Here is a 72,089-nt window from a genome sequence, read left to right on the forward strand (position 1 = left end):
GTTGCATATTCATGATAGTTTAGTTCATATAGTTGCATATTTTTGCCATATAGTTTTTAGTTTTTTTTATAGCTTTATTTATCATGTCATTTAGCTCATACATATATCATGATCCCTTTTGCGTTGCTTTACCGATTGATGCGAGTGTATTGATAGCATTAGAGTGATGTTGAATCTTGTAGGTTGACATGCATGCTAGAAACACTTGTAATTTCACTTAGTCTTAGAGTATGCTTAAGGACTAGATTGTTGTCATGGTTTGATGGTTTTTGAGTGTTAGGTCTCAATATGTTTGTAGAAGGGGGGTTGAATACAAACTATACCGTTTAATCGAATAAAATGCGGAATAAAAAAGTGAAATAAAATTCAAGTTAAATAAAACTATTATTAAACTTGAAAGGTGTTACAACAACGGTATCGTTTACAAGTGATTAATCTCAAATAAATTATTCTAAATCTAGAATAAATTTGACATGAACTTTTTCTATTTTTGAAATAAAAAAAGATCAAATGCTAAAAGCAATTTGAGATTATTTTGATCCGCTTGATAGTTACACAAGAACAAGAAAAGGATTTCTAGTGGTTTAGATTTAACAATAAATACTAGAAATTGATGTCCTGAGAATTTGCAATAATTTCTCTGCTATTCTGTGTTCTTCAGTTTCTTTTGATATTCAATGTTGTGTCTTCTGTTGAAAATCAGCTTCAGTTCTTTTATATTAAATCAATCCTTGATTTAACTGGCAAGACAATCCTTTTAGCTTAGCAAGACAATCCTTTTAACTGGTAGAACTTTCGGTAGGACAATCTAAATGAACTGGCATGACTTTCGGCAAGACAATCTAAATGAACTGGCATAACTTTCGGTATGACTATTGATTGTCATACTGATACAAAAGATTTACTTGCTAAATTAATATTAAATTTAAATTCAAAATCAATTCTGAAAAACCATAATATTAATTCAGAATTAATTAATCAATTAATCCAATTAATCAATAAATTAATCTTTGCAGATATAATTTATTTTCTTAATTAAATTATACGACTTAATTAATAAATAGAGAATTAATACTATTCTTGAACAGCAACCATTCTTCTGACAATCTTCTGAAAATCATGAATCCATTTCACCACTTCAATGTTGACACTCGATGTACTGTCTGGTTCATGAATGACTAACTTTTGTGATGTTTCTTCATGTCTTGATTTTCTTCAGATTAAATCCCTGTAATTAATTGATACCCTGACGAGATCTCTGTCACTTGATTTATATCACTGAGGCTTGATCAATTTCTTGAGCTTCTTCCAGTGAATTAAGTCCTCAAGTCTGTAGATGAACAATGTTACTTAATCCTTTGACATATGTTACTTTGAGAGATCTCTCTGACGATAGAACCACTATTTACTTGTTACATCCTTATTTGAGTTGAGTTAAATCCTCGAATAAACAAATAGGCTATGACATATGCCTTTCAATCTCCCCCTATTTGTTTGTTAGACAATAACAACAAATACCTAGAGGATAACTCAACTAACAAATAAGAAAAAGATATAAACAATAATGCAAAGTAAATAGCATAAAAGTTCTGGATTATATTTAACATTTTCCAGATTTCAAAAGAAATTTACAAGTGAATACAAGATAGATGTTCCTCTAGACTGAACATATAACTACATTAGTCTATCTTGATTCATAAAGCTCTAATCATATTACATTAAGTTTTGAGCTAATTGAATTCAGTTGTCTTCCCTTCCGACTTCACCTTCTTCCAAATCTTGAAGCAGCTCCTTGTCAAAGACACGATCCTTTTTCTGAAGTGAAGCTGGTTGGCCTAACTGGTTGAACTCCAACTGACTTCAGCTTAGTCTTAAACTGATTATACCTTTTAATGTTCTTTTCACAATAAGCTTGAATCAGATCAGCTGCTTGAGTTTTCAACATGGATGAATATCCGGCAGTTCTTAAGTGATGTTTCATCCAGACAAGATGCTTAGCAGAGTAGTCTTTAAGAGATTGTGAATCGAGCTGGCAGATTTGAAGACAGTCAGACTTAAAGAATCTTACCTGATGAGGATTGTTGACCACTTATGGACTAGCCCTGCTGGCAAACTCTTTGAGCCTTTCTCAAAGAACTTCATTCAATTATGAGCTTCTTTTGACTTTGTTGAGAAGAACCCAAATCTCTGATAAAGAACGATTCTCAAACAGATGAATAGATACCTTGAAAGATCCTTCGCTCTGACAATATACAAATATGCTCATTTCATTTAGAGATCTGTCAAAGGCAGCTGTGATCCTTGAAACTTCAGTCTTGATAGCATTCATGTACACATCATAGTTTGGTTTAGAGATCTCCAGCTTGTCAAGAAGATGTAGAAACTGCCTATCATTGTTTGTGCTCAGCTGAGGCATATCAAGTACTCTCCTAGCTTCATCCTTTTTTCACCAATCTTCAGTTTGACATCTGTTCTCCTTTCTTTAGCTTTAATGTCATGAAGACGTTGCTTTTCAAGAATTTCTGTTCGTTCAATGTTTTTCCTCATGTCAATGATCTGGGATACCTTTTTTAGTTCAGCTTCTTTTCTTTTCAACTCTAACTGCTGTTGCTGAAACTCTTTCTCAAAAACAGGATCCACTTGAGCTTCCTCTTCCCATTCTCCAAAATCACTTTCCTCCTCAGCTTCAAAGAGATCATCTTTATCTTCCAAGACTGGTTCAGTGGGAATGTCAAAAATATCAAAGTCATCCTGTTCTCCACTATAGTAGACATCATCAGCCTTCCCTGTGTCTCCAGCAGAAGAATCTTTTTCTTTTCCCTTTCCACTTCTCCCTTTCTTCTCCCCCTTAGTTGAGGAATCCTCTACATACTTTCCTCTAGACCCTCCATGACCTCCATCACCTCCAGAGCCTGAGCCTCCACCAGAAGGCCCTTCAAAGAAAGTCCTTTGTTCTTCATTAGGGCAGTGAAAATTTTTGATCATGAAATACAAGTGCTTCATCCCTTCATTGAGATGTTCCATGCCCGTCTCTATCTTCAGAAATCTGGAGGAGTCCAGTGAATGATTCATTTCAACCAAGTCTTCAAGAGAAGTCATTCTTGAATGGAGAGAGCAAAAGTTTGAAATGTCTTCAGCTGATAAAGTTGGAGATGCCTGGATTGAGTTAAGCTTTGGTACAACAGAGGTCTTCAAATCTGATATCTCAGTCCTGATGAGAGCCAGCTGATTATTGACAGAGGTGGAAGAAGAAGACCGGTCAACCACTTGTGCTTTGAATGATTGAGCCTCAACCTGACTTTTTGCAAGTTGTTCTTTCAGATCAGCAATTTGAGCTAACAGATTTTCAGCGTTTGTGTTTGTGTGTGCGCTTACCTGAATATCTCTCCTGTTTGGTTCACTCAACTCACGTGCTTGTGTATCTCTCAATATTATTGCTCGTGAGGAGCCTTCCTGTTGCTGATCTTCTGTACCTGCAATTGAAATCACCCTAGCCTCTTCAAGAAAGGTCAGTGGTGGTGCAATGGGAATTCGCGAGTCCCGATCCTCAGTCAAACCTATCTTTTCATGTGAAATAGATGTCTGAATTGCTTCAGGGATAGATTGACCGAGTTGCCCTCCACTTTCTCCAGATAAATCTGCGAGTGGAGAATCCCGTGAGGGAGCCAGAGGTGTTGGATCTGGGAGGGGAGAAAATGACTCTATTAAAGGTGGCTGAGAGTCAGATTTTCCCTCAGAAGCATGTGACTGCTCTTCTATCGTAACTATGGAAGGCACTGTTGAAAGGAATATGTCCTAAGTCCAATCATGTATTAGGATTTAGGAATAACTTTTATGTAATCTGTTTTGATTTCATTGATATTAATAAAAGACTTGTTTTGTTTTTTTATTACGGGCTCTATCTATTTAAGTGTTTAAATAAGATATACCATAGTTTAGAGTAAAGCTTTTTATGGATTATGATGAGATCATAATAGTGAGACCTAAAAATATGATAACTCTAAACTTAAATAGTTCCTGGTCATAGGATTACTAACTGGTAATTAATAATCCGCAAAGATCGGTACATACTATGCTTGCTTCATTATGAAGGATGTCTGTTCTCATAGACATTTGTGTGGTGACACTATAGCTAGTATGTAGGTGCTTATTATAGAATAAGTACACTGAACATGACTCGCACAGCTGAACAACTGATGGAGTTCACTCACGTGTCAGCAGTTGTTCACATAGTGATAGTTGTACAAGTATCCTTAGACTTGAGGTCATCATAGTCATCTTGTGTACACTGAACTATGCTTTGGTTTAGTTCTTAGTCTCCAGGGACAATTATTAGGGCTCTTCTGGGTATAGGAATTTGTACACGAAGATAGTGTATGATCAATAAAGGATCTACCCCTTCCAGTGAAGGAAGCGAATGTTCAAGGCTGATCCACTTATGCTAGTTCAGGAATCTCTGGCCAGAGTGAATGAAATTAGAAAGGAGTTTCTAATTTGCATAGAACTACGCATAGTAAATGGTAAGCAAGTGATTGAATTAGATAGGCTTGACACGAGATCCATGCCTTATATTTAATCGGGACATTGTAGGGTAGAAGGAGTTTATTGTACGGTAACTATTCACTGAATAGGTTCTTGGTATTCTAAGCAGTGAATTCATATTATCCGGATAGTCGCGATATGCTGAGAAGTATCCCTCACGATGTAGAATAAATGTGATTAATTAATTAATCATATTTAATAAAGTAGAGAATTTATATAAATAATGATAAAATAGTTTTATTATTATTTATTTCTACCACCGACTTAATATTGAACCTACATGGTCACACCATAAAAAGAGAATGATTTAATGGTGGAGGAATTAATTAATAATGGCTAATAATTATTTATTTATGAAATAAATAATTAATTGGCAAATTTAATAATTGATTAAATGAGATTTAATTGATTATAAATTAATTAAGAAAAGTTCTTAATATTATTAATTAAAGGATTTAATTTTTGGAAATTAAATCAAGAGAGAGAATTATTTCTAAAGTGTTTAGAAAAAGGATTAATGATTAAAAGGTGTTTTAATTATTAATGAGAATAATAAATGGGATAATAATAATAATATTTATGGGAAAATTTCAGCTGAAAATTTTGCCTATAAATACACTATTATAGACCCTAATTTGATTCCAACCTCGAAACCCGAAAACCCAAAAAGTTTGGAAAACCCAATTCTCTCCACCTCCTTCCTCCTCCTTAACATCTTTTTCTTGGTGGATACCGGTGGAGTGCTTCACACTTGAGGAGCAACTGCTAAGGATCTTTGATCGTTGTCTCCGAATTATTTTAAAAGGTTAGATTTGATCCCTCGAATTTTTATTCACGATTTATATGCTTTTATTTGGATTTTGTATGTGTAAAAGTGTTTTACCAAGACCCCGCTGTGTTAAAAATCCAACAATGGTATCAGAGCATAGGTTGTATGCATATAGATCTGTGGTAAAAATTTCAGAATTTTATATGCTTGTATGAATTAATTATGATTTTTACAAGTTATATTATGGATTAATTTTGTCTGATGAGAAATCGTTTCTCAGAATAATTTTGAATGTTGATCTGGATTCTAAAAGTGTTGTAGATCGTCTGGGTATTTTTTTCATAATTTTATGATGTATAGATTTTTTATTATGAATTTTTGAAGTTCTTGTAATTAAAATTTGTAATTAAATAAGTAAATATATGTATATAAAGTATATATATATATATATATATATTTGTGTTATCTGCTATATATCTGTGTGCTGCTATCTGCAAAGTCTGCTGTACTCTGTCTGTTGGCACGGAAACAAAGCAGGTCTGACATGCACGGCAACCGAGAAGGACTGTCAGGCGGCGGAGAAGAAAAAAAATAATAATAATAAAAGGGGTGTCACGCATTCCGGGAATGCGTTACACCCTTGTGGCGCATTCACGGAATGCGTTACACCTTTTAAATGGCTTAAAAGGCTTGTAACGCATCACCGGAATGCGTTACAGGGCTTGTAACGCGTTCCTGTAATGCGTTACAGCCCGTCTGTTGATTTTAAAATTGATTTTCTGGGAGTTTTGTAACTCCGTTTTAGGCGTGCAATATACCGTTGGATTTGTTTTTCCGAGACGGATCTAATGGAGTGATCAATTTTAGTTTATATAAAAGTTTTGAACTGTTTATATTTCCATGAAGTGTTTTAAAGCTGTTTTTGACTGTTTTTAATTGCTTTTAAATGCTTCATGTGATACATAGAGATGTATAATGCTTAGACTAATGTGTTAGATGATATAACATGCCTACCTTGATGTTTATTCATATTGATATATGTGATATATGCTTAGTTTATCATGCGATGATAGATTTAGGTGAACTTAAATGAACATAAGGCGTTTGTTAGACAACCTAGTATAGTGAAATTATTTCATAACCTTATGAACAATATTATGAATACAATCATGAGATTCTTGTGTTTATGAAACACGTAATTGAATATGAATTTTCGATATGAGAGAAAGGATGATTCTGTCAACAACAAATTTCTATCTGTAAGAAAGGGTTATTAAGTGACGCCTCTTGACAATGCTCCACCCGATCTGGGAATCATCTGATTATTGATTATTGATTTGAAATATTTAATTTAAAAGGAAGAATCTCTTTATAATATGATTATGATTATAACGTAATATAATCCCTCTAAAATTAAATTATATCAAGTAGTAATTGGTCAATGATACAACGGGCTTGTGTCGGTCATAGCCTTCCAACATGATAGAAAAGTAGTTCTTATTTTTGAATCATTGTCGGTTCGTGCTACAACCGAGGGCTTTGATTTCGAAATAAGAAATACTTGTCTATTACATAGAGATGTATACATTGAATAAGAATCTAAAGGCCGGTACGTGCTACAGCCGTGGGCCTTTGGGGACTGATTCAACTGTATGGAATATTGGGTTAGACTTGACTTAGAATATTGAGTTTATCGTGCTACAGCCGAGACTCAATTATTCAAGAGGCTAAAGTTTGATTAGGGAATAACATGAGATGTAATTGACAAGAGTTGTCTGCCTATTGAACATTACATGGCAGTTCGTGCTACAGCCGGGGTCGTGTAATGGAATGTAGGATCCATATTCCCACTAGCATTATGAATGCTTAATTTTTCACGTAGGGGGTTGAATAAATTAGGTAAACTAGTGGGAGCCACTTATGAATAAAGACCCGATTCATATAGTGTTTTGAAATGAAATCGAATATTTGCTAAGTGTTGTTATGTGTTTATCATTTACAGATTTACAATATATATTATGTCTTTTGCACTATCACTCAGGAGCATACTAGATGCTCATAAATTGACTGGTCCTAATTATGCTGACTGGCTTCGAAACTTGAGAATTGTTCTCAGGATTGAGAAGCTGGAATACGTGATTGACTCACCTAAGCCTACTGAACCTGCTAGTGATGCACATAATGATGAACATGTTGTGTATCGTAAGTGGATAGATGATGCAAATATTGCTCAATGCATCATGCTAGCTTCCATGAACATTGAGCTACAGAAGCAACATGAGCATATGGATGCTCACACTATCCTCATACATCTACAAGAGTTGTATGATGTGGCGGGGAGGACAGCTCGATATGAGATATCGAAGGAGTTGTTCGGTTGTAGGATGTCTGAGGGATCATCTGTGAATGACCATGTACTTAAGATGATCAATTTGATTGAACGTCTTGGACAACTTGGTTTTGCCATGGATGGGGAGCTGAGCCAAGACTTGGTCTTGCAATCGCTTCCGAGTTCGTTCTCGCAGTTTGTTGTGAACTTTCACATGAATAAGTTGGATGTCAGCCTGCCTGAACACCACAACATGTTGAAGACCGTGGAATCGAATTTTCCCCCTAAGAAGAGTTCTGTTCTTCTAATTGGTGAAGGTTCCAATCCTAAGAAAAGGAAGAGGAACTCTTCCAAGAAGAAGAAATTAGGTGAGAAAATGCCGGTTCCACCAAAAGTTGAAGACCCCAAGAGCAAAGTTGTTTGCTTTCACTGTAACAAGGTGGGGCACTGGAAGAGGAACTGCAAGGTTTACCTTACAGAATTGAAGAAGAAGAAGGGTAGTGAGACTACCGCTTCTGATTCAGGTATGTTCATTATAGAGGTGAATATGTCATTTCTACTTGGGTATTAGATACCGCCTGTGGTTCTCATATCTGCAATTTGTTGCAGGGACCAAGGAGAAGTAGGACTCTTGAGGAAGAGGAGGTGATTCTACTGATAGAAATAGAGCAAGAGTTGTTGCTGTAGATGTAGAATCATTTCATTTATATAGGCCTACGGGCAAGACTATTGTTTGAAATAATTGTTATTTTGTTCCCTCGATTGTGAGGAATATTATTCCCATGTTAGACTTGGGTGGATTTTTCATTTATTATTGAGAATAATGAATGTTCTATTCTTAGAGATAATATTCTTTATGGACGTGGTACTTTAAATAATGGTCTGTATATATGTGACATAATTTACTTCAGATTGAACAAACTAATAAAAGAAAAGGGATGATGAAAATCTCACTTTATAGTGGCACTGCAGTCTCCATTTAGTGGACATGGAGAGAGGGCTGCAGATTTGCTAGGAATGGTACACATAGTTGTATGTGGACCAATGTCTACGCAAGCCATGGGTGGATTTTCATACTTCATTACGTTCATAGATGATAGATCTGGATTCGGATATATGTTTGATGAAACACAAGTCTGAGGCCTTTGAAAAGTTCAAAGAATATAAGTATGAAGTGGAGAAACAACCAAACATAGTATTATAACTCTTCGATCAGATCGAGGTGGTGAATACTTTAATGGAGTGTTTCTAGATTATCTCAAAGTAAATGGTATAGTCTCCCAGTGGACTCCTCCAGATTAGTATCTGAAAGGAGAAATCGAACTTTGTTAGACATAGTTCGGTCCATGATGAGCTATGCAAATCTTCCAGTATTCCTATGGGGTTATGCATTGGAAACCTCAGCATATTTACTGAATATGGTGCCTTCCAAAATATGTTCCTCAAACTTCGTATGAGATATGGAAAGAAAGGAAACCGAGTCTTAAACATGTTAAGATTTGGGGAAGTCCAGCTTATGTCAAGAAAGTTGACCCAGATAAGCTGGAATATCGATCCGTAAGATGTAGTTTTGTGGGATATCCTAAAGAGACTTTAGGGTATTACTTTTACACCGATCATCGGGTGTTTGTCTCCAGACATGCTACCTTCTTGGAAAAAGAGTTTATCCTTAAAGGAAACAGTGGGAGCAAAATTGAACTTGATGAAGTTCAAGAAGCACAAACTACTACGGATCAAGAGGAAACACCTGTTTTGACTGAGCAACCTTTTATGGAACAGCCCATTCATAGAACAGGGAGAGTGTCTCGCCAACCTGAGAGGTATTATGGCCTTGTCATTGAGAATGACAATGAGTTGTCGATCATTGATGATGACGACCCTATGACCTATAATGAGTATAACACCCTCCAAATCCGGGGTATAGATTTGGGGCATTATTAACAACAATTACCAACTATACCTGCACAAGCGGAATATAAATATAATAATTACCCCGAACTATCACTACTCAGGATCTTTTAAGGTTTGAGTTTGAAAACAAGAATCATGCACTACACTTTATTACAAACCCAACTAAATAAAACCTGTCTCAAGAACTCTCTTTATTACAAAACTTTATTCTATCTACAGTTTCACTACACAATCTTTTATTCAAACTACACAAGACTTTTATTCAACCCAACATTACTACTTATCCTGCTACACCTGATCTGGCACTTCAAAACTCTCTTCGGGAATAGGAAGGAACACTCTTGGTATAAGAGGGTCCCGCTGCTTGACTCGCTTCTTGACTATGCGGGTCCTGATGGGTTTCATTCTCTACCTTAACTGTAAAACAATAGGAGTGACAATAAAAGAAATGAGCCAAAATTGCTCAACAAGCCTGCAACAATATATATATATCTTATAAAGAGAGAGAAATAAATGAACCAATAAACTGCTGGTTTGAACAACCATCTGTATCTGTATATGATAATAATTTGCCAACACTGGCGAGTGCCAAATGAACAAGACTGGAACAAGAACCAACATATGCACTATAACCTGCTGATCAGTCAGAATATAGTGCGGATCTATACCCAACTGTATAGACCCAACCAACATTAGGAGTACTCAGGCAACTATGGCCTATTAAATAATGGTTTGGGTAAAACCCAGTCCGTAAAGTAACCATCCAGTCCAAGGCTTAGCATCCGGAATAATCGGAATGCTATTGATATATCCCAACACCAGGATATACCAGACTATATGTAACAAGGGTAAAGGAATTGAAATATGAACAGGGAATTCAATAAATTGGGTAAATCAAGAATTTAAATAAAATGGAACAAGTGATAATAAATGGGTAACAGTGTATATGAACAATGACTATCAAAGAGAATTGATATGATGGAAAAGAAATATAAATCACTATTCTGAATTTAGAATAGGGGAAAAACTTGCCTTGCGCGTACTTAACCTGGTTTAACTTACTGCCTTCTGACCCTAGCTTGCTCTGCCTTGCTAACACTGAATAAATCATGGAAAGATAGGTGTTTAGATAATTTACTACATACGTGTATCTTGAATTGATATCACGCAACCTTATCAGTCCACCCATGCGTTTCTATCTGACTCGCATATATATATATATACATACATTTATACAGCACATCTATTCACATAATCACATAAAGCACTTAGCACGTAAAGCACATAATTAATTTCTAGATTTATAATTATTTTTAGAATCAATTCTGGGCTTATACCTGCATTACTAGTCATATCTGATTTTATTATAATTTTTTCGGGATTTATTCAACTCAGTTATACCCCTATTAGGGCCTACGAACTATTAATTATCACAAGATCACTCTCTTCCGGGAGAATTTATGACTCACAATTATTTTTATTGGATTCGTCTCATTTTTCTGAGTCTAGGGGTCTTCGTTTTGCTCAAATCAGACTAACGGTTGAATTATTATGAATTAAAAAAGATTTAATTAATTAATAATTAATTATAATTAAATAATCCTTAATTATATTTTTACATAATTAATTAATAATTATTGTATTTTAAAATAATTAATCCCTAATTATTAGAATTAATTACTATTTATTACAATTATTTACAAATTAATAATACTTACTCGATCAAATCGATTATTTATAAATAAAAATCGATACAACTAACTGATACAATACTTATCGAATAAATAAATATTATTCGAATCATAATTCAACGAGCAACTACTCGTATAAATACGAGCTACTCGCGAATTCTCGAATAACTAACGCTCGAATAATAATTCTTATTATCGAATCACTATTCGCAATATTAACTAATTATCGGATCAATAATTGTATTATTTAATCCTTATTTATTAATTAATTACCTAACTATTAATTAATTACCTAATTATTACTTAATTAGATAACTAATAAATAATTAAATAAATAATTAAATAATTAATTAAATAATTAAATTCGAATTTATAAATTAATAAAATAATTCAGAAATTAATACTATTTTTCAGAATTTAGAACTAATTTTTAATTAATTATTAGAATTTTTAAAATCTGATTTTGATTTACTAAAATATAAATAAATAATTAATAAATCAAAAACACAATTCAGGGAATTGGTTTCAGGTTTTGGGGATCAAACCCGGGTCGATTTCCGGGTTGGAACCGGGTCGAACCCGGGTCGACGAAGAACACTCCTGGCTGCCCAGAAACCCGACGCCGGCGGGGATTTTCCGGTGAAAATCCGGCGAACCAAAACAACGTCCAAACACAACGGTTCCAAGCTGGTTTTGCTTCGTTCTTCACCGAAAACACCACAGGGACGTCCTCCTCTTTCCTTCGTCCTTCCTCCCCGTCGAACCAGACCGGCGAACACGAACAGCGGCGGCGTCGCCGCTTCTCCGACAACCAAGAAACGGACACCAACAGGCACGAAACCGGTGCCGTTCGACTCGCAAAACAACGATCTAACTGCTCGTAATCATCAAAACATCCAACAACAACTCAATCACAAAACCCGAATTCAAGAACTAAACCCGAAAATTACGAAATTAAAAACAAGAAATCAAACAACAAAAATGATTACATAATTGAAAACTACGAATCACAGGCTTCAAAACGAGTACTCACACGTTCGATTTGGATGCCGGAATCACGATCAAAATTGACTTTGATTCTCCCGCCCTGTTCTTCACTCAAACCCTAACCCCTTTTCTTTTTATTTTATTATTTTTTTTTCTGATTTTTAATAGTAATTAACTGAATAATTAATTATAAATCTGGTATTTATATTTATGAAAATAATACCCCTAAATAAAATTAAGGGTCTAATTACACTCCTAATAAAAATATTTGGCCCCAATTTTTATAATTTTTGGGTATTAATATTGAATTTTTAAATATCCAATAAATACAAAATAAATGCTAAAAACTCCCAAAAATTATGAATATTACAAAAATGCAAAGAAAAATGATATATGATAATTTCATGATCATATAAAAATAAAAATGTGATTTTTGTGGGGTTTTTGGTACCCGAAGGGGTCCGGAAAAAGTCATTTTTCGCGAAAAAGGTCAATTATTAAACGTCTAGGGGTTCAGAATAGCGATACGGTATAGGGCATTTTTGGCAAAATAGGGCCAATGATTTTGTTTGAAATACGGGCTTTTAGAACATAGTTTTGAGCTGTACAGGTTTTGATATAATATATATAACTGACGATAGAACGCTCAATAAATATCCAAAACACGTTTTGATCAAAACAACCAACACATAACACATAGCAGTTAGGGTTCAACGACTTAACACATTTAATCACATAATAATACACATAATTTATTATTATTATAATATAATACAAGCGTAATTCCTCGGTCGTTACATTCTCCCCCCCTTAACAAGATTCTGTCCTCAGAATCTAATTATGCAAATAACTGAGGATACTTTTCTAGCATTTCACTTTCAAGCTCCCAGGTTGATTCTTCAACCACTGGGTTTCTCCATAAAACTCTCACTAATGACACAGACTTATTTCTTAATACCCTCTCTTGCCTATCTAGAATTCTTATGGGCTGTTCTACATATGACAAATCTGCCTGAAGTTCTACTGGTTCATACTCTATTACATGCCTTGTATCAGGATTATACCTCTTAAGCATAGATACATGAAATACGTTATGAACATGCTGCATATGGGGTGGTAAAGCTAACTCGTATGCCACTTTTCCAACTTTCTTCAGAATTTCAAATGGTCCAACATAGCGAGGTTTCAATTTGCCCTTGTTGCCAAACCTAGTTAGTCCCTTCCATGGTGAGACTTTTAGCAATACATGTTCTCCCTCCTGATAGTCCATATCCTTCCTGGCTTGGTCTGCATATCTGCTTTGTCTGTTTTGTGCTGCCTCAATTCGTTTTCGAATAAGATTAATCTTTTCTTTTGTCTGCTGAATTAATTCTGGACCCAAAATCTTGCGTTCTCCAACTTCATCCCAATGCACGGGTGATCTGCATTTCCTCCCATATAATGCTTCATACGGTGGCATTCCAATACTGGCGTGATAGCTATTATTATAAGAAAATTCCACTAGGGGTAAATGTTCATCCCAACTTCCTTCAAAATCGATCGCGCAAACTCGTAGCATGTCTTCAATCATTTGAATTGTCCTTTCACTTTGGCCGTCAGTTTGCGGATGATAAGCTGTACTCATATTCAACTTCGTTCCTAGACATTCTTGGAATTGTCTCCAAAATCTTGAATTGAAACGAGGATCTCGATCCGATACAATTGATACTGGTACTCCATGACGCATCACAATTTCTTTGAAATACATGTGCACTAATTTGTCGAGCGAAAATCTTTCATTAATTGGTAGAAAATGTGCCGACTTCGTAAGTCTATCAATGATTACCCATATCGCATCATGATTTTCCCTAGTCCTCGGTAGTCCTACCACAAAATCCATCGCTAGATGTTCCCATTTCCATTCTGGAATGTCTAATGGTTGCAATAACCCACTCGGACGTTGGTGTTCTGCTTTAACTCGCTGGCATGTGTAGCATTTACTTACCCATTCGGCTATCTCCTTCTTCATATTCGGCCACCAAAAGTTTTCCTTCAAATCGCGATACATTTTCGTGCTTCCTGGATGTATGGAATACTTCGAATTGTGCGCATCTCGCATAATTTCTTCTTTTAATTCTGCCACGTTAGGGATCCAGATTCTTGACGCAAAACGTAAAATTCCTTCATTATCTTTCTGAGTTGTAATCTCTTCTCCTGTTAAGTTGTCGTCTTGACTCATCACTTCTTCTTGACAACGGCAAATCTTTTCCAGCAATTCTGGTTGGAAAGTCATAGCGTAGATAGTTTCTGCAGATTCATTGGGAATACGAATTTCGATTTCCAATTTGTCGAATTCCTTGGCCAATTCTTCGTATGAAGTTAACCGATTCAATCTTTCTTTTCTGCTTAGCGCATCTGCTACAACATTTGCTTTTCCTGGATGATAACTGATTGTAACATCGTAATCTTTAATCAATTCCAGCCATCGACGTTGTCGCATGTTTAGTTCCTTTTGCGTGAAGATATACTTCAGACTTTTATGATCCGTGTAGATTTCACATTTTTCACCGTACAGATAATGTCTCCAAAGCTTCAATGCAAATACAATTGCTGCCAATTCTAGATCATGCGTAGGATATTTCTGCTCATGAGGTTTAAGTTGTCTCGACGCATATGCAATGACGTTACCATGTTGCATCAACACACATCCTAAACCACGATATGAAGCGTCACTGTAAATAACAAAATTTCCTTGCTCGTCTGGCAGTACTAATACTGGTGCCGTCACCAACTGATTCTTCAACTCTTGAAAACTTTCTTCACACTTACTATTCCATTCGAACTTTTCACTTTGTCGAGTTAACTTGGTCAGCGGTGTTGCTATTTTCGCAAAATCTTTAACAAATCTTCGATAATATCCTGCCAAACCTAAGAAACTTCGAACCTCTGTCGGCGTGTTTGGTCTTTCCCAATTCAACACAGCTTCAATCTTTGTTGGATCAACTTGAATGCCTTCTCTGCTAATGATGTGTCCTAGAAACTGCACTTCTTTCAACCAAAATTCGCATTTGGAAAATTTTGCATAAAGCTGCTCCTTCCGTAATATTTCCAATGTCGTTCTTAAATGTGCTGCATGCTCTTCTTCCGTCTTTGAATAGATCAAGATGTCATCAATAAATATAATGATAAACTTATCCAAATACTTCTTGAATATTCGATTCATCAAATCCATAAACGCTGCAGGTGCATTCGTCAATCCAAAAGCCATCACAAGAAATTCATAGTGTCCGTACCTTGTTCTAAACGCTGTCTTTGGAATATCTTCGGCCTTGACCTTTAACTGATGATAGCCTGATCGTAGGTCGATTTTCGAAAACCATTCTGCTCCTTTTAGTTGATCAAATAAATCATCAATGCGAGGTAAAGGATATTTATTCTTGATAGTTAACTTGTTCAGCTCACGATAATCAATACACAGTCGCATACTACCATCCTTCTTTTTCACGAACAATACTGGCGCACCCCATGGGGATACACTTGGCCTTATAATTCCTTTGTCAAGAAGTTCTTGCAACTGCTTTGCTAATTCCCTCATTTCAACAGGTGCCATTCGATATGGAGTTTTCGAAATTGGTTCAGTCCCTGGCGTCAAGTCAATAGTGAATTCGATTTCTCGATCTGGTGGAAGTCCTGGTAATTCGTCTGGAAAAACATCAAGAAATTCACAAACTACAGGAATATCTTCAATCTTCAAATTTCCCTTTTCAACATCCCGTACATAGGCTAAATAAGCTTGACATCCTTGACGTAGCAATCTTCTCGTCTGCATTATTGATAGGAATTTCTGCTTTTGCTTCTCACCTTTAAATATTACCGTTTCATTTTCTTCAGTTTGCAATTTCACTCTCTTATTCGCACAATCAATTTGAGCATTATTACTAGACAGCCAATCCATTCCTAAAATAATATCAAACTCCCCTAACCTAAAAGGTATCAAATCAACTGAAAAATGACATCTCCCTATCTCAATATCACAGCTCGGACATACTCGATCTACTGCAACCTGATCATTATTCGCTAATTTTATGACTAACACTTCATCCAACCACTGAATCTCACAATCTATCTTAGAGATAAAAGCTTCAGAAATAAAAGATCTAGTAGCTCCTGAATCAATCAATACCAAAGCATTTACGAAATTTACAGGGAGTGTACCTGCAACCACATTTGGACTCTGTACCGCTTCCTTCATTGACATGTTGAAAGTCCTTGCTCTGGGCTGATTTTGCTGTGGTAGTGGAGGTGGAGGTAATGCTAAAATTCTTGGAATACTGGCAGCCATTGCAATTCCTCTGCAGTCTTTGGCGATATGTCCTTTTCTCCCACATTGGAAACAAGTAACTTCTGCCTTTCCCATTGGACATTCTCCAGAATAGTGTCCCCTTTGCTTGCACTTGAAACACGTAACATTTAGCTTGTTGCAAACTCCTGTATGCTTTCTACCACACGTTTTGCAATCTGGTATAAGCGGTCGGATAAGTCTCTGCTGAATTGGGGCTGGAAGTCGATTTCCCATCCTCTGATTGTTCTGCTCTGGCCTTTTGAAATTTACTTTTCCCCGAGCTTGAAATCCCGGCCTTTTGTTGAAATGATTCTGAAAATTTCCTGGTCCTTTCTCTTTCTGAGCTACTTCGCTTTCTCCTTCAATAATCATAGCCTTCTGAACAACAGCCATATAAGTTGTCAATTCAAACACAGCTACCCTGCTACGAATCCATGGTTTCAGTCCTTGCTGAAATCTCTTGGCCCGCTTCTCGTCCGTATCCACCTGCTCTGGAACAAACCTTGCCAATTCAGTAAACTTAGTCTCATAATCCGCAACCGATAAGTTGTCTTGTTTCAGCTCCAGGAACTTGATCTCCATCTGGTTCTTCATAAAACGAGGAAAATATTTCTCCAAGAAAAGATCAGTGAATCTGTTCCAGGTCACCACACCTTCTTCCAAAGCTTTCTTTGATTCCCACCAGTAATTAGCTTCGCCTTTTAGAAAATAGCTAGCGAAATCTGTCTTCTGCTCTTCCTCAACCTTTACCAACGAAAAAGCCTTTTCCATCTCTTTCAGCCAAGCTCTCGCTTTTGTAGGATCTGTGGAACCCATAAATTCCGGTGGCTTCACCGACTGAAATTGCTTGAAAGTAGTCGTAGGTGCTGCTGGTGGTATTTGATGTCCTGGATGAGCGGCTTGTTGTAACATCTGTTGCTGGAACTGCTGTTGCTGCTGCTGCATTTGTTGTTGCATCATCAACATCTGTTGTTGCATGAGATTAAACATCTGATCCATCTGTTTATTATTGTTTTGGCCCTCGGTGTTTCCATTCGATGAGTCGGGCTGCGCTTTTCTCTTAGGTGCCATTTTTCTGGTAAATAAATAATGGATCTTATTTAATAACAGTATATTAAACATATATTAAAACAGTCGATTCGAGAAAATAAAATAACTTATTAAATAACTGAATAGATAAAACAGTATGATATGTTTAAAAATTTTTTTTTTTTTTTTTACAACATGATCGTGAATAAAACTACATTTGTAAATATGCAATGGTACTGAAATAAATGTAAATGCTTAAATGACTGGAAATAAAATAAAGAAAACGTGCAAAAGATTATCTCATATATATATATAAGTAGAACACCAGCTACAGGTGTCAGTGCTTGATACAAAAACCTATGATATAACAGTCGTACTGCTACTACTATCAGTCAGAGTCAGTAGCTACACTCATACAAACTAGTCATACAATACTATGCTGCCTCTATCTACAAAATATACATAATACAACACTCATTGATCTACTGGTCTCAAAATCCTGGTGGTACGTGGCTTAACTCCTCCTGCACTGCCTCTAGCACTGCCTCGATAAGTCCCAATGCTCTGCGATATGCTGTCTCCGCACTAAGATCCTGCTGTCTCAAATCAGTAAGCTGCTGCGAACTAACCCGGTGAATATGATGTAGTCTCTCTCTCAGTATATAATCTGGTCGTAATGCTCTGACAGGACCATCCGTCTGTGTCTCATACAATCCAAGGATCTCTCTACACTGGTTCTGCCATCTAATCCTCTCCTCCCTCTCTGCCTGAAAGCGCTGGTAAGTCACGGTATGATGCTCATGAAGATCAGTGCTAGAACCTCGAGAAGGTAATGGTCCATCCACCACGATCTCATCCATAAACTCTGGCTGAGGAAACTGATAAACTCCCGGAACCGGTGCATAAATAGCTAATGGGGCAGGAAATAAGACAGGCTGCTCCATAGGCGCATACACGGGCGGCTCTGCCTCTGGCTCCATCGGTGGCATCGTTGGAATCTCGACTGGTGGCATATGAATCTGAGGCTCTACATCCTCCCACTGCGGAAGATCAACCATATCAGGAATATCAAACATCGGAAACTCTAATGGTGGAATATCTGGTATTTCTGGCTCAACGTATGGAAAATAATCTGCAAAACCTGGTACCTCCGGGGGAAGTGGTATCTCTGGTGCTGGCTCAGGTGGCAATGGAGGTAAGATCTGCTCTGACATTGGGGCTACTACCGGTGCATCCATTGGATCTGTCTCGGTCCTCTCCGTAGATGATGATAAAGAAGCCATCTAATATACATAAAATAATAACACAAAAACAATCAAATCACAATTCTATAACTCATAACTTCTAATCACATAGACAAACAGTCCTAACACTCTTACTCTCATCCTATCTTATTTTTCCTATCTTATCTTAACCCTAACATTCTTGTTTTCCAAAGGTCAATCCTAAGCTCTGATACCAACTATAACACCCTCCAAATCCGGGGTATAGATTTGGGGCATTATTAACAACAATTACCAACTATACCTGCACAAGCGGAATATAAATATAATAATTACCCCGAACTATCACTACTCAGGATCTTTTAAGGTTTGAGTTTGAAAACAAGAATCATGCACTACACTTTATTACAAACCCAACTAAATAAAACCTGTCTCAAGAACTCTCTTTATTACAAAACTTTATTCTATCTACAGTTTCACTACACAATCTTTTATTCAAACTACACAAGACTTTTATTCAACCCAACATTACTACTTATCCTGCTACACCTGATCTGGCACTTCAAAACTCTCTTCGGGAATAGGAAGGAACACTCTTGGTATAAGAGGGTCCCGCTGCTTGACTCGCTTCTTGACTATGCGGGTCCTGATGGGTTTCATTCTCTACCTTAACTGTAAAACAATAGGAGTGACAATAAAAGAAATGAGCCAAAATTGCTCAACAAGCCTGCAACAATATATATATATCTTATAAAGAGAGAGAAATAAATGAACCAATAAACTGCTGGTTTGAACAACCATCTGTATCTGTATATGATAATAATTTGCCAACACTGGCGAGTGCCAAATGAACAAGACTGGAACAAGAACCAACATATGCACTATAACCTGCTGATCAGTCAGAATATAGTGCGGATCTATACCCAACTGCATAGACCCAACCAACATTAGGAGTACTCAGGCAACTATGGCCTATTAAATAATGGTCTGGGTAAAACCCAGTCCGTAAAGTAACCATCCAGTCCAAGGCTTAGCATCCGGAATAATCGGAATGCTATTGATATATCCCAACACCAGGATATACCAGACTATATGTAACAAGGGTAAAGGAATTGAAATATGAACAGGGAATTCAATAAATTGGGTAAATCAAGAATTTAAATGAAATGGAACAAGTGATAATAAATGGGTAACAGTGTATATGAACAATGACTATCAAAGAGAATTGATATGATGGAAAAGAAATATAAATCACTATTCTGAATTTAGAATAGGGGAAAAACTTGCCTTGCGCGTACTTAACCTGGTTTAACTTACTGCCTTCTGACCCTAGCTTGCTCTGCCTTGCTAACACTGAACAAATCATGGAAAGATAGGTGTTTAGATAATTTACTACATACGTGTATCTTGAATTGATATCACGCAACCTTATCAGTCTACCCATGCGTTTCTATCTGACTCGCATATATATATATATATACATACATTTATACAGCACATCTATTCACATAATCACATAAAGCACGTAGCACGTAAAGCACATAATTAATTTCTAGATTTATAATTATTTTTAGAATCAATTCTGGGCTTATACCTGCATTACTAGTCATATCTGATTTTATTATAATTTTTTCGGGATTTATTCAACTTAGTTATACCCCTATTAGGGCCTACGAACTATTAATTATCACAAGATCACTCTCTTCCGGGAGAATTTATGACTCACAATTATTTTTATTGGATTCGTCTCATTTTTCTGAGTCTAGGGGTCTTCGTTTTGCTCAAATCAGACTAACGGTTGAATTATTATGAATTAAACAAGATTTAATTAATTAATAATTAATTATAATTAAATAATCCTTAATTATATTTTTACATAATTAATTAATAATTATTGTATTTTAAAATAATTAATCCCTAATTATTAGAATTAATTACTATTTATTACAATTATTTACAAATTAATAATACTTACTCGATCAAATCGATTATTTATAAATAAAAATCGATACAACTAACTGATACAATACTTATCGAATAAATAAATATTATTCGAATCATAATTCAACGAGCAACTACTCGTATAAATACGAGCTACTCGCGAATTCTCGAATAACTAACGCTCGAATAATAATTCTTATTATCGAATCACTATTCGCAATATTAACTAATTATCGGATCAATAATTGTATTATTTAATCCTTATTTATTAATTAATTACCTAACTATTAATTAATTACCTAATTATTACTTAATTAGATAACTAATAAATAATTAGATAAATAATTAAATAATTAATTAAATAATTAAATTCGAATTTATAAATTCATAAAATAATTCAGAAATTAATACTATTTTTCAGAATTTAGAACTAATTTTTAATTAATTATTAGAATTTTTAAAATCTGATTTTGATTTACTAAAATATAAATAAATAATTAATAAATCAAAAACACAATTCAGGGAATTGGTTTCAGGTTTTGGGGATCAAACCCGGGTCGATTTCCGGGTTAGAACCGGGTCGAACCCGGGTCGACGAAGAACACTCCTGGCTGCCCAGAAACCCGACGCCGGCGGGGATTTTCCGTTGAAAATCCGGCGAACCAAAACAACGTCCAAACACCACGGTTCCAAGCTGGTTTTGCTTCGTTCTTCACCGAAAACACCACAGGGACGTCCTCCTCTTTCCTTCGTCCTTCCTCCCCGTCGAACCAGACCGGCGAACACGAACAGCGGCGGCGTCGCCGCTTCTCCGACAACCAAGAAACGGACACCAACAGGCACGAAACCGGTGTCGTTCGACTCGCAAAACAACGATCTAACTGCTCGTAATCATCAAAACATCCAACAACAACTCAATCACAAAACCCGAATTCAAGAACTAAACCCGAAAATTACGAAATTAAAAACAAGAAATCAAACAACAAAAATGATTACATAATTGAAAACTACGAATCACAGGCTTCAAAACGAGTACTCACACGTTCGATTTGGATGCCGGAATCACGATCAAAATTGACTTTGATTCTCCTGCCCTGTTCTTCACTCAAACCCTAACCCCTTTTCTTTTTATTTTATTTTTTTTTCTGATTTTTAATAGTAATTAACTGAATAATTAATTATAAATCTGGTATTTATATTTATGAAAATAATACCCCTAAATAAAATTAAGGGTCTAATTACACTCCTAATAAAAATATTTGGCCCCAATTTTTATAATTTTTGGGTATTAATATTGAATTTTTAAATATCCAATAAATACAAAATAAATGCTAAAAACTCCCAAAAATTATGAATATTACAAAAATGCAAAGAAAAATGATATATGATAATTTCATGATCATATAAAAATAAAAATGTGATTTTTGTGGGGGTTTTGGTACCCGAAGGGGTCCGGAAAAAGTCGTTTTTCGCGAAAAAGGTCAATTGGTAAAACGTCTAGGGGTTCAGAATAGCGATACGGTATAGGGCATTTTTGGCAAAATAGGGCCAATGATTTTGTTTGAAATACGGGCTTTTAAAACATAGTTTTGAGCTGTACAGGTTTTGATATAATATATATAACTGACGATAGAACGCTCAATAAATATCCAAAACACGTTTTGATCAAAACAACCAACACATAACACATAGCAGTTAGGGTTCAACGACTTAACACATTTAATCACATAATAATACACATAATTTATTATTATTATAATATAATACAAGCGTAATTCCTCGGTCGTTACAATGAGGCTATGAGTAGTGTTGACTCAGAGAAATGGCATAGTGCCATAAAATCCGGAATGGAATCTATGTATACGGTATACGTAAGAATGATTAGAGCAGATAGCCAGGTGGAGACCTTTAAGGCCAGGCTTTTGGCAAAAGGATTCAAACAAAGGCAATGGATTGACTTTGATGAAAACTTTTACCTGTAGCCCTGTTAAAATCAGTTCAGATTTTGCTTGCGATTGCTGCTTACTACGACTATGAGATCTGGCAATTAGCCAGATGGTTTTCTTTCCAAGAGAAATGAAAACCTAGTGTATAAGCTACTGCGAACCATATGTGGTTTAAAGCAAGCTTCTCGAAAGATGGAACATTCATTTTGATGAAACAATCAAAGAGTTTGATTTTATCAAAAACGCAGATGAACCATGCGTCTACAAAAGGGTTAGTGGGAGTGCGGTAACATTTCTTGTATTGTATTGAATTAGAGTTGACACACATAACAACATAGCAGACCCACTCACAAAGCTACTTTATGAAAGTCACTTTGATCGTCATGAAGACAAGATGGGTATTAGATACCAGAGTGATTGGCTTTAGTACAAGTCGGAGATTGAAAGTAATATGTCCTAAGTCCAATCATGTATTAGGATTTAGGAATAACTTTTATGTAATCTGTTTTGATTTCATTGATATTAATAAAAGACTTGTTTTTTTTATTACGGGCTCTATCTATTTAAGTGTTTAAATAAGATATACCATAGTTTAGAGTAAAGCTTTTTATGGATTATGATGAGATCATAATAGTGAGACCTAAAAAGGTGATAACTCTAAACTTAAATAGTTCCTGGTCATAGGATTACTAACGGATAATTAATAATTCGCAAAGATCGGTACATACTATGTTTGCTTCATTATGAAGGATGTCTGTTCTCATAGACATTTGTGTGGTGACACTATAGCTAGTATGTAGGTGCTTAATATAGAATAAGTTCACTGAACATGACTCGCACGGCTGAACAACTGATGGAGTTCACTCACGTGTTAGCAGTTGTTCACATAGTGATAGTTGTACAAGTATCCTTAGACTTGAGGTCATCATAGTCATCTTGTGTACACTGAACTATGCTTTGGTTTAGTTCTTAGTCTCTAGGGACAATTATTAGGGCTCTTCTGGGTATAGGAATTTGTACACGAAGATAGTGTATGATCAATAAAGGATCTACCCCTTCCAGTGAAGGAAGCGAATATTCAAGGCTGATCCACTTATGCTAGTTCAGGAATCTCTGGCCAGAGTGAATGAAATTAGAAAGGAGTTTCTAATTTGCATAGAACTACGCATAGTAAATGGTAAGCAAGTGATTGAATTAGATAGGCTTGACACGAGATCCATGCCTTGTATTTAATCGGGACATTGTAGGGTAGAAGGAGTTTATTGTATGGTAACTATTCACTGAATAGGTTCTTGGTATTCTAAGCAGTGAATTCATATTATCCGGATAGTCGCGATATGCTGAGAAGTATCCCTCACGATGTAGAATAAATGTGATTAATTAATTAATCATATTTAATAAATTAGAGAATTTATATAAATAATGATAAAATAGTTTTATTATTATTTATTTCTACCACCGGCTTAATATTGAACCTACAGGGTCACACCATAAAAAGAGAATGATTTAATGGTGGAGGAATTAATTAATAATGGCTAATAATTATTTATTTATGAAATAAATAATTAATTGGCAAATTTAATAATTGATTAAATGAGATTTAATTGATTATAAATTAATTAAGAAAAGTTCTTAATATTATTAATTAAAGGATTTAATTTTTGGAAATTAAATCAATAGAGAGAATTATTTCTAAAGTGTTTAGAAAAAGGATTAATGATTAAAAGGTGTTTTAATTATTAATGAGAATAATAAATGGGATAATAATAATAATATTTATGGGAAAATTTCAGCTGAAAATTTTGCCTATAAATACACTATTATAGACCCTAATTTGATTCCAACCTCGAAACCCGAAAACCCAAAAAGTTTGGAAAACCCAATTCTCTCCACCTCCTTCCTCCTCCTTAACATCGTTTTCTTGGTGGATACCGGTGGAGTGTTTCACACTTGAGGAACAACTGCTAAGGATCTCTGATCGTTGTCTCTGAATTATTTTAAAAGGTTAGATTCGATCCCTCAAATTTTTATTCACGATTTATATGCTTTTATTTAGATTTTGTATGTGTAAAAGTGTTTTACCATGACCCCGCTGCGTTAAAAATCCAACAACTGTAACCGACTCAATGTGCACTCCTCGCTCTGTGTCCTGAGTATCATCTATTGGTCTGTATGCTTCCATTGTGAGTAATGGAAGTGTGCTTGACTCAGTACAGGATGTCATGGCCCTATGGCGAATTTCAATAGATTCATCCTGTTGATAGAATGTCTCTAGTAACTGTTCACTGGCCATATCAAAGTCCATGTTCTGTTGGGAGGACAAGGATGGGATTTCAGATGCCTCAGTAAATGTTCTTCTTTTCTTGGGAGGAGGCAGAGCTGAGGGTTCATTCACATCCAACAACATACTACTTCCTACTAACCTTCTAGGTAACATTTTAGACAGTGGGGGAGAGGTTGAGATAGGTTGTGACTCTGTGTTTGGCTCTATGATCTGGGATTGAAGCCGCGGTTCTACAACTTCATGGTCAGCCCTATCAACCACTGAGGGTCTTTCAACAGAAGTAGGAATAGTTTGTGAGTGAGGAATAATTACCTGCAGTGGAAGAGCATCTGATGTTTGAGCCTGGGTGGCTTGAACCACTGGAGGTTGAGCTTGCTGTTCATGACCGGGAAGATTGAAAATTGGTAAAGGAATGTAAGTGACCATGAAAGCAGATACAAGTACTGGAACTTGCATGAATTTGAAGGTTGTGTCTTGGTGTGTGTAAATCTTTTTTCTTACTGGAGGGGGTTCAGTTACTGAAGAGATAGCAAAAAGAGCCTTATGCTCAGGTGTGAGAAGATGTTCTGCTATAAGCATAAGAAAACGAGCGTAGTAGCACGAAACCCTACGATTTGTAGAATGATCACGTAAAGCAGTAGTGAGACGTCTCAGAAGAATGGGTAAAAGTAGTTTTCCAAAATTGATCCTTTGATTGAAAACAACCGCAAGACCAATATACTGTAGAGCGGAAGTGATGTTGTGAAAGTTGGATTTAGTGCAGTTGGCAAACACTTTGGAAAGTGTATCGAAGAAAATATCCCATTCAGAAACCAAATTGGATTTAGACAACTTGGTTAAATTAATCACCCCCTGATAGTGAATAGCATGGAAAAAGTTTGAAATATCATTTTCAGAGGGTAAATTACAGAAATTGTCCAGTGGAAAATTTAACGCTCGATTGACGACTGTTTCATCAACTACATATTGTGTGTTTGCCACGGTGAATGAAAAAGATTTAAAATCATCGGCCACAGTAGAGGTTGTGCAAATGTCTCTGAGCAGATCGACATTTAATAGAATAATTGATTTAATATCAGAGCTAACAATCGAATGGTCATTTAAAAATCTAATCCACGGCTTAAATTTTTCCACATCATACTTTTCTGGATTAAAATAACCAACAAGATTATGTGAGACAATTTGGAAATTGAGAGCCATTAAAAATTATAATAAAACACACACTTTCAGAATTTTAAGAGTAATATTAAGAAAATTCGAATTAAAAAAATTTAATAATTTGAATTAAATCAATTATATCCGAAAAATTTAGAAAGTAATGTATCTCGTTAATGTTCTTAACTCACAATAAAAGATCTAAAAAACGCACAAGACACAAAACAAAATTAACTAAAAATACCCAAAAACAAACAAACACAAACTGATTTTGAAGGGAACAAAAAATGAATTGAAAATAGTTTTAAAAAAAAATCAACAACACTTCCTTACTGTATGTATACACACGAATAAGTATATATATAACAGTAAAGTGTGCTGAGTAAAAACTCGAGCAAGAAGACAACAATGGCGGTTTGTGTTTGATCGAATAGAGAGAGAGAGAGAGAGAAACAAGAGAGAAAACTGTTGGAATTGAAAAACAAATGAACTGATTATAATTACAAAACAAAGAAAGACAATAAGTAGGACAACTGGTATGACAATCGAGGAAAGTCATACCGATTGTCTTTCCGATTGTCATACCAGGCAAATGGAAATAAAAAATAAATACTAAAAATATAACTGGTATGACAATCTGATAGTCATACCGATTGTCATACCAGTATAAAATACATGGATTAAAACAGAATAAACTAGAAAGACAATCGATAGTCATACCGATTGTCATTCTAGTATAAAAAAAATAAAAACAAATAAATCTGATATAAATTTTATTACTGGCAAGACTATTGATAGTCATACCGATTGTCTTGCCAGTATAAAATTAAACTGAAAAATAAAATTAAACACATATATATACTGAAATGACTTTCAGCAAGACAATTACAATTGTCTTGCCGATTGTCATTGCAGTAACAAAAAAATTATAAACAGGATTTGAATATACACAGTTACAGAATTTATATACAAAAAAAAAACAATATTTCAGAAGTAATTATATTTTATTCCAAAAGTAGACATCTGTTGAATTTTAGCAAATAAAATTCATAGATAAATATTTTTAGAGAAAATAAAATATTCTGAGATATTAAAATTAACAAGTAGAATAAATAAATAAGATAAGATAATAAAACTTACATAGAAATAAGCAAGAATTATGAAAAATATGATAAAATAAATTTGCAAATGAATTTTTCATTTATGAAAAATTCATTGGTAAATTCATTCAAGAACATATTTTAGATATTAACAAGTTTAATCACTAAAGCTATTCAACATACCCAATTTACCAACTAATTTGGTAAATGTGGATTCGTCAAGAGGTTTAGTGAAAATATCTGCTATTTGTTCTTCTGTTGGAACAAAAAATAGTTCAACAGTACCATTCATGACGTGCTCTCTAATAAAATGATACCTGATGTCAATGTGCTTGGTCCTTGTATGTTGCACAGGGTTGTTGGTGATGGCTATTGCACTTGTATTGTCACATAGAATAGGTATTTTGTTCAATACAGAGCCATAGTCCCGTAGCTGATTCCTAATCCACAAGATCTGAGCACAGCAGCTGCCAGCAGCAATATATTCAGCCTCGGCCGTTGAATTGGAAACTGTTTGCTGTTTCTTGTTGTACCATGAGACTAGTCTGCTACCTAGGAATTGACAACTCCCTGAGGTGCTTTTCCTATCAACAACACTTCCTGCGTAATCTGAATCTGTATATCCAACAAGGTTAAAACCAGATTCTTTAGGGTACCAAATACCTAGATTTGGTGTTCCCTTAAGATATCTCAAGATTCATTTAACAGCAACGAGATGAATATCTCTAGGATCCGCTTGGAACCTTGCACATAAGCATGTAGCATACATAATATCTGGTCTACTTGCAGTAAGATAGAGTAACGAGTCAATCATACCTCTGTAGCTTGTGACATCTACCTTAATGGAGTTTTCACATGGTCCAAGCTTGACAGTTGTAGTTGACGGAGTCCTTGCTGATGCAGAATCCTCTAGATTGTACTTTTTGAGGAGTTCCTTGAGATACTTGGATTGACAAATAAAAGTTCCATCTAACCTTTGATTTACTTGTAATCCAAGAAAGAACTTCAGCTCTCCCATCATGCTCATTTTAAATTTGCTGTGTATTAACTTAGCAAATCTCTTACATAGATTATCATTAGTAGACCCAAATATTATATCATCCACATAGACTTGGACTAATATAGTATCATTCTTATGCTTTTTAGAAAAGAGAGTTTTGTCTATGACACCTCTAATAAAGTTATTTTCAATAAGAAATTCAGAGAGAGTGTCATTCCATTTTCTCGGAGACTGTTTGAGTCCATAGATAGCCTTGAAAAGAAAGTAGACAAAATCCAAATGATCTGGATCTTCAAAACCAGGAGGTTGCTCTACATACACCTCTTCATCCAGCTTTCCATTCAGAAAGGCACTTTTGACATCCATTTGATAAACTTTAAAGTTAGAGAATGTTACAAATGCGAGAAATATCCTGATGGCCTCTAGTCTAGCCACTGGAGCATAGGTTTCATCATAATCAATGCCTTCAGCTTGAGAATACCCTTTAGCTACCAGTCTTGCTTTGTTTCTTGTAACCACATCATCTTCATCTAGTTTATTCCTGAATACCCACCGAGTACCAACAGCTTTCTTGTGTGTAGGTCTAGGTACCAGTTTCCAGACTTGTTGATGTTCAAACTGATTGAGTTCATCTTGCATAGCAATCACCCAATCTGGATCAGTCAGTGCTTCTTCAATCTTCTTAGGTTCCATCTCAGAAAGAAATCCTGAGAATAGACATTCATTTTGAGTAGCACGTCTAGTTCTGACTCCAACATCTGGATCACCAATAATCAACTCAAAAGGATGAGCTTTATTCCAGACAGTCTGTCTTGGAAGATTTGATCTTGATGATTCGCCTCGAAACACATTGGGATGTTGTGTCCTACTAGTTGATCCTTCAGCATCTCCCCCTGAGTTGTTGTCAGGTTGACTTGATGATTCTTCGTCAGTAGCAGTGGTATCTCCATTGTTACCAATGTTTCCATCACCATTACCTTGAGTATCATCATGATTAACAGGTTCTTCACCAACAACAACCTCAGGTTCTTGATCATGTTCTGATTCTGAATCTGACATATCATCAAACTTCAGTTTCTCAGAAGGATCTTCAGTTTGGATACTAGGGACTTTAGTGTCATCAAATGTAACATTTACACTTTCAGTTACTTTGTGTTGATCAATGATATACACCCTGTATGATCTTCTTCCATATCCAACAAAAATACCCTCATATGCCTTTGCCTCAAATTTACCACGATGATCATCTCCATCCTTAGGACGAAGCATCTGGCACCAAATACATGAAAGTATTTGATAGAAGGTTTCTGTTCATTCATAATCTCATAAGGAGTTTTCATGAAGTCTTTGTTGATTAGAGTTCGATTCTGAGTATAACATGCAGTATTGACAGCTTCAGCCTAAAAGTACATTGGAAGACATGATTCACTTAACATCGTTCTTGCAGCTTCAATCAATGTACGATTCTTCCTTTCTACCACTCCATTTTGTTGAGGGGTTCTAGGAGCTGAAAATTGTCTGGTAATCCCTTTGTCTGTACAGAATCCATTGAGAAGTGAATTCTTGAATTATGTTCCATTATCTGACCTTATTGCTCTAACAGGGACATTAGAATCTAACTCGATCAACTTGATATGATCAATCACAACTTGTGGTGTTTCATCCTTAGAGTGGAGGTATAAAACCCACGTATACTTGGAATAGTCATCAACTATCACAAGACAGTAACACTTCTTTGACATCGAAAGAACATTAACTGGTCCAAATAAATCCATGTGCAATAATTACAGAACACCAGTTATGGAGGATGTGTCAGTGCCTTTGTGACTTGCTTTCTTTGACTTTCCTTTCTGGCAAGCCTCACACAGTCCTTATGGGGAAAATTCCAGCTGAGGCAGACCTTTGACCAATTCTCTTTTGACAAGAGAATTCATTATTTTGAAATTGAGATGGGAAAGTCTCTTGTGCCATAGCCAACTCTCATCTGACGATGCCTTTGAATAGAAACAATTGACTTCAGGATTGCTTCCAGAGTTCATGTCAGCTATGAACAGATTTCCTTTCCGGATTCCCATCAAGGAGGGTTTTTCATTTTTCTTGTGCAGAATCTGACACTTCAGCTTATCGAATAAAACATTGTAGTCGTTGTCACAGAACTGACTAATACTAAGCAGGTTATGTTCAAGTCCTTGCACAACATACACATTTTCAATGATAACATTACCAGCTAGGAAACAGCCATATCCCTCAGTTAGACCTTTGCTGTTATCTCCAAAGATAACCACTGGGCCAGCTTTCTCAACCACATTTGATAGCAGGGCTCTATCTCCAGTCATATGTCTTGACGATCCGCTGTCAAGAATCCACACTACCGGTTGCACCTGTTTAATGCCCTGCAATACAAATGGATTAGACCTTCTTCGGAACCCAAGCTTGGTTGGGTCCGGCATACTTGTAAAATTGGCCTTTATCAGGCAAAACAACATTCTTAACCTTTATGTTCTCAACTTTCTCAACGACTGGACATTTGACCTTGTAAACAGCCTTGACAAATTTCTGTTTAGGCTTAGGCACAAATGTCTCCTTTCTAGCTTTAGGAGGACTAGCAGTCTTAGATCTATTATGCTTCTTATTATTCACATGCTGACGAGGAGTAGTCTTATCATTAGGAACATGCTTACCATTAAAATAAGCATACATCAAATTAAAAGCACAAGACATACAATCAGGAACACCACATGCTTTATGAGAGGGATTAACAACATGCAACTTATGCATGGTAGACATGGCATTTTTGTTATCCACCTCATGTGTGTCTGAGTTAGTCTCAGTTGCTTTCACAACTTTGACTGGAACCTTTGACACACTTGACTTGGAAACAACTTTCTCATTAGCAAGATCTTCAGCACAGATTTCTTCTTGAATAATAAATGAGGTCTCATCAAATGGTTCAACAATTGATTTTTTATAGAGGGGTTCATCAACACCCTTAAGCACATGTGGTACTTCCCTACCTTTAGCACAGACATGGGGAGGGGAGTTTATTCCCAATTCTCCAATAGCAACATTATAATCATAACCTACTCCAGATGTTTGATTAATAGCTTGCTTATTGTAGAACTCTTTAGCCTTAGAGCAAGAATTAAAGTAAGCTTTGACTTTAGTCTTAAGACCGGTGATCTTGTTTGAGAATAGTTTCGAGTTGTCTATAACAGTCAACTCTATTCTCTAGAAAAGATACTTGTTCTTTTAATTTATCTTGATTAATGTGCACAAGTCTTAATTCATTGACCTCTTTCTCAAGGTCTTTGATTTGTTGAGTTAACATTTCATTATCACGACGAGCACAATCTAAGGAGTCTCTTAGATGATAAACTAATTCAGCATCAGTAAATTTTACCTCTTTTCTTGACGATGAGGTGTTTGCATCACTAGCCATGAGAGCAAGATTCCCAACTTTTTCATCTTCACTGTCAGTATCATCCCAGCTTCTTCCCTTTGCCAGGTAAGCCCTTTCAGATTTACTCTTCTGATTAGAATCATAAGAGTTCTTCCTAACTTGTTTTGCCTTCCTGCATTCTGTGGAATCACGTTAGGATTTTAAAACTGAACCATTAGTTAATTTGGTCTAGTTTATATAATTTTTTAACGCGGAATCTTTACTTTTTGGTTGTATATTAAATTCTAAAAGTCAATTTATAAAATTTTACGACTTACACGAAACTCACAAAATAATAATTAATTCATTGTTGTTTTCACAATTATAATATAACTGAAATCAGAGAGAAAATAGAGAGAAAGATGATTAAGAATTTTATAATACGATATCACTTCATTTATAAAATTTACAAATCATAAAAGCATAAGTTATTTATGAACTTAACTATATATTTTAAGTATTGTACTAGTGGATATCATATAATATTATATAATCTTGAGCGTTTAAATTAATTTTCAAGTATTAGAATCAGATTATCTTTAATTATTCTTGTTACACTTATTTTATTTAGCTAATGATTATTTACTACTTTTTCTTAATATAATACTTCATCCGTCTCATAATTGAGGCTACTACAAATTATAGTACCATATTTGATTTTTAAAATTTTCTTTTTTATACACAAAGTTGAATATTGAATTTTTATTTGGAAGAAAAGAATTTTAAAAAAAATTAAGACAACTATATTTAATAAGAGCTTTAAAATGCGTGCCGAGTCCCCGTCTCCCGATGTAAAGAATTGGATGGGATGAGGAAATATTATACTTCGACTTATTATATTTCATTTTAAATTATATAAACTTGGAAAATAAAAATTAAATTATTTTAAATAAATTAATTTATTTGTTTAATATAATTGTGGGATGCAAACTGTTATATTATATAATTATAGACCTAAAATGAGATTCAAGATAAAATATGAGATATAGACTTTAATTTATGTTTGCATAAATTTTTTGAAAATATACATTACCAGAAATATCCCTCTGACAATAACATTAACGTCTGACTTAACGACTTAACGTCTGAAACATTAAAGTAATGTTTAGGCATTTCTAAATTTTGGGGTGCAAACTGTTTTAATTTAAAATATTAAATCTGAAATTAATTCGGTCAAAGTTTTGGTATGTAAATTACAAATTAGTTTTAAATAAAACAACCCAAAGTCCCTGGGCCAGCGAGAACACCATTATCATTTATCAATTGGGGAAAATTTATACACTTCTTTTCCATCTACAGAACCAACTTTTATAAACATTATTCGACGCCAATCAGATTTGAATTAGGGCACAGAAAACACGGGTTCGGATCTTCAATCGGGCTGGGATTCGAGGATGACGTCAACTAATGGATCCGGGTTAGGGTTTGATGTGTATTCGGGTTCTTCTGTAGCTGCACCAATCGCCTCCTCTAATATTGGTTTTCAGGTACTTTTTTTTATCAATAAATATATATATGTATTTTATATGTGTTTTCATGATTGTGGTGTTAATTTGTTTGTTTATATTTTTGAATTTGTTTATGTATGCAGTTATTGAAAAAGCATGGGTGGAAAGAAGGAACTGGACTCGGTGTTTCGGAGCAGGTATTATATACATGATTTGTTTCTGTACAGATTATGTGTATTTTTTTGTGTTGTTTGATCGTAAACTAGATATGAATTGTGAATACGGAGTATAAAACGTGTTTAGTGTCCCTGTCCAATGAGTCTAAAATGTTTGGTTTTGTTGAAATTGGTAAAATATGAGTATTAGGATTTATAAAATTTCACGGAGTAGTTTCTCAACCTTTTCTAGGCTTTTATATTGATTAATCTGTTTAAGGTTCGAAACAATATGCTTAATTATGATCCAGGAGTTAAAATCTAGGACAAGAAGGATGCCTTGTCGTTTAGTTAAAATCTAGTGACCACTTTGATATTTAACCCTTTATTTATGTTATTTATTTTCCAAGTGCTAGTGATAGTTGTAGAGGAACGAATGAATTGATGACACGTTGCTCGTGACTAGTGAGTTTTTGTAATTACAAATAGGAAATTAAATTACACGTTGCTAGTGACTAGTGAGTTTGTGCAAGTACAAAATAGAAAATTAAATTACTCTCTCTTTTAAGTTATTTTTTGCTCTCAAACATCCTTATCTCTTAGCTAATTCTAACCCTAAACACCCTAATTTTAGACACTTTGAACAATATATGCTTGAATTATGATCCCTAGAGTTATTGAGATTGCTATCAGAGTTTAGGACAGGAAGGGTGCCTTGTCGTTATAAATGTGTACTTTGCAGTTATATTCATTCTTCTGTTTGTTGGATCATTTCTTTGTGCAGAGTGGTTTAGAACAACAAATTCTTATGATGATGGTCAATAACTTTTTTTTCTTGGTAGGGAAGATTGGAACCTGTAGAGGCTCATTTGAAGAACAATAAACGTGGTTTAGGATCTGAGAAGCGTAATAAAACCCCTCGGTCAGAAAAGCCAGACAATCAAAATCCTGACAGGAAAGCCAAAACTGTAAGTTTCACTGACTATTTATGCCAAGGGTTACATGGTGATGCATTTTCATTGTGTATTCGATTATATTTTTGTTTGTTGATGATTATGTTGACAAGTCAAGATATTGTAATTAACAAATGCAAGGAAATAAGTATGCTAATTGACTTTATTTTTTCCATTTTGCTTTGAAGTAATGCTATATTTTTCCTTCAGACGTGCATCGGTGCATGTACTAATTTAATTATGTTACTTATTTTAGCCTACCGAAAAGAAAATATCAAAAAAGATGAGGAAGCTGCAAGAATTTGAAAAGAAGCTGCAAGAGAAAGAGTTTGAGCGGGCCTTTTTCAGGGAGTTCTGGCCTGATAATGTCTAGTGGATCAACAACCCTTCTAAACAACACCACTGCCTCCATGAACATGTGTTAATTCATTGCCTTCTCACAGTGTACTGTTTTTTGTATGCTATCCTGTACATGTTACAAGGACCCTTCATAGTTCAAAATTCGTGGTGCGGCTGGACTGACTGCAGATATAGAAGGCAATTAATCACGTGTCAGTATAGTTGTTGCTGAATAGAAATTGATATTATGTTCTGAGCTAAGAAGCAGGGACACTTGGGTCGCTGCCAAGTCCCCGTGTCACGGGTTCTTGGACACACGTATCCCGTATCGGACACGCGGATTCTTTCATGATATTAATATGAAATTTTATCTTTAAAAAATGTAGTTAAAATCTATTTAAGTAAACTACATTTACAAAAATTAAGTATCCATGTCTATTAGTTACTACAAAAGTATTGATTATTGTATTCTTTTTTGCATAAACTAAAATATTTTACTTGAATTTTTGTGTTTTAGATTGATAAATGATGCATTTGATTCATTTTTCATGCAATTTTTTGTTTTGTTAGTAAGTTTTATTATGTTTAACATGAAATATATATGATTTTTTTGTTTATTTTTCCTGTGTCCCCCGCACCCGTATCCCCATATTTTTATGTTTGTCGAATTCTCGTATCCTTGCATTACGCATTCGCACTCCCGCACCTAAGTCCCTAGGTTCTGAGTATACTGATGGAATTAAAGGGACGCTGCACTAGCACAGTAAATACTGTTATTCTTCTGTTTAATCACTGTCAGTTAAATATTGCTCATTGTTATTTTGCAACAAGTTTCGAAATTCGAATTGAATGGGAAGGCGTAGAGAAGAAATTGAATTTATATGGAAAGGTATGTTGAAAAAGAAATTAGCTGTTTGGTTATATGCCTGTTTGGGGTTTCATAAAAAAATGTAATTTATGACTTAAAGTTGAAAGGTGTTGTATAAGTGATATAAGTATTGTAATTCATAAGTTATTTAAGTGTTTGGATAATTTTACGTATAAGTTGATAATGTATTTGGTAAATCATAACTTATAAGTTAAATATAATATTTAAATTATTTTTTATTTTTTTAAAATATTTATTTAATTCAACAAATTCATATATACAAATTTAAAAATGAAAATAAAATTCTAAAACATAAATGTTTAAATTTGTGGTCAAAATGATATCCGTTTACATATCTTTTAGATTTTATATTTTAAGGAAGGACATATCTATTAGCTATATTTACTTATAAATTACGAAAACACACAAAAATATTAAGATATTTATATGTTTGAATAATTTTACTTACAGATCAATGAAGTATTCAGCATATTATGATTTAGATAGAATGATTGGAAAAGTTAATTGATTTAAAATAATAATTTAATGTGCATATAAAATTTTAAATTAAAACTTGAAAGCTTGAAAAAAGCATAAAAGCCGGCCTATATAAATTGAAACACAATGCTATTACCATATACCAAAATTCATTAACTAGATGCGCAATTAATAGTTATTGTGTTTTAAAATAATGATAGAATAATAAATAAACTGAATGAGCTCAACAGTAAATAGCTTGTGGAGAATGTGAGAATGAGAATGTACATGGTCACGTACTTTCTGTTTATTAACATATATATATATATATATGGATTATGGAGTGATGAGCTCGTTTAGTAACATTACCCAAACAGTCGGTGTAAATTAAAATGGGCTTTGAATGGAAATGAGTGTACTCAAATGGTTGCCCAAACAGGCCCTATATCTTCAATTAAGAAATGGTAAGTGTACAGAAGCTGAAGCCAACAGTCTAGATGCCAGAGTCTGAGATGTTCCTTTTGTCTTTGCAAATAAATTATAGATTGCTGTTAAGACTAGCACAATTTTCTTCATTTCAACCACCAAACCTGTTGCTGTGTAAATATCAATCTCAATTCTGAGCATTGCCCATCCCTCTGTCATCAGATGAAGCTGCCACTGGTGCACGTTTGGCATTGGCACAATTTTGAACCTGTGTTTAATGCATACGCTGTCAAGGAGTGTTCTCCAATTTTTTCCTATTTGAGGCCAGAATGGCAGTCGCCAGATAGTCATTACAGTAATATTTACCCTCCTTCACCAACTTAATTTCACTTCTTATACTTTCCTACATCGACCCTTGGTTTTGCTCCTTCCACCCTACCTATATTTAATAATGGGCATCCGCCCGCCCGGATCCGATACCCGCACCGTTTGGGTGAGATTCGGATAAATTTTTGGGTTCGTGGCGGGAAATGGGGAAAAGTACAAAAAAAATCATGGATTGTAGCGGAATCGGGGACCAGGATATTTATGCTGTGTTTCTTCAGCCCGGTACCTGAACGGGTCGGGTTGGGATCGGGTATTTTAAAATCCAAATCCAAATATTTTTGGGGTTATCCAAATCCAAATATTTTTGGGTTATCCAAATCCAAATCTGTCAGGTTTCGGATCGGATCAGATATTTTTCGGCTATCCAAAATTACGAATAATGTAGTTAAATTTAATATTATTTATACATACAAATACTTTTTTGGGTTTCGGGTTTGAATTAGATTAGGATTGGATTTCAGATCGGGTATCGGTTCAGTATAGTTGAACTCCAAATCCAAAATCTAAATCCAAAATTTCGGTTTCGGTATATCCAAAATTTCGGATTTCAGATCGGATATCCGTCGGATCAAATTAATTTATCATCTCTAATATACCATATTGCGGAACATTAGTTGCAAAGTAAGATTATAATAAGATATCATATGTTACCAACCATGAATGGTAAGATATATCACTTGATGGTTGGACTAACTACACCAATAAAATCGATAAAAATAATTTGATAACAAGTCCAATTTGCATAAGTTTCCATATGGTCTGTGAATGAAACTGAAGGAAAGATTTACTCTTAAACATAAGAAAAAATGTGTAATTGTGATGTTTTTCACATGAATTTTTATTAGTACGTTAGTACCGTTTATCTCTGTTCACCTATTCTAAAAATTGGTCAATTTAGATAATTATTCGGGCGAGTACTCAGATTTTGAAGATGGGCCGAATCAGATTTAAACAAGTATTCGGCCGATTACTCGGATGCCAAAAACAAATACTCGAAAAATTAACCGATTATTCGAATTTTGAAGACGTAATTTGACTAGATCCGATATTCAAGTTTTACGATCTCGATAACAACTATTGTCCACGAAGCACATATTTTGGCACTCCATGTCAATTTAAGGATTACTAGTGTAATAGCCCGTATACCGACATTTTGTTTCAAACGATTGTATTTATACAAAAATAATTTTTAAATACGATAAATGATTATTTTAACTTTTCATTAAATTGTCTTACTTTCTTTTCTTTGAATCCTGAACATAAATTTTTTTATCACCGATCCCCGCCGTCTCAGCCGGAACGGGATTCTCGCGGGATGCAGGAGATGTAGAGAATAATAAAAAAAATAATTTTATATTTTTAATATATATATATATATATATTTTTAAAAAAAGTATACTAATCCGTTATATATAAAAACATTGATTACATCTCATATTTTTAGTATAAAATCATATTAAAATTTATTTGTAATGTAAATGAATGATAAATTAAATATATATTATATTATAATATAAAAAAGTTGATCAATAAAATTATAGATTATTTTAAAATTATTATATTTTTTAAAATACCATTTTTAAAAAAAATAATTTAATATATATATATATATAAATATATAAAAAATTATCGGGGTTGACTAAGAGAATTTTTAAATGTGAAGTGAGTGAAAAAAATATAAAGTGTTGACATTTTTAAAATTTTATAATAAAACTACAAAAACTGAATAAAAAGGAGACACATAAATAATATAAACTAATATTTTACTTACTCAAAAATTAAATTAATAAAAAAGAATTTGTTAAAAAAAAGGATGCATCTAATAAAAACTTTAATGTAAACTCAAGAATATATGCAGTACAATGACACTGACATAAAATTTTTGAGTAGGAGATTTGGGGTTTAATAGATATAACAATATACCTATTTTTAACAAAAATTGTGTGAGAAATGACATTTTTATAATTTTTCAACAATAAAGGGCAATATTGTATTTTTGCCGCTATTAAAATGTGTTAATTTATCCCTAATCCTCTTTTAATATATAGAAGGAGATATAATATAAGTTAAACCACGAAAATTAAAAAAAACATCGTTAAATAAATAATATAAAGTAATATTTTATTTACTCAAAGTTAAAATAATGAAAAAAGATTATGATTGAAAGCGACTATGTGGTTTATTTAATAATTTTTTTTTTAAAAAATCAATGAGACATGTAGTATAAAGGCAATGACATGTAGTTTGACAATAGAAGTCATGGGTTGGAATATTCTTATATACACAATTTCTTAATTTTAGCTTAAATTATATATAGAGTGTCACTTGTATAATTTTTGAAAATAAAAGGATAAACTTAAATTTTAGCTTATTTATTTACAAAGAAAAGTCGAGGTTTCAAAATAAAAGGAGTTGGAATCGTTAAATCCCAAAGAAAGGCGAAAAAAAGGAGCAAAAAGAAAAAGGGAAGGCGAAAAGGACAGAAGGGTGACAAGTGAACATAAGTAAACTTGATAAAAATTTGAAACATAAGAGTGGGCCTATGACAATGTCTGGTCTGATGGATGTATCACATACATACTACCAACTTCACCTCGTGATTCGTGCACAACCAAAACCCCTCTTCTCCTCCCTCTTTCTTTAAACCCCCACATTCAGATATTCTACTGTTTTCTTCTACTGTTTCACTCCTCTTCTTCTAGCTTTTTCTTACTAAAGTCAAACTAATCTCTTGTTGTATTTTACTTCTTTCTTTGTGTAAATCAAGTTAGACTATCCTTCTAGGGTTTGAAATATGTCACCTTTTCTTTCAAATCACGCTCAGGAGCCTCTCATTGTATCTTCTGCACCTATGGCTTCTACTAACCCAAACATGGTAAATGCCCCTTTAAGGTAAGTATCTGATCTTGCATTCTTTTTTTGTGTAAAGGGTGTTTTTTTTATATTTGTATGTTTGTTTTTGGGTAGCCCTTGATTTTTGCTGTTGTTTTTTGACTGTGGTGTGACTGATGTTGTATTGTGTGTTTGGTGATTTAGCTAAATTAGGTATTACTTGCCTTTATATATTAGTTCTCTCTTTGTCGTGTGGATGAATTATTGTTGTTAATTTGATTGTTAGAAGATTAAGATTTTTGATTTGGTGAAATCGTAACGGTTGTTAATTTAGTTGGAACAGGTTCTTATTATTTTAAAGATTGTCGGGGAGTCCCCGGACTTTGGAAGATTCAAACTTAAGTTATGGATGTTGATTAACCCCTTTAGGATTATTGCATTTGTGAATGGAGGATTTGACACTGTTACGGCCGCTCATTAGAGCCACCATTTGTTGTTTAATGAACAGACAATCTAAGGTTTCCATTTGTGGATTGTGGTTATAGGTTGACAACATTAGAATATTGTTCTGTGGCTATTGATTTGACCCGATAGGACAAGAGTGTCTTGTCGGATTGGTGATTTATGACAAGAGAATTAGAATTTCTTTTGAAGCTGAGACTGACCAAGGAGAATAATCCATTTTCTAATTATAAAATGAGCTTTAAGAGTTAAGACTAGAATACCTTTGTTGATTGGTGGATGCTTCACGTATCAAAGTGCACTCTTTTGGTGAACATCCGTGGGAATGTTTACTATTATGGCTATTAATATAATAGTACTTACAATTTTTGTGGATCGTCTATATCTTTTTTTATTTGTTATGTAAGGTCACAAGGGACGAATGCCTATATTTCTCTTAATTATTAGGAACAAAGAAAATTACTCACCAGGAGCTTCTTAGAAGGTCTATTTGGAGAGTTCAGGGCGGATTACCAGATCAGCGATTTGAGGGTCTGAGTGTTATATTTTAGAGAATGTTATAGGTGAAGAGAACAATAGTTCAAAGTATGCTTGTCATCGTTATCGTCATGGGAGCATGTACGCAGCTGAATAGACTGCTAGACATGTTATTGGGGTATTAACATAGCCAAGAAACCGTGTTGTATCCCGTTGCTTGCATTGCAACTGCAGGTAAAAGAGTGATTTATCCATTAATAGTGTACTGATACTTTATGAAGACAAAGAATCTGAACGTTGGTGATTTTCTGAATTAAACATTTTAAATGCATGTTTATTTTAAATGTAGTAACAACCAGCAATTTATATCTTTTGTACTTATCAAAGATGTAAGTTAGTAAAATTAACCAAGTGAGTTTGTTCTTATCCATTTGTATTCTTAACTTGGAAACTGGTGTGCTGAATTTAGATAGTAAATATGTTCTTAAAACTATCTTTGAGCTGAGAGAATGGAGTGGAATATTGATGAGAAAATTGGTACTTATCGTTCTAAGTGAGAATGGTTACAACTGGCAAATAACTCTAAGCGAGAATGGTTACAACTGCCAAAATAACTAACGGAGAAGAGAAGAAGAGTTACACATGATTTGTAGTGGTCAACGAAGTGATGGAAGCAGATATTTCGGGGGAGGGGGGTGGATCACAATACCTATGGCATGCAAAGCGAGCACCTCTACCATACGAGACACATCCCCTTTGAATTTATACCCCACGCTGTACACCCCTTCGTTTCACCAGGTGCCAGCCAGTGCTTACTGCTCCATCTGGTACGAAAAATTACAAACTCTTAAAAAGATAAGGCGGTAAGAACACGGGGTACCGGGATGTTTACACATATATTTTATTAGGGAGTTATTGAGCCAAAAGATGGGAAAAAATAGGTGTTGCAACTGACTGAGACTAACTTCTCTTTCTGAAGTTGAGATGATGCAATACTGTAAATGGTTCAATAGTTTCTGCTCATAGCATGCTACAAATCCGACCTTATCACATTGTGTCTGCCTGTGCCTGGATTCAACAAATCATTATAACAGAGTTTATAGAATGAAAAGTGCAGATAAAGAAAAAGAGGTCACTTGTATACTTCCAGGTAGAAGAGTCTTAAATATTTATAGGAGAGGATATTTAGAGATCCTCATGGTTGGAAGAAATACCTCTGACCTTGTTGTGTCTGGTAGGGTTCACAAAGTGAAATCGGTTTACATAACTAAACTCGTGCTACATATTTAAATAAGATGGTTGCTCAGTTCCTTCTTAAACTTGACTTTTATTCTAGCATTGCAAACTATTCTTATTTGATATCTAGGGTTGCAGATCTTAAAGTAACTTTGAGTTTCAGTACACAAATAAACAGTTTAATTGCTGATACCTACATCTTATGACTCAGCCTCGTCTTAGATTATTGATGGAATTGTATAATTAAGTTTGCCAAGTCTATTAAAAACCTGTATAGCATTACTTAGAGGATCACATGTGCTTCAACAGCAAGGAATAGGGTAGTCTCTTGTTAAGAAGATAGTTTTACTTGGCTACATCAATGCAACAGGATAAAGTTTTATAGATTCCCAATACATATGTAAACATCTCGCAATTCAAGGGATACCTTTTATATAAAACATGAGACAACGGTTATTGAACTCACTACATTAGCATTGTACCTGATCCTTGTCGTTTCTGTAATGCCAGGTCCCGAACTAGCGGCGATGCTTTGGGAATTTTGCATTGTCGAAAGCTTGAAGATAATTAGTGAGAGCCCGTCTCCTGCAGCAGCTTTACTGGAACATGTAAGCTGCCAAGTCTACTAGAAGTAGTAGGGAATGAAGCCATCGGTCCGCCAATCATATCTTTGTTCAAAGTATTGTATTATATTGACATTTTATGAAATAGGATTCAAATATGTTGTGGTTTAGAGATTCAAATATCTTGTGGTTTAGTGCAGTTTACCTGCAAATTTTACCTTGAATAGTTTCACCTGAATTTTGTATCTATGGAACATTCCCCGTTTAGCAATATGATCAAGGAAGTGTTAATGCTACATAATTTTGTAGTAAGTTGCATTAATTTCAGAATTACAATATTTTAGTTTACATTTTTTCTGGGGAAACTATTTACAGCGTTGTTTAACTTCTAAGGAGGAAAGTTTATTTTTTTTTAACCCACAGTCAAATGAATGGAACCATGGCTACTGATCATCTGAAAATGTTACTGTACTTGATGATTGTTTACATGAGTTCTGAAAACAAAGACTAGAATTGCCTTCATGATCAGTTGATATGGGAGATGTACATTAGAGCTTATGTTTTAAACTATAGAACTAAAATAAGCATTAAATTTTCTAAAAATACCACTTGTTTTTGTTCAAAACTGGGAATTTGCAGTTGGTGCATTGTAGACTTGTAGTATACTAGTAAAACCATACAGTACATCTCAAAGAAAAAAATATAAAAAACTCCAAAAAAGATATATTGCATTTTTATGAAAAAAATACATGAAGAATAACTTATATTTTTAATATTTTCAAATTTCAATAGATATCGTAATATTCCTATAATGATTATATTTTCAACGAAAACAAAACTAACAAAACAACCATAGCAAAGCAAGCATTGAAATTATCAAACAAAAAACACACACTTGTACACACAGTGTCAAGAAACACCCTTAATTCCCCCAAAACCCCCTTGGGACCCTCTCCCTCAAAAACCCATCTCCTAAAATGTACGCCACCGCAACTACCACCGCTTCTTGTTACTGTAATTACACTTCTTTCAACCCATTTTCAACCAAAATCAAATCTTTTTCTTACAAATCATCTTTCCCAAGAATACCCAGTAACCCCTTTTCATCTCACCCCTTATCTTTCTCCGGCAACTATTCCGGCCGCCGTATAGTCTTACCTGCTCCGGCGGCGAAAAAATCGGAGTCAGAGCCTAAAAAGGGAGCCGAGGTTAAGGAAGAAGTGATTGAAGAGGAGGAGGATTTGCCTTGGATACAAGAGAAGGCTTTGGATTTAGTCGAGTTTACGGGCTCGGTAACTCAGGCGATTCCGGGGCCTCGAGTTGGAACTAGCTCTTTGCCTTGGATGCTTGCTGTTCCTTTGGCTTATCTTGGCATTACTTTTGTTTTTGCCTTTTATAAGACTGTCAAGAAGTTCAATTCTCCCCGGGAATTGCGTCGTAAACAGGTTGCTTTCATGTACATTTTTGTGATTTGGATTGGTAGCAAAATTATGGTTTTTGTTTGTGTTTGGTTATTGTTGAATTTTTTGATATGAATGTAGCAGTAAAGTATTATGATTGTAGTAAAATAGTCTTGTTCTGCTGTTTACATTTCCCTCTTACCGTCATACTTTCTTCCCAGAATGTGTGCTTTGATATCATTTATTGGTAGAAGTAGAGATTTACTTAGTAGCAAAGCTATAAGTTCTGTTTTTTTCTATATTGTTGAAATGTAGTAGTGTAGCAATTAAATCGTATTGTGTTGTTTCCAAAGTAAAGCAGTCTTGTTTGATGCCCGCATTTTCCCATATGGGCATAGTTAGTACCTAGAGAATTGAGCTGTAAATTGGTCGATCACTGATATATTTTTTGTGAGTTGAATTGGTTGCAAACTTATAATCCACTATAGGTGTTACATGTATTTGTTTGAAGTAAGCTTTGTTTTGTTTTTGTTACTTACTGTGATGTCAATGTAGTTGTGAAACATTCACATTTCACTATATTATGTGGACCAATGCTTACATTTTCCTTGTACGATCATGTGCTTCATGATTATTTATTTTTTTGTGTAAGATAAAAGTGGACATTTGGTGGAAAGATGATATGTGAAACTTTATGTATGGTATAGTTTTTGATGGTACTGTTTGCTATGTGATTAATTGATTCATATAAACATGAATTAATGTTTTCAGTTGCTAAAGTTATAATGTTGAATTTTAACTTGTGGATGCATTCCTTAACTTTCCGTTACCGATAATATTGTCAGGTCAATAAGAATGCTGTGTTGTGCAAATCAATAGACGAGTTATTTGCAAAGGGAAGTGATGCAGTAGAAGAGTCAGCTTTGAAGGGGCTGATGCAAAAGGTGAGATGCATACTACAAAACCAGTTTAACCCTTTTCGTGTCTTTTGTATGTATAAACTAGTGATGCTCCGCTCCTGAGGTTTTTGAATTGATCTTAGCCGTTCAGCCTTTCTAGACCCTTTGATACGAACATTGTATATCTTACAAGATATTTCTTTATTATGATGAATAGATAACATTAAGCCCAATTGTTTGCGGGCCTTAGTCCGTTGGGTTATGTTTAAGGGTTTTTATTCCTATTTAAGTCATGTAATCCCCTAGATTATATTTAGACTTCATTTTTTGAGGGATAGACTTAATTACTCCCTCCGTCCCTTTCAATTGTTTACATTTTTTAGAGAGTGTCCGACACGCATTTTAAGGTGCATATAATGTATAGTTCTGTAATTTTTTTTTACAATTTTGTTTTTCTGAATAAAAATTAAAACATTCAACTTTTATTCAGAAAAAGAAAATTGTAAAAATAAGTTACATAACTATACTTTTTATGCACATTAAAATGCGTTTCAAACACTTCCTCAGAAATGTAAACAATTGGAAGTGATTGAGGGAGTAATATATAGTGAATTGATATCAATATTGATCAGGGTCTCATATGTGGGTTGCTATTCACAGTTTTTCTCCCTTGTGTGGTAGGGAAACCCTTGGGGTAGTGAATTTTCTGCGGCTAATTCACCCGAAGATTTATCTATTTCTTGTTTCATTCAATAATTACATCTTTACATAATCTATCCTGCATCAAACTCTCTTTTTCTCAGCAGTAAACGGGTCCGCAAATCCTAGCACTGTACAAGAAAGGTTGTAGGCTAGTTATAGAGGTGTTTTACCTGCATTAAATATGACTGTATTATAGGAGAAAATCTGTTACATAATAAGTACTTCTGTACAAACTTTTCTAGTTCAATCTTGTTTTAAAATCTCTTCAACTCAATATAGCCTGATACTCTTGCATGCCTGAAGTATATAGTTTGATGACATTGTTATGTGTACTCAGACAGGATTTACCATGGAGGAGGTATTACGCAAGTATATTCGGTATGCGTTGAATGAAAAACCCTTTAACCCAGAATTGGTTTCAAATTTGATCAACCTTAGGAAAGCATCAATGCTGGATGACACTCAAGTTGCTGAAACTTTGAAAGAGATATCAAGGAGAATTGTGAAAGACAAAGGTAATTATGAGGGAATTCTTATGAGAAGCGGAAATGCACCAAAAGTTAAAGGGTATAACTTATTTATCACCAATGTGTTCTTAATTGAAAAATATAAGAAGTGGCTATGGTAAGAGGATGCACAAGACCTTTGATGCACTTGTGTTATTCGAATTATGTCAATTAGATAGATAGAATATATGATTTGACGATAAATTAAAGTAAATATTGAATAAGCATTATACCCCAAAAGCTTCAATTTAACAAAGATGTTAAACATGTATTAGGTGTTTTAGCCTTCTAAGTTCCATTTTCCTAGTATATTACACAGTAGGAAGACCTAATCCAGAGCACCTATATGTTAATGTAGAGCTATTGTGGATTGAAAGTTGTCGATTGTATTATTTCAGGTCCAGTTGTCATGGATATGTCAGGATATTCAGCAAAGGGTTTTAAGAGGAAACTTGCAGTACAAGCCCTTTTTGGAAAAATTTATTATCTTTCTGAGGTAAGAGGCTGAGTAGCCATTTTGTATATGGTATAGGTTTCACTTTTCCTTGGTACAGGATTCCAATATGTGATTGTAGGATAAACTCTGCCGCACTTAATTAATGTAGTTAAATTGTATAGGTAGCTATTGTCAATTACTAATATGCAAGAGTCGTTTATGCTGATCCTTTTTTCACCTTCAATGTGCTAGTTGGTTGTTATTATTATGTAGTTCTAAACCATATTATGAGTATCCTAGTGAATTTTTTGCAAACAGATTTAGGTAACAGGTTATGTATTTTTTTTGTGTGGTTTGATTCTTATGTACTTGTTGTCCACCAGCTGCCAGAGTTTTGTTCAAGAGGGAGTTCTTTGGTGGTTAAAGAATTATTTGGCGTTTCAGAGTAAGGCTTTTATTTTTTGTTCAACCTGTTCCGCCAAATGCAACTTGAGTGTCTAAAGCTCTCTTGTTCATGTAAAAATTTCAGTGAGGATGCTGAAAAGCTTAGGATGCACACTAGTTCAGAAGCTGGGGATATGGAATCCCTAGAGAAGATGGTTGGGGGTTCAGACTCAGAATCTGAATCAGAATCAGAATCAGAAGATATTAGTGAAGGATCATCTCAGGCTCCTTAGTTTAGTTTGCATGATGAAGTAATCAAGCCCCGTTTTAAACAATGTAAGTTGGGCATTTAACCGCAGGAGAAAGGGTTTTGGGAGAGTTTATACGCAGTGGTTTAAAACTACTTATAAATACTGTGATTTTCGGCAATGTTCACTAGTGCATGACACTATGTGAACTTTTGTTCAGTTTTGAAACTTGAATGTGTTTAATCCATGTACATTTTTAATTGGTAGAAGCAAAGCTTTTTAAGTGATTTCAAATTGATCTCTAATCTTCAAATTGTGAGAGTACTAACCTGGTAGGTAGTTAAAGACATTTGAATGGCCGAATTTTGGCCCAGGAAGTGTTTATTTATTGAAGTTCCAAACAATAAGTCAGAGCGACTTGGTCCGATTTTAGAAAGAGTTTGTGTCCCTGGAAGATTTGAGATTGTGGACGTCTATTGGGCATAGTTAAATCATGAAATATTCATAGTTAAATTTATTATTTGTTAGCTACTAATGACACAATGTGAATGTAGCCGATAATAAATGGGGATTAGCTTGTTTTACACACAGATAATAAGAAATATAAAAGGTAATACAACTTGAAACTATCTTAAAATAAGATAAAACTTTCTTCAAATTATTAGGATGGGATTAAATTATAAAATTCAAGTTACAAAATCTTAAAACTTTCTTAGAAAAAATATTTAGATAAAAAGTAGGGATTTCCCTGGCAATGTTAACTAGTAGCTAATTATTAAAATGGTCATAGTTGTTATTGATTGCACTTATTAAAATGCTAATACAACTTGAAACTATCTTAAAATAATTAAGATAAGATAAATAAGGAGTCGTAGGAATTAGTGGGCCGTGTTAATCCGGTAGCTAAGTACTTATTAAAATGATAATAGTTGTTATTGATTGTACTAATTAAAATGATAATAGATGCAATTATAATTCAAGTTACAAAATCTTAAAACTTTCTGAAAAATATTTAGGAAGGAGTTGTAGGGATTTCCTTGACAATATCGGCAACTAGTTGTTATTAATTATACCTATTAAAATGGTAATACAGCTTGAAACTATCTTAAAATAATTAAGATATGATAAAATTTTCTTCAAATAATTAGGATGAGATGAGCTCATAAAATTTAACTTACAAAATCTTAAAACTTCCTTTCCTTAATAGTGTTAATCGTTATTGATTGTACTTCTCTTGTTAAACTACATTGATCAATATGAGAGGTATGGAACATGTTTGGGTCAAGGAAAGAAGAAGACTTGAAATAAGAAATTAGAACCTTAGTATATAGGTTTGTAATAAAACCTCAATAGGGGCCCAATTACAATTATAAGGGGAAATTCTATTAAAGACTCCCTATAAATATAGGCGAATTGCCCTACTTGTAAAAGGTTGAAAAAATACGTATCAATAAAGGAAATTAAAACCTTAGTACATAGGTTTGTAATAAAAGCCCAATAGGGGCCCAATTATAAGGGGAAAGCCCATTAAAGCCTCCCTATAAATACTGACGAATTGCCCTACTTGTAAAAAGTTGGAAAAAATAAGTATCAATAAAGAGTATTGTTCCTAACATAAACATGACTCATATTTAGGGTCATCATTTTGCGTTAGAAGGATCTCTTAAATTTGATACCCCAACATGATTATTGAAGAAGCAGATCCAGAGAAATGCAGAAACACGACTGAGATCCAAACTGTTCAAAAATCATAACATGTTACTCCAGTAGAAAAAGATAAAGTACCGCCGACCCTCAAGCCAAGACGGTTGTTTGCGGTGGAGGAAAACCCCCCACCTGAGGGATCTCAGGCGCAGAGACCCCCAGTCAAACGCAAGAGGAGAATCGTTAAGGATACTCGTTATCGTGTTTTAACGGAAAAGGGAAAGCAGATGCTCTCCAGTGATGCTAGATTGCATTTACAAAAGTTGAAGCAGAAGAAATTCTTACGAGAGCAAGAGATAGTGGGTGTGGAAGGTTCGGATGAGGAGCTCAAGATGTTAGAGGCTGAAACCCAAAGACTAGAGGCGAAACTGGAGAAAATAAGGGAATTTCAACGTTTGCAGCAAGAGTTAAAACATGCATCGATTAAGGAAGGTGGTGCTGAGGAACTCAGTTATGTGGAGCTTTCGGAGGATGATGAGGATTACTATTATGACGAAGAGGAGGTTTCTACTGAGTCTATATATTCAATTCAAGACCCCGGCGCCCCAAGACAGTCTCTTCAGGGGGGACTTCGCAAGGGTCGATGTCAACAGACTCGATATCACAGGAGGAGTTCCTGAAAATGCAGGAAGATATGGCTCAGTTGCGAGATTTAGTTCGAACTCAATCAAGGTTCGAAGCCCCGGTGGAAAGTCCTCTCTCTCGAAGCATCGAGAAAGCAAAGATAGACAGGACTCTGAAAACTCCGGCACTCGATCAATTTGATAGATCAACCGACCCATCAGGTTTCCTTAACACCTTTGATGGTCGAATGACGTTTTACGGACACTCAGAAGTCGCCCGTTGCCAATTCTTCTCTACATGCTTACAAGGCACAACCCTATGTTGGTACAACAATCTCCCATCTATGTCAATCGACTCTTGGACTACATTGAAGACTAAATTTCAGACAAGATTTTGAAGCAACTACTGTTAGATATATTTGATAATGTCATGGCTAATATGATTTATGTTTAGTTTTCAGATCTTACTTAAACAGGATAAATCAGTACTTACTGGAAGTCAGGACTTAAGGATATCAGTACTTACATTATCAGGAGATAATCATCAGAAGATGGATATCAGAACTTAAGTACTGAAGGACGTTCAAATAAGGACAGCAGCTGATTAAAGGAAAGAAGATCGAGACAAACATAAGAAGAGATATGCATGAAGAAGGAATTCTATGAAGAATAGAATACTTGGAAGAAAAGATATCTGATTGATATATTTTAGGAAGTAGAATTATATTATATATCAATTAGCGATTATCTTGTAACTGTGTAGTATATAAACACATACATAGGGTTTATACTATAAGTGTTATCATATTCGAGAAGATTATTCATAAAAACCCTAGTAGCTCTCGTGATATTTGTTCATCACTGAGAGGTAACAGTTCCATACTGTAACAGAGTTTATTATTTCAATAAAGTTTGTTTTCTGTTAATTGAGTTATTAAAGTTCGATTTGATTGTACTTTACACCGTATTCACCCCCTCTACAGTGTGTGTGTGACCTAACAAGTGGTATCAGAGCCTATCTGTTAACGCACAAACAATTTAAGATCCAAACACAATCATGTCTGACACAGAAACTCCAACTAAGCCCACCAAAACTGAAGAACCTCCAAAGACACAAATTCAAAGTCGGTATGAGACCATCAGAGTTCCCATACTGAGACCATCTGAATATGCCATATGGAAGGTGAGGATGACCATGTTTCTGGAAGCTACAGATCCAGAATATCTTGATAGAATCAAGGACGGACCTCAAAAACCGACCAAGCTCGCTGTTGCAATTGCAGGTGAAGCAGCAAAGACTGTACCAAAGGAGAAGAGTGATTACACTGCTGAAGATATCACATCAATTGCTAAGGATGCTAAGGTACGACACTTACTGCATAGTGCCATTGATAATGTAATGTCAAACAGGGTAATTAACTGTAAGACTGCAAAGGAGATATGGGATGCTCTGGAAACAAGGTGTCAGGGAACTGATACAATTAAGAAGAACAGGAAGACAATACTCACTCAAGAGTATGAACACTTTGATTCAAAGGCTAATGAGTCATTGACTGATTTATATGATAGATTTGTCAAACTCTTGAATGATTTGTCACTGGTTAATAAGGAGTATGATCTTGAAGATTCAAACCTTAAATTCCTGTTAGCTCTTCCTGAATGCTGGGATTTGAAGGCAACAACAATAAGAGATAACTACAATCTTGATGAAACAACTCTTGATGAAATTTATGGAATGCTCAAGACTCATGAACTTGAGATGGAACAAAGAAGCAAGAGGAAAGGAGGAAAGTCAAGGACAGTTGCTCTTAAGGCTGAAGAAGAATCCCCCAAGGCAGCTACCTCTAGGAAAGACAAGGGTAAAGCTCTTTTTACAAAGTCTGATACTGAGTCATCAAGTTCTGAAAGTGATGATGACTCAGAATCTGAAAACTTGCCTGAGACTGATGCTGATGAGGAGATGATGAAGCTGTGTGCTCTTATGATGAAAGGGATCACAAAAATTGCATACAGAAAGTTCAGGAAGGTAAAGAAGTTTTCTAGGAAAGGCACAAATTCTGATAAGAAGAATTTCAGAATATCTGAGGGCAGAGGAGGAAAGTCTGACAGAGGAGATTATACCAATGTCAAATGCTATAACTGTGGTGAGAAAGACCACATATCTCCTGATTGCAAGAAAGTGAAGAGTGACAAAGGCAAGGCTCTTGTCACAAAGAAGAAAAGCTGGACAGACACCTCAGACTCTGAAAGTGAGGAGAATTATGCTTTGATGGCAAATGCTGATACAGCAAGTGCTGAAAGCAGTTCTGAAGCTGCTGAATCAAAGGTACTTCAGACTACTTATGCTTTTCATACTGATGATATTAATGAGTTGAGAAGATATCTTAAAACCATGTTTGTTAGTTATAGAGATCAAACCTTAACATATGAAAGATTAACTTATGAAAATCTTGCTTTTAAGAAAAGAAATGATTTCTTAGAAAAAGAGTTAGTTATGTTCCATCAAACTCAGAAAGATAGAGATGATGCTTTTTATGTTAGGGATGAAGTGCTAAAAATGAATGAATCTCTAAAAACTGAGTTAGATAAGGAAAGAGAGGTAATCAGGACTTGGACTAACTCTGGCAGAACAACTCAAAATTTGCTAAGTAGTGAAAACTGGAAAGAGGGCTTAGGTTATGGAGAGGATAAGAATGATAAAGGAACTATATAAATTAAGCCTGTTGTTAAGCAAAAGCCAAAGTTAAAACCTGTTAAGTTTGTAACTGTAAAGTCTGATAATGAGAAATCAGAAGTTAAAAAGGGATTAACTTTTGACAAACTAAAACAGGATAAGACAGCTGAAGTAAACATAGGCTTAATGACTAAGAAGCAGCTTAAGCATAAGCTGAAAGATGTTAAGAACGCAAACAAGGTAAAATCACCTAGGAAAAATATGAATGGAGAGGAAGGTGTGAATAAAAGCAATGATTATAAGTCTGTTCCTGATGCTCCTAGGAAAACGTGTCATAACTGTGGAAGTTCTAACCATCTGACTTCTTTTTGCAGGAAGAATAAGAACATAAACTCCTTATCTTCAAGGTCAGGAGTTAAGAGCCAGTCTGTTAGATATAAGCCACAAAATCCTTGTTTTTATTGTGGTAATTTATGTCATTTCATTTATACTTGTAAGGAATATCATAGTTTGTACTATGATTATTATCAAATAAAACCTTCTTTAAAGAAAGTTTCCATTGTTCCTTCTAGTGTAAATTCTGATTCAAAGTCTGATAGTGTAAATTCTGATAAGAAAAATGTTAACATAAACTCTGATGCTAAATCCGCTGTAAATGTTAACAAACTTGATGAGGCCAAAGGATCCAAGCAAGTCTGGGTCCTTAAAACTAATCATTAGTGGTCTTTGTGATTGCAGGGCAACAGGAAAAACATCCTAGTTCTGGACAGTGGATGTTCAGGACATATGACTGGAAATAAAGCCCTGCTATCAGACTTTGTGGAGAAAGCTGGCCCAAGTGTTTCTTATGGAGATGGCAACATTGGAAAAATATTGGGATATGGCAATATCAATCTTGGGAATGTCATCATTAAAGAAGTAGCTCTGGTCTTAGGACTTAAACACAATCTGCTGAGTATAAGTCAAATATGTGACAGAGGTTATCATGTTGATTTCTTTGAAGAACACTGTGAAGTTGTGAGTAAATCTATAGGCAAAGTAGTTCTGAAAGGATACAGGCGTGGTAACATTTATGAAGCTAAGCTTTCAACAAGTACTGATGGTTCTGCAATCTGTCTGATGAGTAGAGCATCAATTGAAGAAAGCTGGAATTGGCACAAGAAACTCTCTCATTTAAATTTCACCAATATAAATGAGTTGGTCAAGAAAGATCTTGTGAGAGGACTGCCAAAGTCAGTATTTGCTCCTGATGGCCTTTGTGATTCTTGTCAGAAGGCCAAATAAAGAAAATCCTCATTCAAGAGCAAAACTGAATCATCAATTCTTGAGCCTTATCACCTACTACATGTTGATCTATTTGGTCCAGTGAATGTCATGTCTATTGCAAAGAAGAAATATGCCTTGGTCATAGTAGATGAGTTCACCAGATACACATGGGTGTATTTCTTGCACACAAAAAATGAAACTGCATCTATCTTGATTGATCATGTCAAACAACTGGATAAATTGGTCAAAGATTCTGTGAAGACAATAAGGAGTGATAATGGCACTGAGTTCAAGAATTTGATAATGGAAGAGTTCTGCAAAAACCATGGAATCAAGCAGGAATTATCTGCTCCTGGAACTCCACAGCAAAATGGAGTTGTTGAAAGGAAGAATAGAACTCTCATTGAAGCTGCACGTACAATGCTTGAAGAAGCAAAGCTTCCAACCTATTTCTGGGCTGAAGCTGTGCAGACTGCTTGTTTTACTCAAAATGCAACACTCATTAACAAGCAAGGAAAGACACCATATGAGATTGTGAAGAAAAAGAAGCCAAATCTGAAGTATTTTCATGTATTTGGATGCAAGTGTTTTGTTCTTAAGACTCATCCTGAATAGCTATCCAAATTTGATCTAAAAGCTGATGAAGGAATCTTTGTTGGATATCCACTTTTCACAAAAGCCTTCAGAGTCTATAACTTGAGAACTAGAGTGGTCATGGAGTCTATCAATGTCTCTTTTGATGACAAAAAGATTACTGGACTTGAAGATTTTATTGATCATGATCAGCTGAGATTTAAAAATGAAGACTCAAATTCTGATACTGATACTGCAAACTCTGATGGATTAAACTCTGACGTTATAGAAACTGTGGTGACTATGCCAAAGGAAGATGCACCTATGCAGGGGGAGCATACTCAAGATCTTACCACACCTCATGAAGCATCAGAATATACATCTGGCTCTTCAAGTTCTGATTCGTCAAGTTCTGATAAGCCAAGTTCTGATAGTTCTGAAAATCTAAATTCTGAAGAATCCAACTCAGAGAGCATAGTTTCAGGGGGAGCATCAGAAAATGAAAATAAAGACAGCATGGATCATGGGGGAGCATCCAGTTCTAGAGAAAACCTTCCATCTGCAAGGAAGTGGACTAAATCACATACATCTGATTTGATAATTGGAAATCCTGATGCAGGTGTCAAAACTAGAACAGGTACTTCAAATGAATGTCTTTACAATTCTTTTCTTTCTCAGACTGAGCCAAAGAAAGTGGAAGAAACTCTTCAAGATGCTGATTGGGTGCAAGCAATGCAGGAAGAGTTAAATGAATTTGAAAGAAACAAAGTCTGGACCCTAGTGCCAAGACCAAAGAATAGATCTATTGTTGGTACAAAGTGGGTATTCAGAAACAAAACTGACAGTGATGGCATAATTACAAGATATAAGGCAAGGCTGGTTGCAAAAGGATATTCTCAACAGGAGGGAATTGATTATGATGAAACATTTGCACCAGTTGCTAGGTTAGAAGCCATAAGGATATTTTTGGCTTATGCTGCTCACAAAAAGTTTACTGTCTTTCAAATGGATGTGAAAAGTGCTTTTCTCAATGGAGAATTGGAGGAAGAAGTATATGTTGAACAACCTCCAGGCTTTGTAGATTTTAAATATCCAGATTTTGTCTACAGGCTTGATAAAGCACTTTATGGACTTAAGCAAGCTCCTAGAGCATGGTATGAGACTTTAGCTTAGTTTCTTCTGGAAAGTGGATTTAACAGAGGAACTATAGATTCTACCTCAACCATGGAAAGGACTTACTTCTGGTCCAGATTTATGTTGATGATATCATTTTTGGGTCTACAAATGACAGACTTTGCAAAAAGTTTGCCAAACTGATGCAGTCAAGGTATCAGATGAGTATGATGGGGAAACTTAGCTATTTTCTGGGCCTTCAAGTCAAGCAGAATGAAGAAGGCACTTTTATTTGTCAAACTAAGTACACCAAAAACTTGCTGAAGAAATTTGGAATGCAAGATTTCAAGCAGATCCAAGAGAACCTCACTTAACAGCTGTGAAAAGAATTTTCAAGTAACTTAAGGGAACAGCTGATATGGGATTGTGGTATCCCAGAGAATCAAATTTTAAACTAATAGGTTACTCAGATGCAGATTTTGCAGGTTGCAAAATTGACAGGAAAAGCACAAGTGGAAGCTGCCAATTTCTTGGAGGCAGATTGGTTTCTTGGTTTAGCAAGAAACAAAAGTCAATTTCCACATCAACTGCAGAAGCAGAGTACATTGCTGCATGAAATTGTTGTGCACAGATTCTTTGGGATGAAGAATCAGTTACTGGATTATGGGTTAACATATTTTAAAATCCCTATTTACTGTGATAATCAAAGTGCTATTGCTATGACAGGTAATCCAGTTCAACACTCAATGACAAAGCACATCAGCATCAGGTACCACTTCATAAGGGAACATGTGGATGAAGGTACAGTGGAATTGCACTTTGTTCCAACTGATCAACAACTAGCAGATATCTTCACAAAACCACTGTGTGAAGCTACTTTCACAAGATTGGTAAATGAACTTGGAATGGTTTCAGGTTCTTTCTCTAAATCTGCTTAGTTTTGTTCTGATGCATCAGACTTTATGATCAGTATTTACAGATATTACTCTCTTTATGTATTCTGTGCTTAATTGAAAATTTGCTTAAGTAATGACTGTTGTCTGATGTAAGTTTCTCAACTCTGAAAATGGTATGTCTGTTTATGTAACTATTCAATCCTATGAGGATACCTGTGCTAGATGATGACCTAGTAGTCTTCAATTAACTAGGGATCCCATGTGAGAAGTAATTATTTCTGTGGAAATCTATTGACACAAGCAAATTCTGATATTGAGCTTAGTTGAGTTTACTTTTTCTATCTTATTACTAAGTCACAAACTAGAATAATGCTTCTCATCTGTTAACTTCTGATGCTAGTAAATCTGTTGAATGTACTAAGTGCTGATAAACCTCTCTTATCAAAAGAAAAAGAAAAGAATCAAGGATTACAATTCAGGTACTCCTTTGAGATCTAGAGTACAAATGTGGAAGGGACGACTTAAGTGCATTACTGGTATTAAGTAAATATGCATCAAAAAAGCAAAATATTTTCTTGGTGACTTTTCACACTCTATGATTACTGGAGAAATACTCTGATAATAGCATAAATTCTGATAAGCAGTCGTGACTCACTTACACTGAGAAGCCACTGTAAAATGGAATTTCAAAAGATGCACAAAATTAGCATAAAATAGTTGAGGTGGACTCAAGCATGAACTCATTCAATAGCAGGTTTCAGAATAATGACAGGTTTTTAGTAAAGTTTTAGTTATGTCTTATTTCTAAGATATACTGAAGTGAATCAGACTTTACTATTTGTCTGATATTTAGCTTAATGCACACACTAAACACACCATATGAATGATGAAACTTATTGTGGTGATCTATGTTATTGTAGATGAACAGTTTCTGTGTCACATTGCACAAATTCTGAGGACAAGTTCTGATTGCACGTTCTGATGATTAAGTTCTGAAGAATCTATATCAGCATTTGTGTGAGGACTTACTAAGATAGGTATTCATTTTTCGAGTTAAGAAATCATGTTCTGATAACTGTTAAGTTCTGATATAAGTCTAAGTTCTGATATTAAAATCTGATCCTTTACTTGACTTATTTGTGGTTAAAATCTAAAAACAGTTTCATTTTAAATCAGAACATGTTTGGGTAGAATATTAACAGTCAATATCATAGGGGATAGTGGTTCACGTACACGTACAGTAATTTTTACTTGTTACTTGTGCGCATTAACCCTGACTTATACTTTCAATGACTGTTTTTCGTCTTCCCAGCCTAGGGAGATGAGGTAGAATTAATTCTACCTGCCAGCATTAAATTTCTTTACGTCTCCTGGCATTCTTTTGCCTATACAAACAACCACTTCACATCAGCCTTCACATCACCTCTTCTATCACAAACTCATCTTCATACTCTTTATATCAAAAACATCATGGTCAATTACAATATGTTTTTGAACTATGAAACATTCAACATGGAGCTGAGCTGTGAAGCCTGGCAGCAGGAATGACACGTCACTGCCATTCCTGATGAGATATGGGACTCAGTTCCCCAGGAGGTACTCACCCACCTCCTGTTCTTCTACATGGATTACCATCGCCATTTGGAGCGATTGGAGGAGGAAAGGTTGGAAGCTCTCCGCCAGCAAGAGCGAATCATCAGACTCGCTATTCTGTTTGTCGAGAGTAGGAAGAAGAAATGATTTATTTTCTTCTTCCTATTTTTCTTCATCGTCAGCCTTGCCCTGCTTCTTGAGCTAGGACTAAGGCTGTTGATGTTAGGTTTAACAGCTTAGGACAATCTTGTAAAAGTTCTGATGTAATTTAAATTTCATGAATGTATTCTCTTAATATATTAATGAAATTCTTTTTTTGCAAGTTCTTGTCTCTGAGATGTTTTGTAATGCATTAACAAATCCTGATAAATATTCATATTCTGATGACCATTTGAATTTTAATTTATATTAAGTTCTGATTTTAAATTATCAGTACTTATTCCCTTGATTTATTTTGGTCATTCTCACTCAATTTTTTTTCTTCAGAATATTGGTGTTGCAGTGAAAAATAATTGAATAAGTGGAAACAGTTTCAATTTTGAATTAAAACTGATTTATCTTGATTAATGGAATTACTGGGTAAGTGGAACGATTTTTCCTTGAAAAACTGCAAGTGGGTAAGTAATGATTACTGTTTTCCCGTGCCCATTAACTATTCATTATTACTGCATGTCTGACAGGTGTCCAACGGTTATATTTTTTTTCAAAGTATAAGTAAGACAGAGAGAGGATTTTTTTTAAATCTTTTATTCACTTTTATACTTTATCTCTCTATTCGCTTTTACTCTCTTTCTTCTCCTGACGTTGGTTTTTCATATAGACATTCTATCAAACACCTAACAGGCACTCTTTAATCTCGATTATTTTCATGGCACCTAAGGAATTGATCATTGATGGAGCTAAATTTGTTCCAAATAACTATGCTGCGATTCTTGATAATGCTGAAGCTCCATCTGAGTTGCATTTTGTGCAAGATCTTCTTGCACACAGTGAAATCGGGTATGCATTGACCCAACCTTCAACCTTTTCGTGCCAACAAGTTCTGACATTTTGGAGGACTGGAAACTTTGATAATGGTGGTCAACATAATACTCCTAGTATTGTTTTCGAAGTAGATGATTCTACATATGGGGTAACTCCTGGTACAATTCGGAAGGCCCTACATCTACCAGAAGGATGTACTTTTTCAACCCCGGAGGAATCAGCTCTTAAAGAGTTCATGGCTAGTTTGGGGTATGAGCAGAGTTTGGAAAAGCTTGGGCAGTTGAAACGGGCTCATATCAGAAAGGAATGGAGCTTCTTCTTTGACTGCATCACTAAAGCTTTTGGGAATAAATGTTCAAACTTTGATGCTATTCCTATAATGAGTCAGCACATCGGGTATGCTATCATTAACCAAACTCATTTTGATTTTGCAACTGTTGTGATAGGTTTTTTTGGGGATAGGATGACAGAAGATAGGAATGTTGTCTACTTTGCTAGATTTTGTCATCTTATTTTTAACCATTATTGTGCTGATAACCCCCAACCTACCACTGACTTAACTCCATCTTTCAAAATTGTAAAATGAGCCTTTAATGATTTAGTAAATGCTGATCTTAAGAAAAGGGTGGTTAGACCTTTACAGATTCCTCAGTCTATAAAACAGATCTTGGTAAATGCTGATCCTGAAACCTATAGATCTGTTTATACTGATATCCAACCAAACACCACCTCCCAAACACCACAGCAACCATCAGAACATACCACTCATACTACTCAACCTACCCTCAGACAATATCTCAAATCATATCTCTCCACTTCACAGACAGTTCGACCTTCATCCTCAGCACCTACTGTGAATCCTTCATCTTCCAAGGTTAAGAGGACAAAGACTATTTCTCAAACACCTCAGAAGAGAAGGAGGATTATTTTGAGAGATGAATTTGATAGTGAGGAACAGGTTTCTACTTCAGAACCTGTTAATAAAGAAGCTGAGAAAGTTCCTTCTCAGAAGGATTCTGCAATTAGGGGATCTAGGCTTCTCAAAAGGCTTAAAAGAATGACTGTTGATGAAACTCCCAAGGAATCCATATCTTCAAAGAGATACAAGAAACAGAGGGCAAAAAGGCCAGTTTTAGATGATGAGGAAGCAGCAACTAAGGAAGGAGATCAGGAATCTCTGATCTCACAAGAACCAGAATCTGCTAAGGCCGCTGCTTATCCATTAACTTCATTTAAGGAAGTTGTTACTGAAAAGGCCAACACACCTTCTATGTCTCCTAAGACTGTATCTCCTGTTATTCAGGCACAAGTGCTGATATTGATATCCAGAACTTGGTTGTGCCTGAAGTACTTTACTTAGAAGCTCCAACAACAACTAATCCATCAACAACACCTGTTACTGATGCTGCTCAAACTCCAGAATTATCTACTACACCTTCTCTGCATCTAGATGCTGATGATCAGAATATAGGTGAGCATCAGGATATGGATGTTGATCAGAACTTGGAATCAGATCAGCAATTAGAGGATGATCCTGAAGCCTCCATTGCTACTCATACTGTTGTTTTATCAGAAGATACTAATTCTGAAAGTTCTGATGCTGCAAATGCTGGAGATACTGGTGATGCTGCTCCTAATGAAGATGCTGATGAAGCAGGTCCTTCAGGACATGCTCCTCAACAAACTATTCTTAAATCTGAACTTGTTAAGAAGTTTGTTACAAGAGAAGCACCAGTGCTTTGGAGTGAAACTCCTGCAGGACAGGAGTGGACTAAGGAATGGAACTCAGTTATCTGTGCTCCATCTGCACAGCATCTTGCTGAGCACTTGACAAAAGTTGATGAAATGTTAAATACTGATGAGTTCAAAACACAGCTTCGAGTCACTGCATTGAGTACTAAACATTTACAAGGTCTCCATTCAACTACTCATGCAGAGTTACATCATCTTAGGGAAGAACTCATGAAGCAAGAACAAGTTCAGAAGATTGATAAGAAAAAGTTCTTCCAACCTACCTTTGATAGAGTTGCTTATATTGAGAAGACTCAAGAGAACCAACAAGCTTAGATTGATGATATTCTGAAAAATCAAGCTTCTCAGCAATCTCAACTTAATGAAATCCAAGCCTCAGTGGAATTGCTTGTCTCTCTTCTATTACCTGCTGATGCCAAAAAGGGGGAGAAAGTAATTAAGTCCAAATGCTAAACTGATAAGACACTGAAGGGGAAGGATGATAAAAAGGATGACCAAGGAAACTCTGGAATGGGTAGAGGTCATAATCAAGGTAGAGGTTTCTCATCAAGAAAAGCTGAAATCACAAGTCACGGGACAAGTTCTGATACTGGAAAAAGAATTAGTTCTGCTACTGGTAAAAGGATAAGTTCTGATGAACTTTTAGATCTTGATGAAGAAATGTCAAGACAGTTATTTCTTCAGGAAAATCCAGGAATGGACTTGGAGAGTTTAATGGAAGAAGAAGCCAGACTTAAATCAGAAAAAGTCACATCTAAATCTGAAGCTTCTGGTAAAAAGACACTTCCAAAACTCAAAGGAATTGTGATAAAAGAAAGGACAAATACTGAAGCAATATTGGATAAATCACAACCAAAGATAGATCCAAGATCCAAGGGTGAAGAAAAAGTTGGTGAACCTATCAAGGTTTATGTGCCTCCTGAGAATGAAGAAATCACTGATGAAAAGGATGATCTTGCTCTGACTTCAAGAAAAGTTTTTAAGACAACCTCTGACATGGCTCAAGTTGTTCAGAGTCAAGAGACATTAAGTTCTGATATTCCGAAGAAGCAAGTAACCTCTGACATAGCTCAAGTTAACTTGATATCAGAAGATAAATCAAAGACACTCCTACCAGGATTCACTAAAGCAAAACAGACTCAACCTTTGAAGACTGCTGCAAGTGGTTTTGAAGCAAGAGTAGTTACTGGAAAGGAAGCAAGAGATAAAACTGGATTGGGAAGTGCTGATGAAAGAAGAATAAAGAACACTACCAATGATCCAACTTCCTTGAGTGAACCAGGTATTGGAGCAACTCCTGAGAGATTGAATCAACTGGAATCTGTATAAATGGTTTACCATACCTACTTGAAAGAACACATCTTGTTGTACTTCATGACAGATGGTAGGGTTTATCATATAAGGCAAAATGCCATTCCATTGAAGTATTTTGAAGAACTGGAGCATGTACTATTCTTACTTCAAGTGAATGACAAATTAACAGAAAGTGCAACAAACTATTTGAAGGATCAGATTCAGAGACAGAAAAGGCTTTATTCTGTTAAGTCTGATAGCACATATCTTCCAAAGTACAGAGATCACAAGGGTGATATAGTTGAAATGAAGCCAACACTGCTAAGATTATAACTACCTTTCTGGGTTACAGGGCTGTGGAATTCAATCTTGAGTCTAATAAAGCATATTTGATCAGACTGGATCAGGATATAAGAAAAGCTAAGATTAATGATCTCAGGGCTGCAATCTTTCAAATTGGTGAAGATACTGCAGAGCTTAAAGATGCTAAAAGGAGGATGATTGGCGAACTCAGATATGCTGAGAAATGTTTGTTGAAGAACTATCTCAGAACAACTCCTGACATCAGAGAGATCAGGAGATGAAGCCAAGTCAAGATCTACAACTGCTCAAATTCTGATATTTGTACAGACTGAAGTTGTTATCAGAAGTTAAAGATTGGTAAAGCTTTAAGGACTGTAAGTTGTAGTCATCTAGTCTAATTCTCATGCATTTGTACTTAATGTTTTTGAAATCATCAAATATCTGTTAAACTTGTATATTATGCTAATTTACAAGTTGGGGGAGATTGTTAGATATATTTGATAATGTCATGGCTAATATGATTTATGTTTAGTTTTCAGATCTTACTTAAACAGGATAAATCAGTATTTACTGGAAGTCAGGACTTAAGGATATCAGTACTTACATTATCAGGAGATAATCATCAGAAGATGGATATCAGAACTTAAGTACTGAAGGACGTTCAGATAAGGACAGTAGCTGATTAAAGGAAAGAAGATCGAGACAAACATAAGAAGAGATATGCATGAAGAAGGAATTCTATGAAGAATATAATACTTGGAAGAAAAGATATCTGATTGATATATTTTAGGAAGCAGAATTATATTCTATATCAATTAGCGATTATCTTGTAACTGTGTAGTATATAAACACAGACATAGGGTTTACACTATAAGTGTTATCATATTCGAGAAGATTATTCATAAAAACCCTAGTAGCTCTCGTGATATTTGTTCATCACTGAGAGGTAACAGTTCCATAATGTAACAGAATTTATTATTTCAATAAAGTTTGTTTTCTGTTACTTGAGTTATTAAAGTTCGATTTGATTGTACTTTACACTATATTCACCCCCTCTACAGTGTGTGTGTGACCTAACAACTACAAAGGGGGGAAAATCACGGCATCTTTGATTACGATGCGTCAACGGCCTAGCGAATCCCTGAGAAGCTATTTAGGTCATTTTTTCCAAGCTATATCTGAGATAACTGACCTAGAGGAGCCTTTGGCGGTGAATTATTTAGCAGCAGGCATTGATGGAAGCCGACATGGCATTTTACTAGAAGAACTCATAAAAAAACATCCTCAACATCTTCATGCGGCATTCCAAATTGTTGAACACCGCATGACACTCCAAGAAGCAGTGGGTAGTATAAGATCTCCGAGACGCTCTAGTTACAAGTATGACAGGGCAAGAACTCATAGTCCCCGGACCCCGAGATTGCGAAGATATAACTCCAAATCCCCTCGACATTCACCATCAAGAAGAGATGTTAGAAAGGAAGAACATCGAACCGGAGAGTTCAGGAATATCAGCGACGGTCTATTTCAGACCAAAAATGGTAGCCTCGTGACAGGAAAGATAAAGAGTTTACCAAAATTACAGTTGATAAAGCAACGATTTTGGCAATTTTAAAGACAAAATCTGACTTTCGACCCCCGAGGCCGATGAAGCCGGGTCGTCCTCCGAGTTCTCGGTATTGTGACTATCATGAAGATACTAGACACACTACTGAACAATGCTACCAACTAAGCAATCTCATTGAATCCAAAATCAGAAAAGGCCATTTCATCCATTATATTGAAGGACAAGGCCAGACTCATCAGAGATAAGACGATATAGTAGTCGATGTAGTATTCGGAGGTTACGCCGCTGGAGGCATGCCAAACAACTCTCGTAAGTCGTATGCCCGAGAGGTATGTAACGTTAATCTCCAATGTCCCAAGAGATACAAACCCCCTCCATCACTCGTCATATCCTTCTCGGACGAGGATTATGCCCCAAACATCATACGAGGTCATCAAGATGTGCTGGTTATCACTGCCAAAATTGGCACTAACACAGTAAAAAAGATCCTTGTCGATAATGGTAGTTCCTTCAATATCCTATATCATCACGCCTTGGCGCGAATGGATACAGGAGATAAAAAGCTAGAAAATACCCATTCGCCTCTTTATGGCTTCACAGGTAATGAGGTAAAACTGGTCGGGACAATTGACTTGCCGGTGCTTTTCGGAACGATGCCTTGCCAAGTATGGAGAATAGTTAAGTTTCACGTAATAAGTGCAAACTCAAGCCACAATGCCATACTAGGTCGAACGACAATCTCAGCATTAGAAGCTATTACGTCGATCCCCCATTTGAAGTTGAAGTTCCCGACTGAGTTTGGAGTGGGAGAGATATGTGGCGACCAAGCAGTGTCAAGGCAATGCTACTTTACTACCGTCGTGCATAAGAAGCAAGATAATGATTCTCAATCTATCAACGAAGTCGTTCAGATAGACCCCAGTAGCATCATCGACATTCCCAGGGATTCCTCGTTCTCACCTGTCGGTGAAACGGTCGAGGTTGCGATAGACGAGAGTTCCCCCGATAAAACGGTTAAAATTGGAAAAGATTTAAATCCTCAGATAAAGGATGAATTAACAAGGTTGCTGCGGGAGTTCTCAGACATATTTTCATGGTCACCATATGTCATGCATGGAATTCCAACCGACATCGCGAGACACTCCCTGCATGTTGACTGCCAAATGAATCCTGTCAGACAAAAGAGGCGCACCTTCTCTGAAGAAAAGCGTCGAGCTATCGACGAAGAGCTTGATCGACTCTTAGTGGCCCATTTTATCGAGCCGGTGAAATTTCCTACATGAATTGCTAATGTTGTCCTGGTTAAGAAAAGTAATGAAAAATGGAGAATGTGTGTCGATTATTCTGATCTCAACAGAGCTTGCCCTAAGGATTATTATCCTTTTTCCAAATATAGATCAACTTCTCGACACAACGACTAGTCATGAACTGCTATCTTTTATGGACGCGTTCTCATGATACAATCAAATCAGGATGGATGAGCAAGATTGGGAACAAACGGCGTTTAAATCACACATCAAAGTGTCTTCACATATCGGAACATGCCTTTTGGGTTAATCAACTTCGGTGCAACATTTCAGCGCATGATGGATGAAATATTTAAAAGTTAGCTGGGTCGAAACCTCGAAGTATATGTCAATGATATGATAAAAAAGTCAAAATTTTCAAGTGGTCATACCATCGACCTTCGGGAGACCTTTGAAAACGTTCGTCGTAATAACATGCGATTGAATCCGTTAAAGTGTTCTTTTGGTCTAACATCTGGAAAATTCTTGGAATTTCTTGTCTCCCAACGAGGGATTGAGGCTGACCCCTCGCAAATAAAAGCCATATCTGAAATGAAAAATCCTTCGACCATTAAAGAGGTTTAATGTCTCACAAGATGTATAGCGGCCTTTCGGCATTTCATACCATAGGCCTCTAAAAACTGCAGTCCATTTTTTAAGGTTATCAAAGAGGCTTCAAAGAACAAGAAGTTGATATGGGATGATCAATGTAAAGAAAGCTTCGAAGCACTAAAAACTTTCCTGACAAGCCCACCAGTTTTAGCAAGAGCGTTGCCTCGTGAAGCTTTAAAAGTGTACATCTCAGCCTATGATGAGTAGGTAGCCTCCGTTTTGGTCAAAGATGTCGAGGGATGTGAAGCCCCAATTTACTATGTCGGCCATACTCTGAAAGATGCAGAAACTCGTTATCCACATATGGAGAAACTAGTTTATGCTCTCGTTGTAGCAAGCAGGAATCTCCGTCACTACTTTAAAGGTCGTCTTATAAAAGTTATGACTGACCAACCCTTGAAGCGCATCTTGCACAAACCGGATATGACAGGGCGTCTCGCCGCTTGGACGGTTGAACTTAGCCAATTTCACATCGAATATCTACCCCGGAGTGCAGTGAAGTCCCAAATCCTATCAGATTTTGTTGTAGAATGCAAATTTGACACACCTATAATTGAGAAAACACCGTTCCCACAGAAGGCTTGGATTCTTTACGTTGACGGATCCTCAACAACATCATCAGGGGGCACAGGTGTAATTTTAATCAGTCCAGAAGGCTTCAAAATACAATAAGCTTTGAAATTCTCATTTTCGGTAACAAACAATATAGCCGAATACGAAACTTTGTTAGCAGGACTACGCCTAATGATTGAGTTGGAAGTTAAAATTGGAAGTTAAAATTTTAGAAATATTTGGCGATTCTCAGCTTGTCACCAAACAGTTACAAGGTGAGTTCAAGGCACACGATGCTCGAATGTCGACATATTTGAATCTGGCCATGTCCCTGTTGGAGAAAGTTTCCTCATGGACAATCAAGAACATTTGCAAGAAAGACAATCAATGGGCTGATGCATTGTCCAAATTAACATCATCCGTCGTCGCAACGTCAGAGACAATATATGTCGAGGAAAGAAGTGTTCCCTCTATTGGTATGAATTCTCCGTCCCTCGATATGCTGAAAGTCATTGAAATCTCCTCTATTGCAGATTGGCGTCAACCTATTTTGGATTACATCTTGCTGAACAAGCTGCCACAAGATAAGGGTGAAGCTAGAGCCATATCATACAAGGCAAAGAACTATTGTATGCTAGAAAACATATTATCTTGACAAGGGCTCGTAGAGCTACTACTTCGATGTTTAGGGTCAGAAGACTCTCACACGTCGATGGTTGAAGTCCATACTGGAATATGTGGGGATCATTTAGGGGGTAAGAACTTAGTCCTTAAGATAGTGAGGCAAGGTCTGTTTTGGCCTACAATGCGGAGTGATTGTGAAAATTTTGTATGAAAATATAAGTCATGTTAGTTATATGGATCGGTTTTTCATCAACCTTCGGTGGAAATGATTCCCATCGTCAATCCATGCCCTTTCTTTCAGTGGGGCATATACATCGTAGGCCCTTTCCCAAAGTCCAAGAACCAAGCCCAGTACATTATCGTGGCTGTCGACTATGCAACAAAATGGATCGAGGCACGACCCCTGGCCAAGATCCGTGAGAAGGAGATGATTGAATTTTTGATGGAATATATTGTGTTTAGATTTGGGGTACCAAGAATCGTTGTAACTGACAATGGAACCCAATTTGTGGGAGAAAAATTCACAGAAACACATTCACAACTCAAAATTAAACACATAAAATCCTCGGTAGCATACCACCAGGCCAACGGATAGGTCGAAGTGTCTAACATGATAATCCTATAAGGGCTCAAGAAAAGGGTTGATGAATTACTAAGGCCATGGGTCGATGAATTGCCGAATGTACTCTGGTCGTATAGGACAACCCCTAGGAGTTCAATGGGTGTATCCCCTTTTAAAATGGCTTTTGGCTTGGAAGCGGTGTCACCCATCGAAGTGTTTCTAAACTCCCCAAGGGTCGAGTACTTTGACGTCGAAGCCTCACGAGAAGGAATCCGGCTTCATAATGTTCTTATGGAAGAAATCAGAGATGAGGCATCAATGAGGGTCCTTCAGCAACAAGCACGTACAACAGCTTATTTTAACAAGAAAGTAAAGGTTAAACAGTTTTTGGTGGGGGATTTGGTCCTTCGAGATTCGGCAGCATCACAACCCACCATAACGGGAAAATTCAAAGCCCCGTGGGAAGAACCTTATCAAGTGACGGGGGTCGTTGCACCAGGAACCTATCGTCTGTCGACACTCGAGGGTACACCTATCAAGAATACTTAGAATTCTATTCACTTGAAGAAATTTTATCAGTAGATTAAGTTATTAAAATTATAGAAGAGAAAACAAGAAAGTCGGCTTTTAGACTATAAAAATTAGTTTTAACGAAAAGAGGTTGATATGAGATCCCCGTTAAGACAAAAATCTTCCCTTTTTAATTTATCTATGAAAAAAATTATTTTTGAGTAAGTTTTAAGTATGAAAGTAATCAAAATCGGCAAATCAAAACATCATATGTCAACACAGAACGATTACTATCACACGATCAGTTACGATTACAAAAATCACAAAAATCAACACATGTTATACAAAATAAGGAAAATATATAAATAAATCCATGAAACTCAAATATTGAAACAAGGACGACCAATATATAAACCATAACAACTGAAAAGCTTTTTTGAGATACAATCCATAAAATTCGAAGTCATCAAATTTCAAAATCAATAGTCAACCTTAATAAAAATTCATAACAAAGTCGAAAACACGCCCAGGATAGTAAAATAAGTCAAACGTCATCTTCAAAAGAGATGATCAATGTAACACCCCCAGATCCGGGTTCAGGGATCCGGGTCGTCACGGTCTTTCTTTCCACAATATCACTTCACTTAATTAATAATAAATAACCTTATATTGTGACCCCACACTAACACACACCACAACCCGTTATAGTCTCAGAGATGAAATTGAAATAAGTACAAGTCTTTGAATCCACAATTTAAAAGTTATTACAACCCAAAATGATTACTTAATAAGTTTACAATTAATTGCCATTATCTGCCATAAGTTATAATTATACATAATTGATTCTCAAAAGTAGATGGTCTGATCTACAGATAGATCTACCTCTGCAGCTATAGCAGCTATGATCTCAACGGGAAAGCGCGGGGCGCTTCCCACGCTCTTGCGCTGGGTCTGCTGGAGTCTGGCCATCCTTCCTAACTGTTGTTGTGTGATGAAGAAATAAAGCAAGAGTGAGCCTTACAGCTCGCAAGATAATATATAGTGTAATCAATAATGCAAGTATCTAATAGATAACTTACTGAAAACCTTTATGAAAAGTAAGATAATTACTTACTGGATATAAGCTTAAAGGAAGATGAGGTTACCAAATACTTCACTATACTTATATCATTTATAAGGCTACTTGAACTACCACTGTTCAAAGTATTATAGGTTTTTTTAAAAAAAAGGTCATCCCATAGATGAGACCACAAGTTAAGACTTGAATAGATTCAATTTTTGAAATATTATTGAATGAAATAAAGTTACGAGATACTTTATTTAGTCCCGATATATATCCACATATATATCTCTTAAACATTTCCTGGAACCTCTGTTATGTAAAGTATGAACAGAGTTTGTAACATCCCATGAATTTTGGAAAGGAAAAGAATTTTGGCATAAACCCGATATCTTGCTGATCAGGCAAAGATACCAATAAGTAACATTTTCTACTAGTAGATGGATGAATCCCCCACCGGTCATCACCCTGGCCACATAAGGACCTTGTGCTGGACCGCCACCCGGCCTCTTACGCGTTGATGGACTGCCACCCAGCCACTTACACTTTGATAGACCGTACCCCGGCCTGTCGCTTATGCCGACTCAATTAGATGGGCTTACTTCCCGAACGTTGGGTAAGTAATCAATTCATTTGTTTTCTCAAAACAGCAACCACGTTGCGAATGTAAAATGCACCACAGAGCTGGATCCCCCAGGTTTTGAGCGAGTATTTAAATCCCCTTTGAAAGGAAGATCTTAAATATAAAAATGAGTTTTGGGGTCCACTCTAACTTTAAAAATCATTTTGAAGACTCGAAAACATTTTTAAGAATGTTTGGAGTACTGCTGATTTATTAAAATAAATCAGTCCCGATATATTAGAAAATATCTGAATATTATTATTTAAATAATATTCTCATAAAGATAATCCTTATAAAAATAATCGAAGTAGAAGTTTTAAAACTTATACTTGAAATGGATATTAAATAACCAAAGATATACTTATATGAAAGTACTATCTTTATTTGAATAATCGAAAATAAGTTTGATTATCGAAACATTATTCTTTAATAAAATAAAGAATATTATTAAATAACAAGCGGAGTCATAATACCACGAATGAATATTATAAATAATATTCATTAAATAAAATAACGGAGTCATACATCCTCAAATGAATATTCAATTAATAATCATTAATAATATAACTGAGTCATAAGCCCTCGAATGAATATTCGAAATAATATTCAATAATAAAATAAAGGAGTCATAAGTCCTCGGATGAATATTTGAAATAATATTCAATAATAAAATAAAGTTAAAGTTATCGAATAAACCTTATTCGATTAATAGTTTTGAAAACTATAACCATATATATATAAAAATATATATATTATACTCGGGAACATCGACTCCCGGTTTAGAAATATGTTCACCTTTTGATCCCCTATACTAAGGGTAAACTCAATACCGCTTATCTCTAGCATAGGTATTATGCAACTGTAAGCATTTTAACCAACAGATATATAATACAAGAATATGAAACAGGCATGCATATATACCATATCACATGCTACAATATATTGCAAGAATTTGCTAATAACAAATATGCATTTATCGCAAGATCATGCATATACACATATACATCACAACAACAGTATAACGGGTAGAAAACTTGCCTGAGCGACTGGGGGTGATAAAAGGCTCGGGACGAGTCTGGTAACCTATAAACAACAAGTAAGTTGGAATTAAACCAAAGTCACTTGTAAATCTATACTTTAACTAACTTAGACTCTAACGCTTGTTTTGCGCTTATTGATTCTCTTAAGTCACTCGAGTACCCTTGGCTCCACCATTTTTAATAAATTAACCATTACGAGTTTTAAGGCGATTCTTTCGCGGGTGTCTTACCAACTGCCTAACACACTTACCATAATTGTTTCATACATTAATTAACCCTTTTTGGTCTTTAACCTATGTTTCAAAGTAAGGCGAGGGGAAAAGTTTCGTTCGCGAAACGCCGTTACTTGAAACGATCATTTCTCCTAAACCGTGCATCGGAATCGAACGAACTACATATCAAAACGAAGCTCGTAACATGAGCTATCTAAACATGGCAATGGTCATAATCTAGCAGGGAGTTCTCGGGTCCAAATGTTATGATCAAAAGCAGTCTAAAGTAAATCAGACATTACGACGGCTATGTTTACGCGATTTTCCAAATTTAAACCATTCAAAAACCATCACAATTCAACCTCAACCCATTCATACAACCAAAGTCCATCCTTATCACATCATAACAGCCCCAATCAATTCAATATTAACATTTATACTTATGCCTAAGCTTGAATTTAACTATACTTAAGTTCTTTTAACCAAAACAACAAGATTCACCATTCCATTTCACTACCACTCCAACCCAAATTCTAAACGACAAGCATTAAGCTACTATATCACCATAATAATCAAAATCATCTTATTATACAAAGGAATCTAGGGTTTGGAGATGATATACCTTCCTTGAAGTGGTGGGAGTAGCTAGGAAGCCTTAAGAAGCCTTGAGAAGTCTTAGGGATGCTTGGATCTTAAAGGAAAACAAGAAAAAATCAAGTTAAAAACTTTGAAATTACTATTCATTGTCTTCTTCATTGATTTCTTGAAGAAGATTGAGAAAGAATTGAAGGCTTAAACTCATAATATAGCCATAACTATGAATAAGGATTACTAGGGAATTATCTTACCAATTTAGGAAGCCTTGATCTTGAGTTTTGAAATTTGTTTCTCTTGGAAATGGCAAAAGCCGAGAGCAAGCCTTGGTGATGAAGAATAAAATTTTGTTTTGATGAGAAATGATTTGTTTGGCTTGGTTGATTGAATTAGATTAGTTTTATTTTAGGTTAATTACCAATTTAACCTTGGTTTTGTGTGGTTAACAATCCACCACATTTCCTTCCTTCTTATGTCATGCTTATGTCATGCTATGATGTCATCTTCCCCTCCCTGTCCTCTTCTCATTGGTTGGGTGACATCATCCTCTCTATTCCCTTTGATTAAGTTCCTAATTATTTGCCTAATGACCGTTGATCTGTTATACGGTTCGCTTAACTTTCGTTTTCGTTTATCGTTTGAGGGATCATACCCGGGATCTTATTACTTAGGTTCCCTTAACCTTTCTCAATATATTATATTCCTTTTATGATCCTCTCTTATAATCCTTTAATTTAAATCCTTTTTATCCTGTTACCTTATACTCAATTCTTTCCGTATCTAATGGATTTCCGGGAAAAATCAAAGTGTTCGGAATTGGATTCTGACGATCTTTACATACACTTATATACCATATAGAGTACTAATAAAATCTCAGAATATCCATAACAGAACCCCTACATAGTGTGGCATGAAAAGTTTTCTCATTCAGCAAAAACACTATTCACAAGGGTTACAAAAAGTTGAAAATTTTGGGGGTTATTACAGTCTCCCCTCCTTAAAAGGATTCCGTCCCGGAATCAAATAGAAAACAAATGGGGGTACTTTTCTAGCATCGCACTCTCTAGTTCCCAAGTTGATTCTTCCATATTATGATTCTGCCATAGCACTCTGACTAGCTTGATTACTTTGTTCCGAAGCACCTGCTCCTTCTTATCGATAATCCTTACTGGCTTCTCCACGTAAGTCAGATCTGGTTGCATATCCACCTGCTCATACTCCACTATGTGTCTGGCATCCCGATGATACTTCCTTAGCATTGACACATGG

General features: G+C 35.4%; 3 protein-coding genes and 1 long non-coding RNA gene across 4 annotated transcripts; all 4 read left to right on the forward strand.

The window, feature by feature from the left end:
* Positions 1 to 32,905: 32,905 nt before the first annotated feature.
* Positions 32,906 to 35,065, forward strand: LOC141724816 (uncharacterized). The gene is made up of 4 exons (XM_074527095.1): positions 32,906 to 33,154; positions 33,259 to 33,312; positions 34,113 to 34,238; positions 34,480 to 35,065. Exons 1-4 carry the CDS (start codon positions 33,062 to 33,064, stop codon positions 34,594 to 34,596), a joined length of 390 nt encoding a protein of 129 aa, XP_074383196.1. The 5' UTR covers positions 32,906 to 33,061; the 3' UTR covers positions 34,597 to 35,065.
* A 4,154-nt stretch (positions 35,066 to 39,219) lies between these two features.
* Positions 39,220 to 42,640, forward strand: LOC141661596 (uncharacterized). Its single transcript, XR_012550042.1, has 2 exons — positions 39,220 to 39,612; positions 42,238 to 42,640. It is a non-coding gene; the product is annotated as an uncharacterized LOC141661596 (long non-coding RNA).
* Positions 42,641 to 43,139: 499 nt separating this feature from the next.
* On the forward strand, positions 43,140 to 47,178 carry LOC141724817 (uncharacterized). Its single transcript, XM_074527096.1, has 6 exons — positions 43,140 to 43,735; positions 44,536 to 44,634; positions 45,629 to 45,806; positions 46,196 to 46,293; positions 46,617 to 46,678; positions 46,763 to 47,178. The coding sequence occupies exons 1-6, from the start codon at positions 43,268 to 43,270 to the stop codon at positions 46,908 to 46,910; spliced, it is 1,053 nt and encodes a 350-aa protein (XP_074383197.1). The 5' UTR covers positions 43,140 to 43,267; the 3' UTR covers positions 46,911 to 47,178.
* An 18,169-nt stretch (positions 47,179 to 65,347) lies between these two features.
* LOC141660685 (uncharacterized) lies at positions 65,348 to 67,331 on the forward strand. The gene is made up of 3 exons (XM_074467672.1): positions 65,348 to 65,675; positions 65,830 to 66,225; positions 66,847 to 67,331. Exons 1-3 carry the CDS (start codon positions 65,348 to 65,350, stop codon positions 67,329 to 67,331), a joined length of 1,209 nt encoding a protein of 402 aa, XP_074323773.1.
* Positions 67,332 to 72,089: the final 4,758 nt, after the last annotated feature.

Source organism: Apium graveolens, chromosome 5 (genome assembly GCF_009905375.1).
Source record: "Apium graveolens cultivar Ventura chromosome 5, ASM990537v1, whole genome shotgun sequence".
Classification (NCBI taxonomy): domain Eukaryota; kingdom Viridiplantae; phylum Streptophyta; class Magnoliopsida; order Apiales; family Apiaceae; genus Apium; species Apium graveolens.

What these genes read in the sequence shown, in the direction of transcription:
- LOC141660685 (XM_074467672.1), top strand. Translation starts at nt 65,348, where the DNA reads ATGGAGAAACTAGTTTATGCTCTCGTTGTAGCAAGCAGGAATCTCCGT. An exon ending in AACATCATCAGGGGGCACAG is followed by an intron (nt 65,676 to 65,829) that starts GTGTAATTTTAA and finishes TTAAAATTTTAG; the next exon opens with AAATATTTGGCGATTCTCAG. An exon ending in ATACAAGGCAAAGAACTATT is followed by an intron (nt 66,226 to 66,846) that starts GTATGCTAGAAA and finishes TAATCCTATAAG; the next exon opens with GGCTCAAGAAAAGGGTTGAT.
- LOC141724816 (XM_074527095.1), top strand. Translation starts at nt 33,062, where the DNA reads ATGACGTCAACTAATGGATCCGGGTTAGGGTTTGATGTGTATTCGGGT. An exon ending in CCTCTAATATTGGTTTTCAG is followed by an intron (nt 33,155 to 33,258) that starts GTACTTTTTTTT and finishes TTATGTATGCAG; the next exon opens with TTATTGAAAAAGCATGGGTG. An exon ending in GACTCGGTGTTTCGGAGCAG is followed by an intron (nt 33,313 to 34,112) that starts GTATTATATACA and finishes TTTTCTTGGTAG; the next exon opens with GGAAGATTGGAACCTGTAGA.
- LOC141724817 (XM_074527096.1), top strand. Translation starts at nt 43,268, where the DNA reads ATGTACGCCACCGCAACTACCACCGCTTCTTGTTACTGTAATTACACT. An exon ending in GAGAATTGTGAAAGACAAAG is followed by an intron (nt 45,807 to 46,195) that starts GTAATTATGAGG and finishes GTATTATTTCAG; the next exon opens with GTCCAGTTGTCATGGATATG. An exon ending in AAATTTATTATCTTTCTGAG is followed by an intron (nt 46,294 to 46,616) that starts GTAAGAGGCTGA and finishes GTTGTCCACCAG; the next exon opens with CTGCCAGAGTTTTGTTCAAG.